Here is a 71635-nt window from a genome sequence, read left to right as displayed (position 1 = left end):
TTCTGGAATTTTAATTTTTATAGTTGGGGGCAATAATAGATTTTTCATATCATCGCAAGGCTCTACGGCATCGAAACTGCATTTTCGGCATAGTTTTTAGGGGCACCTTAGTATAAGGTTGACACTTTATACAAACCTCACCTTTTAACAAATTATCTTTGCTGTTCATTTCACCCTAAAAATAAGTGTTCAAGGATCCACAAGATCTATATGATTTTTTTAGTTTCAAAATTTATTATCCGTGTTGGGAGCCTTCACAGAGATTTCTATAGCCGAACGTGCTTTCTAGGTGAGGATTTAAGGTGAAGATTTATTTGATTTTCATAACCTAAGCCTTATAGAAACTTCTACGGGTAATCTTGCCATTGTTTTTTTTTTTTTTTTTTTCACCTTAGGCAAAGACGAATAATCTTTGCTTGGAAACGCAACTCCCCTTGGCAGCAACGGCCGTTAATTATTTTGGACCATTCCATAGAAACCTTCTAGAACGATAGAAGCTTAATTAATTTGATGAAAGCCATACCTAGACGCTTATTTTCTGTATCATGATCCTCCTCTCTTGACAATAAAAAATAAAGGGTAAAATAGTCTCTCAAAAATAATAAGAGAGCCTTTCTTTTTGGTCTGGGCAAAGCTTATGCAAGCTGCACCTCAAAAATCTAATAATGCAAATAAAAAATAAGAATTTTAATTTTTTATATATATTTTTTTAGGACTTAAAAAATATATTATTTGAATTTTTAGTTTTTTTTAGGGTTATTCTTGTCTTTTTTTAGTTGTAGAGATTTGAAGAGGTAATATTTGAATATTATTATTATTAATATATTATTATTATTATTTTTAAAGATTAGACATAGATTAGCATGGTTGGATTGGTTAAGATATGGTAGACTTGTTTTTAAAAGATATGAGATAGATAGAGTTTAATATTCCATCTTTATTTATTTTTATTTATTATTTCCCTTCTTCGTATAGAGTAATTGGAGAATAAAGAAAGATAAAGACCTTGGGGTAGATTCCCTTATAAACCCAGAGAGAATGTATAATCTCACGAATTCCTATTTCCGTTTATTCTCCCAGCATCGAGAGTGCTCTAAAGTTGAGAAACCCTCAAATTGATCATTTTGATATCGAGATGTATCGAATATAAAGAAAACAGAAGAAGAAGAATTTCAAGTGTTAAAAAGAGTGCATCATGTAACAAATTATCTGGACCATCTATTTTTAATATTTTCAAATGTTTATAGATCTACACGTTATGCTCCATCTTTAAAATTTTAAATTTCATAATAAGAGTTAAACATGGATTTTCAAGCCATCTTAGATTTTTCAACACAGGAATTATGTCTTCCAACAAAATTCAAGGGTGCGCCTTACTCGTATGGTATGAGGTGGACACCTTATACAGACCTCACCCTTCATCTTTTAGTATATGAAGAGTGTAGTTTATGTAAGGTTCCCATCTTGAATAATCCAAGTAATGTGCACAGGCCCATTGGAAGATGTAGTTTTGGTATCAGAATTTAATACAATTGTCGAAAATCTATTTCCACCCCAAATTACGAAATACAAATATAAAAAAAAATACAAATCGAGAAGATTTATAAACACTTGAAAATCTTAAAAATAGAGGGTTCAAATAATATATTACAAGACACACTATTATTAGGATTTTAATTTTGCCATATTTGTAATTCGCGAGGTTGAGATGATCAATTGTAAAGTTTTCCGACATTCAAACAATTTTTCCTAATATATTTTTAAAATACAGCTTGCCTTTATAAAGTCAAAGCCTTGTATAAACTTTCTCCTATTATGGACATGGTCACAAACATCTCTAGCCTACCTATATGAAATTGGACAGCTAAGGTGTAGCATTGCCAAGGAGTTCTTTTTATCGAGATTTATTCAAAGAAACAACACACCTCAATTGTCGCCCTATACGTTGTGTTCTTCCCTTTGTCAAGTTTAAGAAATTTTTTTAAACTTCGAGTTTAGTTGATGATGCACTCATAACTATTTGATGATTTGAAATTTACGGGATAACAATAATTATGACTTTTTTGTATTAAAAGTAAATAGTTTTTTTATATATTTTCTTATATTTCTATAATATGAAAAAAATTTCATATTATGTGACCGTTGGCACTATCTCTTAGAAGTGCAGGCCGAATTGACTCTTGTCTAACTTAAGTTTACCTACATCTAGAAAATGATAAATACCCAAGTTCGTTATTAACCTAATTCTATTTACAGCTAAATCATTTGCTGGATATATTTTTTTGTTGTGTTCTTCAATTTGGGTGATATTATTTTTTTGGTCTCTAGTTTTGTATTTTGAAAACACTTTCATTGGTTAGGGGCTTAGGTTCAACTTTTGGTCCAATGGTTATGCCAGAAGGGTCGCAATAATGATGAGTCAAGCGTCACATCCTATATCTCTTTTTTTTTTTTTTGAGAGGGTTAAGTTGAGGTCTAGTAAGAATGGAACTCTAGATGTCATTTTGTGGTGGCCATGGCTTGAACCACCTTTGCTTAGAGCTTATTCACAAGGTCACATCTGACCTCGTCAAGCATCACTTGATTTCCTAACCAAAGACACAAAAAGCCACGGAGAATTATTAAAATGTAGGGTATCTATCCTTAATTTCAAGATGTTTTAAATTGGAAATGCAGCTTATATCATTGCAAAAGTCTAATGGTCTTTAAAAAATTTCAATAAAGGGTAAAAAAAAAAAAAGTACAAAACATATTGGCAATAGCTCTTTGCCTCTCGTGATCAGGGTGGTGAAACCACAATGCAATGGTTCCATTCCTATTATAGTAACAATTAAAGAAGTGTAAAATAAATTATTTTTAATGCTAAAAAATTTGTTTTTCTTTTTTTAGATTCATAAGTATGGTGGTCTAGATGATCTACTTGGCACTATCAATCTTTGAAAAGATTGACCCATTATGATGGATGCACGAGGGGCACACCTTGACCCAATCCTTATTAAAAACTTTTCCAAACAAGCACCAAGTAATTATATTTTGTATTTTTGTTGCCTTCCCGGTTGTATCATGATTTTTTTTTTTTTGGTAATTCAATGAGGATGACATGCCGCTACCCGATTTTGAATTAATTAGTGATTTTTGAAATTGTCAATAAAAATAACAACCTCAACATGTAACTGAAGTATGGGGGTGTACTACTACCACCACAAACTTAACCCTTTTCCCGTAGTACCATTGACTTGTGGAAAAGAGGTGTGGCATTTTGCCTATGTGAATGCGGCTGAGGTGTCTCCAGAGTTCCCTTCACAAAAGCAAAAGGAAAGTTCAATACCTACCTCTCTTTTGGAAACATGTATGTGCTGTGTTTCCATTCCCATGAGTGAAAAAAAGTCTTGATAAATTTCCACACAATTTTGAAGCAATAAAATGAATAGCCATCCTAAATGCTTTTTATCTGTTTTTAGGGAATGTTATTAACTTATAAAGATCAACATGGTTATACTTAGGATTTTTTGGTAGCCACATTCAAGATATTTTGGCTTGTAGATCAAAAGAGTTCTCCTCATTGTCTACCTTTAAAATTTTGAATCCAAAATCCATCTCTAATATAAATTATAGATGGATGACTCACATGAATAAAATCGGTCGACATATTCATAAAAACTTGGCCCATATTTTGTAGTTTTTCTCTGTGATGGCGCACTCAAGAAAAGGCATGCATGAGGAGAAAGAGATGGTTCGGCGATCTGGATATTAGAACTTAAAAAATTCAAAAAATAAAAAAAATAGCATAAAAAAACCGCATAGAACTGATGGGAATCGGTTTAGTTTTGGCAATTCCTTATCCAAATTAGGCAATTTCGACCCAAATTGGCATTTCTTTAAAATTGATTGCCATTATTAACATATTAAAAAAAAATTACAAGAGTCAGATTGGTTATGTCAACAAATTGCCAGTTGTAATCTCAATAATGTAAGCTAATTCTTCCCAAGTAAATACTTTAAATTGTAATGGTGGGCCTTGTGAGGCCAAGTAGTCCTTTGCTTGAGATGGACGTCTCTCATCCTCCGCCATAATTGACAATAGAGGACGCACACCCCCCCCCCCCCCTTCCCCCGCTCCCACATTTTTTTCTTTCCCCTTGTATGAATATTTGACGTGATGTTTGTGAAATTTGATACCATATCGAAGTGACATCTTTTTTTTTCCTTTTATGAATATTTGATGTGATGTTTTTAAAATTTAAATTCATGTCAAAATAACATAAATTAGCTTACCTCAAATAGTTAGGAGAATTGATAAATGATTGATATGACATGGGGTTTTATACAGACTTGTCGTTCAGTTCGTTGAATTCCAACCAAAGTGTTGATGCCTGATAAGACAAGTTTTATTTTATTTTATCGTGAAGAGTAGCTTAAATTGTTTGAACTTATAAGCTACCAAACACTAATAAAAGAGTGACTTTTTCATAAGGCACTCTCCTTATCCTAATAATGTAAAAGTAAATCGCACTAATTAACTCCTTCCATAATAAAAGCAACTCAAATGTAATTTTAGTTGTCTCAACTAGTTTTGGCTCATAAAAAATGCATCATGCTTTAAAAAACATACATATCAGTGCACATTTAATAAGGGGTGAGGTTTGTATAAGGTTGCCATCTTATACGATAGAAGTAAGGTGCACTTATAAAATTTACTTAAAGGTATCGTTTCAATATCGAAAACCTTATGATGGCTTCAAAATCTATTTTTTATCTTTAGTTATAAAATTTAAAATTTGAAAAATGGTGCATATCGAGCAGATAAAGAAATACTTGAAAATAGTCGGTCCAAATAACTTGTTACAAGATGCACTATTTTTTAGACTTAAAGTTCTTTTTTTTTTTCATGTCCAATCATCTCAATGTCATATTTATCAGTTGGAAGGTTTTTCTATGCTGAAACACTCTCAACTGTAGGATTTTTGAGGTGCACATTACTTCAACAGTATAAAGTTGCAACCCTTATATAATTTTTTTCCTTTAATAAAAATACATCAACTATTTATAGTTTTTTTTTACTAAGTCAATGGGGGTGAAGGCCTCCTATCCGAATTGTTTATTAATAGAAAGTGAATAACACATTATTTTACAACCCATATAATAGGGCAGTTGTGCCAAGTCATGAAATAATGTAAGAGAAAGAAAGTTTGTTGTCAACCAAATTGTTGCGCCTGCATAAGCCGATGCTCTCTACCATATTCGTCTCACGAAAGACATGAGCAATAAACCACATATGAGGCGAGAGCCAACTATTTATCATTTTTCTTGTAGTATAATGCACTAAGAAATATCATATCTTTTTCTTTTTCTTTTTTTGAAGGGTTAACAATGGGAATTGAGCCCAAGATGTTATGTTGAAACATCATATCTATTCAACATTTTCCTACTGTCTAGGCAGAAGAGTGAGATAATGAGATTGTAAGGCATTGGAAAAATCGCTGCTCCAGTTCGTAATAAGATCAACGAGGCGATTCTAGATTTAGAAACCCCAGAATCATTCCAACTTCCTAATTTTTTTCCTCCTTTTATTTCTTGATAAATAACAATTCAGCTCAAGAATCCTGACTCAAATAAAATCCTACCAAGTCAGGACTTGACTTCGATCTTTGAAACACTTGAGCAAAAGAAACATTGTTCATTTGCATGACATTTGGCCTTTAAGATAGGTAGAGAATTAGGATTTTGTCAACCATGCAAAACCATCCTCACCTAACCCAAGAAAAAGCCATGAAGTGTTGCATGACCCGTGTAAGTTCTCTTTATTGTTTAGAACCATGAAGATCTATTTCTTAAGTATTTTTCCTATTATTATTGGAAAGCCTCCCCCGTTGTAGTTAAGATCTCTTTCTTAAAGTTTGGTGATTATTAGGGATTAATGACCTCATTGAAGGTATGGATCTTGATAGTACAGAATAGCGGATCAGGATTTGTGTAGCCGACTTTAAACAGTTGGAAAAAGGATTTGATGATAATGATGATGATGATGATGAGATGCATTGGATAAAAAACAACTATACTTGGTGAACTTGAACTATGGCGATCAACATGCTACATATGGGACTACAAGGTCATTTTCGTTTTATATAAAATAGCTAAGACAACGGAAGCCTATCCATGCAGACCAATTAGTTTGGTCGTTTTTCCATGAAATTAATATCAGTTTTCTAGAGGGGACGCATTTCCTAGGGTTGAGGATTTGCCAATTGCATCTTAAATCTAGTTAGAAAAACATGTAAGTTGATAATCTCTGCCTCGATGATCATGTATTTAAGTAAAATAAAATAAAATTTCAAGTGCTAAGAACAGTCCAATGTAATGCCTTTTATGTACCACTAGATCTATGCCCCCCCTCTTTTTTTTTTTTTTGACAAGAGTATGAAATTTTATTAATCACAATGTGTTAAAATGAGTTCAAGAAACAATATCGCAGAGACTATGACGCTATCGAAGAAAGTCCCTCTCTTCACCAAACCGTCAATAACTTCATTAGCTTCTCTGTAAAAATGATGAAAAGATACCTCCAAATCTCTATACAGTTTCCAGGAGGCTTGCCAATCCTATTACACCAGTTAATAACTTTTTGAGAACCACCTTGCACCACACCAAAGCTTCCTAACCTCCTCCTCCCCTTCAACAATTTCAACCTTGCACCAAATCACTAAATTCCGCCATATTACTAGTAGAACATCCACATGGGCCAGCATAGGAGGATAAAATGGCACCATCTGAGTTCCTAACAACTCTACCAATCCCTACTAAACTTGGATTCCCGAGTGAGCTCTCATTGAAATTTAATTTAAAACAACCAGGCAAATGCAACCTCTACCTTTTGGCCTTAAACATATTGTAGACTTTCTCACAATCTCCTTCATATTCAAAAGAATGTCCAACCAGATATGCACAATTTTTAGAACTTCAAATTCTATAAACAAGGCAGAAACAGGTATGTATGTTATAATAAAAACATTTGGGATTGGAACTATATTTCCTAACGTGATTTTGTGACATGGCCTTAACAAAATTTGTAAACCCGCATTTCTAATATGGTTTTGTGGTGTAGCTTTACTAAATTTGGTAAAACCACACCTTTCTATGTACAATAAATTGAAGGAGAAATATCCTCGTATCCCTTATTTTTGGTTTTTATATCTCAATAGACTCAAAGATTTAAAATATATCTCCCAACCCCTTGACTAACTTTACCTATTTTTAATTATTTTTTTAGCCCTAATAAATATAAAAAAGACATGCTCATTCTACACCCTTCATCTCTTTACATGATATATTCCCTCCAAATTTCTCTCTCTAACATTCACCCTTTTCGTCTCTCTAACGGGGGAGAGAGAGAGTAAGAGACACGGAGGGAGAGGGAGATTTATGGGAAAATCATACGAAGAGAGAGAAATGATAGTGTTTAGAAAGGATATGTCTTTCTTATATTTATTTGGGGTAAAAAAATATATTTAAAGGGGATAGAGTTAACTTAGACGGGTTAAAAGATATAAAACTTAAAATTTTTATGGCTCAAGATATGTTTTGAAACTTTAGGTTTATTGAGATATAAAACTTAAAAATAGAGAGTATGAAGATATTTTCCCTAAATTTAAATATTATTGTTGAAAATTGGAATATTTGAAAATAGATGTCTTTATAAGCCGTTTTGAGTCATTCTGCTTGAGCTACACCTCTCACACACACATCTTCTGCATTAAATGAAAGCAGTGATAACATGGCTCCACATGCTTTCTCCTTTTTATGCATTTGAATTTTGCCAACCACCACCCACTTGCTCAGCATGAACTTGGTTGTGGCCATCGACCAAATTGGCTAAACGTTCCAATATGAGTGAGTACCAATCAAATCAACTAGTCTGAGCAAGTTATTTTTCTCGAGGGTTTTAAAAATTGTCGATCTAGATAGGGATCGTGGATTTGGATTGGGAATGGGTAGTTATCCGAGCTCATTCCCTTACAAATTTGGGAATCGAAAGTCCGTATGATTGGAATCGAATCACCCGGTTCAATCAAAGAATTAAGGGCTTCGAATCGTGAATCATGACTCAGATTGGGCAAGTTAGGTAGTCCTCTTAATAATTGAATTTTTAATATTATTTTAAAAATTTTCTATATTTTACTATTTTTTAACCCAAGAGAATTGGCAATCCGGACCTATACACTGGTGGGTCTCTCCAACACCTAGTTCAGGGTTTTAAATCAAGTTTTGCCCTAAAGAATGCATAGATGAATTATCCATTATGGCCCTCAATAGAACAGAAATGCAGATCAAGATTCGTGTAGCCGACCCTAATTAATTGAAAAAAAACTTTAATGATGAAAATGAGATGAATTATCTATGTTTCCTTATTTGGTTATATAATTGATCATCTTTAGATTTTTATGGTTGTGTTGGCTTATTTTGGTCTTGAATCTTGATCGTAGAATTAGTAGTTTTAGAAACACCTTTCAAAGCAAAGGTAATACTGGAGAAGTTAAGTGTTAAGGAGTTTATAAAAGTGAAGAACTATTTCCAAGTAAATTTAGGTGAAAAATCATTTCCTTAATAGAAATCCAAATACGGCAACGTATACATAAATACCAATGGTTGCTTCACTAGTTTGCAACCCCAAGGTCCCCCCCCCTCCCATTTGTTCAAATAGTTTATTATTTTGGGTAATTCAGTTTGGAATACAATCCCTGCCCATTCGTTCAAATAATTTAGGAGTTAGTTTTTTTAAAGTGTTAATGGAGTGGTATTGGTGAAAATATAAACTACAACGTGGTGACCAGTATGTGGAGTGCTATCAGCACTTATGGGTACTAACCTTAACTTCATTAAGCTAGTTTCTTATACACCATGATTAATGAATTTTAATATGATCTATTTTCTTGATTTGCAACCTCATTTTAGATCCCCAATGTATTTTGTGAGTTATGACACAACACAACACAAACAATATAGTTATCCAAAGATATTCTACTCCCTCGAGAGTAAACTGTCCATTTACTCCGTCGGTTAAAACCCCACCAAGGACTAGTTTTAGGATCCCAAATTTTGGGAATATAACCTATTTACACATAGATTAACCTCAACAATTTTATTCTTTTTTCTAATTGCACCATCCAAGCACTTGAAAGAAATAATTTCTCAAGATTGAATAGAAACAGTCAAATTTTTAAAGAGTGAGATCTAAGCGTTAAAAAAACTCAAATTTCAATTATTTGTTTTTTCAAGATTAATCATTAGTGATTCTAAGTTGGTTACCAAAATTTCAAATTGAAAAAATCCTCCCAAGTAGGTCATGCACTGTTTAATAGGTGATCCAGATCATGTATTCCAAGATAAACTATTTTTAGGGTTTGAACTCTTTTTTTCTTGCGAGATCTGCACGTTACTTTATGTTCATGAAGCGCAGGCAAACACTAATCTTTTTCTATCGTCGTCATATTATTACAAATTTGTGCTAAAAAATCTGGAATAAAATGGAAGAATAGCTTAGATTAAAAACCTCTAATAAATCAGGAAGTTGATAACTTGATATCAACATTTATGGTGATTTTCGTATTCTTGAGGTGGACCTTTATACAAAGAAAATTAAGATAGATTTAACCCCTAGAGAAGGGGGGATGGGGACCTAGGTGAGAAAGAGATGGGACATTGGGGGTCGAGATAGAGAGAGATTGTTTTGGGGGAAAAGAGTGGGATCCGGTTTCTACGTGATGAAGCTGACATATGTAGAATTGCGGGCTTCTTAATAAATTTATTTTTGAGGTGGATTTTAAGACTTAAATTTTAAAAATATGTAATCTCTATGGAGATCATGAATATGAATAAATAAATAATTTTTGAAAAACTATAAATAATAATTCTAATAAAAACACATTTAGACCATTAGCACTACTTTTTATTGTTTTTAAAATAGAACACTTACTTACATCCATCTTTAAGATGGACGCTTTACATTTTTTGGACGGCATATGTAGAAATGCGGTCGAGCCACGCATGAAACAATTTTCCAAAAGAGAGATGGAAGAGGGAGATGGGGATGAGAGAGAGATGGGCCCATGTTGGTAATGAAAGGGAGAGATGTGGCCATGGGGTAAGTTCCTTAATGTGAATGGAGGGAAAAAGTTATTAAGAAAAAAAAAAAAAAAGCTTAGGAGAGAGAAAGTCTATCTAGCTGGTCGTTGGAGGAATCTCTCTAGATAGAGGCTCAAGGTAGCCTCCCATAGAGGGAGAGAGCGGGCAATAGGCCCGGCCCTAAAAAATAGGGCCTCGGCCATTAATGGTAAGCCATGGGCCGGGTTAGCGCCACTACTGGCATACTTCATCCTAACCCGGCTTTTTTATTATTTTATTTGTTTTGGCCTGCCCGGCCCTAATTGGGTCAAAACAGGCTTTAGAAGGTCAAGAGTTGGGCTAGGGCCAAGGCTAGCTTGTTGCCACCCCTAGCATTTTTTAGATGGCCCCACACCCACCGGTATAAAATAAAAGAACCATTTAGGAGTTGTTATATATTATGCCAAATGATATTCAAAGGGTAGAATGTCTATTTACTCCCTCGAGTAAAATCTCATATAAAAATAATCTTAGAACCCCAAAATTTGAATGTAAACTCTTCAATGGAATTGTTTTCCTAGTTATACTCTTTATGCACTTGAAAAGAATAATATCTTGAGATTGAATAGTGGTCATCTATTGTTTAGGTGGTCAGATCTAAGTATTAGAAAAATCAAATTTCAATTTTTTTTTTTTTTTGTAAATATAATCATCTAGTAATTCTTAAGTCGTTTTTAAAATTTTGGATTGAAAAAATCCTCTCAAGTAGGTATTCTAAGCAAAGGAGTGAAAATAAAATATACTCTCGAGGAAACATCATATATTGAAAGAGTAGAAATAAAATATGCTCCTAAGGAAACATAATATACACACTCAAAAATGGTCTTCAATTTGTTGGATGCAGTTTTTGTAAAGCCCAGGCATTATAAAAACAAAGTACAACCTCATCTCGAATCCTTGTTTATAAAGCACTTTAGGCATTAGAAATCTCCAAGATGGCTCAAAAATCAATTTCCAATACCGATTATAAAATTTGAATCTAAAAAAATGCTACAGATCTTGTGAATCATAAATACTTATTTTTATGATGAAATGGACAATTTAGATAATATGTTACAATGTATACTATTTTAAAGCTTGAAATCACAATTACATAATAAAATGCCAAGATAATTTATTTGAAGATTTTTCAAAATCAAAACTACAAATTTAAAGAGTTTGAGGTGAGGTTTTCATAGGCTGCAGCCTTGTCAAAACATTTTCCCAGTTGGGATTAGTTCCATGTAGGCAGAATGTTAAAGAGTGAAAAACAAATGTCGATGAAATCCATTTCCTCGTCCAAAAGTGTCGATGAAATTTAGCGGGCCGGTTTGTATAGAACCAAGGCTCCAAACAATCTAAACAATCAAAATAAAGTGTACATTCAAATATTGTTCAAATAGTGTCGAAAAATATAGTTTCAATACTAAAAGTCTTTTTGATAGCCTTAAACTATATTTTTATCTTTAATTATAAAATTTAAAGTTTAAAAAATAACGTAGATCGAGCAGACCTATGAAAACCTAAAAAATTACAGGCTAAAAATGTATTACAAGATGTACTATTTTCAAAACTTGAAATCCATTTTTTTCTCTTGTCCCAACAACTTGATGTCGAAATGATCAATCTGACGATATTTGAGCATCAAAACAACTTAAATTTGATGATATTTGAGCATCAAAACAACATTTTCTAGTGAAATTTTTGAGGTAGGCTCTAATTTAATTGTTTAGAGCCTCGGCTCTCTAAAAACTTTTCCCTTGAAAAATGTTGGAGAGAGAAATTATCCGCCAAATTGGTGAGGTTGCCTCACGTTATTTTGTCGAAAGTCGGAGGGTATTATTGACATTGTTCAAAATCCATGTCTCTGGTTGGTAATCCAATCTTCATCTTCCTCGATTTTGACCGCTTCACACGTTGCATTGGACATGCCCACCACTTTCAAAATACGATGAATAAACAATTTTAGGGTTTTGAGCCTACTCGCCAGCTCAGGTTTCAAATTCTAGGGTTTTGAACAATTTATGGGGTTTTTTTCTCTTCTAATTTCTTTCTCTGGTTTCTGCATTTTCTGGACATATGGTGGAGTTTTAACGATTTAGGGTTTTTGTTTTCACGGTTTGATTCTCTTTACCAATTTTGTGTAGGTTTCTTGGAGAGCTTTGGGTTATAGTGCCGCAATTTTGAATTCTGTGTTTTTTCTCTTTTTAGTGTAGATCTCTCTCCCTCTTTGGTTGCAGAGTGGATTTGAATCTTATGTATTTATTCCTGCTCTGGAAATTTTGTTTGTAAAATTCAAGTTCTCTTTCCTTTTTTTTTTGTTTTTGGTTTTTCCCCTTCAAAATCACTTCCAGTGATTTAGACGCATTGGTTTCATGGCTATTTTCTTAAACAAATCGCGCGTATTCACCACCATGGTGTAACTGTCGTGCGAGCATTTCAGCTAGTTTTACTGCATGAACAAAACTACACATCGAAGATACCACGGAAGGAGCAAGACATTTGGCGAACTATATTGCGTTTGGGGTTTAATCTAGAGGTTTTTCAGATTTGTTTCAGAGGTTTTGAGTTGAGCTTGCGAGACATGAGGTGCTTTTACTTCTCTAATGGTGAGAAAAAAGAAGAACCCAAGACCGCGAAATCTTTGAGGGCTCGTTCTTTCAGTGCGAGTTCAAATGATCGAGAAGTTAGGCGTTCGGGTTCGGAATTCAATTCTCAAAATGTATTTGACACGAGTGTTGATTCATTAGGGAGGAGAACGTTTTCGAGCTCTTCCTCTCACAGGTCGAACAATTTGAGGGTTTTCACTTTCTCAGAATTGAGGACTGCGACAAGGAATTTCAGTCGGTCGGCCATGATCGGTGAAGGTGGGTTTGGGTGCGTATATAGGGGATCAATCAGGAACCCTCAGGAGCCCAGTTCAAAGATTGAGATAGCTGTGAAGCAATTGAGCAAGAAAGGTTTACAGGTATTCTCTCTCTCTCTCTCTCTCTGCATTTTAGTATGGTTTTTGTGGCATTTGTTAGTTTATGCTTTCGCTTTCTACGGTTCTTACTTTCCTGTTGCGCTCCATAGGAATCCTAAGAAGTGAAAAATGGGTGTTTCCTCCTCTTCTGGAGAATTTTGAAAGGAAATTAAACAACTGATACCATGAAAAAAATGACAATTGAAGATAGACAGAGAGTGCTAAAGGAAAACAAAACAAACTTCCCTGCTACTTAATTATTTGTGGGTGGGGGTACCCTAGTCTACAAATATTTTTTTCTTGTGTTGAGTGTATAATCTAATCTTCATCCTTTAACAAGTCGTTGTTAATGAAGTAGTTTAATTTCTTGTGATTCTCCACTAATGGAAAAGATTGTGCTTCTTAGCAGATATTCTTATTCTTTCTTATTTCATTATTCTATTAGTAATTCCTTTTTACTACTTCACTGTTTTCATCAACATCTTTTATGGTGTTTGGAGATAAGACATCCCGAAGAAGTTACTAAATTTTTAGATCTTAGCAAAACTTTGTTTTGGTTGAAGACTGTCCCACTTCTGACGAAAATACAGAACCCCATGCTTTTTTTGCTGAACATTTACATTAGACATGGGTGCTGCGTGCACACTTTGTTAGTTTATTTCCTCTTTGCATATCATTGCATTCTTTGTGCAGGGCCATAAAGAATGGGTAACAGAGGTGAATGTTCTTGGTGTGGTCGAGCATCCCAATCTTGTAAAATTAGTTGGCTATTGTGCCGAAGATGATGAAAGGGGAATCCAAAGGTTATTAGTTTATGAATTTATGCCCAATGGAAGTGTGGAGGATCATCTATCAACTCGATCATCTGTGCCTCTTTCATGGGCCATGAGGCTGCGGATTGCCCTTGATGCAGCTCGGGGTCTTACCTATCTCCATGAAGAAATGGATTTTCAGGTAATTTGTGTATATCACTTTTATTTTTGGGTAAACAATGTCTGTCACTTTTATTTGTTTGTACTTACTCACGACGAGGATAAAGTTGATTCATCAGTGTAGTGGTTTTCCGCACTACTGCACCTTCGAATATGTTTTAATTTTTTTAAATAAGCAATGTTTGTGCATTACTTATTTAGCATGATTCAGTTTGATTTTTGTATGTGGACTGTGGGATCACTAAGAAAATGTCATTTTAAAATAGAAAGTGCATGTATGTTCAAAACAACACCAATAAACTGTTTTAGATTGCCTGTATTGCTTACTCGTGACACTGTTCCCCATCTGCATCCAGAAATGGTTATTGGTAGTTATCCTGAATATAGAAATCTACAGATTGTTAATGGCATTCTTTTAGCTACATATCAAAAGGGAGGCCCTTGGCAGTTTTAATGAGTTGAAGGTCTTATCTGTTATCATCTATGGACCTAGATGACTCTTTGAAGAGAGATACAGCCATTCTTCAAAGACTTGAGAAGAGCGGAAAATGGAATTGATTTTTCTTTTTGTTAATCTTTTGGGTATTGCAAAACTGAATTTCTGAGTATCAATGAACGGACTTCTCCTTTATATTGTAACCTCACTTCAGGTGCTCTTCCTTCATATTGGCATGCACCTCAGATTTGTGCATGCATGAGAATGTCTACTGCTTAAACTACAAAGGAAATATTCTTTACTTTATGTACTTGAAATACTCCATGTGCAACTTTGTGACTAAACTGGGTCCATCCTGTGATTGCTGTTTCTTTGCAGCAACTAGATGATATTAATCAGACGATAATGGGGTTTGTGGCTTAGGCCTCTCTTATTCCAGAGCTACGAAGGACAATGAACAGAATACTGCGTTCAGTCTTTGCCTTCCAATTTGGAAGTCGTCTCTTACATTTCAAAGTGTCCTTGATTTAAGCTAATTCATTTTTTATTAGCATTGGGTATAACTGATGTTGAAAACCAATTAATGGTATTAAATAATTAAAAAAAAAATTGATTAATGGTGTTTGGAGTAAGGTTAGCAAGTAAAGCTGTACTTGATATACAATCACTAAAATGTCATCCGAGGTCTTGTTGGCTTAGATGAAAATTCACTCATGGCAAAGGATTTCTTCTTGGTTTTGATACTTGGGCAGCCCATGCTGATATGATTCAATACTTTATGATGGCTGTTCTTGGTTGATATTGCCATATTCATCCTTACGCAACAAGGAAAAAACTTATATTGTTGCAGTTACTGTTTAAGCACTGAAGATGCTCCTTGCAGGATCTCCTTTTTCATTTAGCTTAGCGTGAACCATTTTAATCACAAAACAAGAATAGTGGTTACCATTTCGTTGGTATGTGCTGTTGTCGCTAAGCCAATACCTCCTGTATGAGATTGCAGTAAAACTTTCTCCCACTTTGGGTTCTGTAAAGGAGAAAGCTGTTATGTATGTTTGTGAACTCTATATGAAATATTTCACCTGTTTCTCTATTGCCTTGATCCAGTGTATTTGGGATTCTTTGTTTATCTAATTGTACCTGATGGATTCAAACCTGCAACCTGAAGAATCAATTCAATGTTGGGTGTGGTTTCCATAAGGTTGCAACCTTAAACAATCCATTTTAGGTGCACCTTCAAATTTTATCATAACATATAATTTTGATGTAAAATATTCTTAAGATTATCTCAAAATCTATTTTCATATCTAATTATCAATTTTAAACTCTAAAAATGACTAAAATCAAGTAGATTTATAAATATATGAAAATCTTGAAAATGGACAGTCTAGATAATGTGTTGTAAGATGCACCATTTTTTGGGCTCAAAAACCTTTTTTTTTTCATAGTGATTCATCTCAATGTCGAGATGATCAATTAGAGGGTTTTTCAATATTAAAACAACCTTTTCTGATGGATTTTTGAGGTGCATTCGTTGTTCTACATTTTAAGGTTGCAACCTTATGTAAACTTTTCCCTTCAATGTTAGCTGTTTACCTACTATGCCAAGTGCTTAATTAAATTGGTAGCTTGAATGTATGCATAAGAACTTTCTTTTACTGTTTGCTGTCTCTGTGTTTGATGACCATCATCTCTGTGTTATTGTGGATCAGATTATTTTCAGAGATTTTAAGCCCTCAAACATACTTTTGGACAAGAATTTCAATGCCAAGCTCTCCGATTTTGGGTTGGCTAGACAGGGTCCATCCGAAGGTGTTACTCATGTTTCAACAGCGGTATGTCTTTTAAGAAATAATGCGTTCTTAATTTTGGTATATCTAACTTCCAAGAAACTATTTTCATTATGGACGTTTTTGTTAATTGTTGTACGGTGTTTCTATCTACTAAAAGTCTCCTAAGCCTCTTTGTCTTGTTCGGCATGGGCATGCAATGAAGCAGCCAGATTGCTGCGAGCTGAATACCTGTTGATTAACTGTCATTGTCTAGTAGTATATTTCTGAAATTGGTTTCTTGGTGTTGCTGAACGTAAAAATTGGTTGCAATGTTCTGAACTTAGTGGCATTTTTGGTAGTAATGAAGTTATGAAGCATCAAGAGATCCTCTTATGCGATGTGTATCAAAACTTGCAAATGGTATTTGAATGTTATGGAAAGAAATGTTTAATTTGCAAGTTTTGACATATGCGTAGTATTTAGAAGATGATCAGGCTGAATTTGGTGGCTGTGATTTGGCATGGTGTTGAAGCACTGCTGTATTGCAGATTATTGAAATGCCTAGTGGATATATTGATTCATGGAACCCACAAAAATCCACCAATACAACACCATGCAATTTGCTTCTTTCCCTAACCATAGTTCTCTCTTTTCTCATAGGGTACATTGAGTCATGAATCTCGAAAAGCCATGACACCTAACATCCCCACAAAGTAGAGTCTCAGATGCAAACTATTTTGTCTATCTATGTCTCTCTAATCTTTCTAGATCTATCTACCAGGCTGCCAACAGTGTCAGTTGGATATGTTCGTTCATGGAACACACCAAAACCTAAATACATACAACACCTGTAATGCAGGCTCTCAGATGCAATCCATTCTCTCTCTCTAATGATGTTTCACTCACTCTCACTCTACCAGGTCGTGGGGACAGTGGGGTATGCAGCCCCAGAGTACATTCAGACTGGTCGACTTACTGCTAAGAGCGACGTGTGGAGCTATGGGGTCGTCCTCTACGAGCTAATAACGGGCAGGCGCCCCTTGGACCGTAACAGGCCCAAGAGTGAGCAAAAGCTCCTTGAGTGGGTCAAGCCCTACATGTCAGATATTCGCAAGTTTCGCATGATACTGGACCCACGTCTCAGTGCTGAGGTCCCCGTCAGGTCTGCCTATAGGCTTGCTGTTGTGGCCTCCAAGTGCTTAGTTAAGAACGTGAGGTCTAGGCCTAAGATGAGTGAGGTGGGTGAGATGGTAAGGCAAATCATTGAGAGTTCAGAGATGGTTGGGAGTCCTCAATTGCCTGTGAGAGCAGCGCTTGTTGCTTTGCCCAGTAAGAAGAAACGTGTGGCGGGTTCAAAGAGGGGGGAGGTTCCGGAGAATGACGAGGGTGCAAGGTTGGGGTGGCGGGCTTGGACACCGAAGATGATAGCGGCTTGGTGATGGCCGCCTTGATTCGGGTGTCAGATCGAATGGAATGGTTATAAGAAGAGGTTCTTGGGTAGAATAATGCCAGAGAAGTGTTGGGGTGTTGGTTGTTTGAAGAGCTCTCACGCGCTCTTTGCGTGATCTCTCTTTGTGATGTATGTAATCAAGGTTGTGAGGTACATATTGTGGAAAATTTAGTAGCCTACTTTATAAAGGATGGTACATTGACGAGATGTCTCTTGTTAAAAATCGGACCTGATACGTGTGTCATTTTGAGTTGGATCGCCCGACTCGGCGAGTTTGATCCGTGGTCCACTGTATCAAAAAGAAAAAGGGTCTTAGGCTCTAAACAATCAAATTAGAGCTTACCTTCAATAAGTGTCGAGAAATGTGGTTTTAATATTGAAAAGCTTTGTGATAGCCTTAAAATATATTTTATCTTGATTTATAAAGTTTAAAGTTTCAAATATAATATAGATAGACAGATCTATAAAAATTTGAAAATATTGAAAATTGACTGTCCAAAAATGCATTATAAAATAAGCTAATTTTACAATTTGAAATCTATATTTTTCTCATGTCTGTGCATCTTGATGTCCAGATGATTAATTTTAAGATTTTTGGATATCAAAACAACTTCTTTTAGTGAAATTTTTGAGGTAGGCCATTTGATTGTTTAGAGCTTTGGCTCTCTATAAACTTTTTATAAAAAAAAAAGAGATGTAATGAAAATAGAATAAAAAGAATACTTTGGGGGATATATTGTTCCATCAACGTTATTTAGGAGAAAGTTTTTCAGGGCGAGGCTCTAAACAATTAGAGCGTACTTCAAAAGTTTCTCTAGAAGAGGTCCTTTAGCGTACTTCAAAAGTTTCACTAGAAGAGATCCTTTTGATGCTCAAAAGGATGTGGTTTGAACAATTTGAACAATTAAATTAGAGTGTACTTCAAAAGTTTCATTAGAAGATGTCCTTTTGATGCTCAAAGGATGGGGTTTGTATAAAGACGAGGCTCTAAACACTCGAAGTAAAACACACTTAGCATCGAGAAATGTGGTTTCTAGAAATCTTTATGATAGCCTTAAAATATCGAAAAAATATCTTATTATTTTCTATTTTTAACTTTTATATCTCAGTAAACTAAAAAATCGAAAATATTAATTATAAGCAAAATGACTCATTTTTTCCATCTTCCAACCTCCTAAACATTTTTGATTATGTATTGTTGATCTCAACAACTTATGCAATGACTTTATTTTTCTCTTTTTAAAACTCCATCACTCTCACATGATCGTCTCTCTTTCAAAACTCCATCTGTTTCGCACATTATCGTCTTTCTCTCTCAAAACTCCATCTCTCTTTAAAACTCAAACTCCATATCTCCCTAAAACTCAAACTCCATCTCTCTCTTTAAAACCCAAACTCCATCTCTCTCTCACACATAAAGTGTGCTCGTGTACACATAAGGTGTGCTCGTATTCGAGCTCAAGCTAAACCCCTTAGCAGGTAAACTCATCGAGAAGCAAAGAGAGAGATGAGGTTTTAGAGAGAAAGAGATAGAGTTTGAACATAGTGTCATTTTAGTATTTGTTTGGATAAAAAATTTATAGTCAAAGGGGATTAGGGGGTTGTAAGATGGAAAAGATGAAGACTTTTTATTTAGAAGTAATATTTTCCATTATTGAGTCTTACGATATATGAAAATTAAAACTAAGGGATAAAAGTAACATTTTCAATTATTGAGTCTCTTAATATATGGAAGTTAAAAATAGGAGATATGGAAGTTAAAAATGGAAAATAAAAAGATATATTTTTTAAAACATATTTTTTTTTAATTATAAAATTTAAAACTTAAAAAAATAATGTACATCAATCGTATCTTTGAAAATTAAAAAATTAATAGTTAAAAAATGTATTATAAAATGCACTTTTTTTTTGTAACTTTAAAATCTAATTTTTTTTTCTCATTACGATCTTTTGAGGTGTAGAGGATCAATTTTGAGTATATTTGGGCATCAAAATAACCTCTTCTGGTACAAGTAACTCTCTTTATGAGAAAAGAACACGAGTAACTCTCTTTATGAGAAAAGAACACAAGCATTCTCTCTCTGTCTCAATCTCAATCTCCTGATGTAGCAGCCGCTTCCAGAGATATTTTTCACTTGGAAGGAATTCTCTCTCTAAGGTGTTATCTTTCTCTCTCTTCAAAGGTTCTTTCTCTTCTATATCTATTTTTTTCTTGATCGTTATTTTCTTTGCATCTGTTTTTGCTTTATACCGGCTTTCTTCGTCTCTGATTTCTTGTCATTTCTTCCTGCAATTGCTTCCTTGTGTTGTTTACTCAAATGGGTATTCGGTTCATTAGAGTTTCAGAGTCTGATGCTTTAGCTTGTTGTCATTCATCCATTGCTCTTCCGTTCTGCGTTTCTCCTCAAACATTAGCTTGATATTTGAAAATATGGATAAAAAGGGGAGAGATAATTGCAAATATAGATAAAAGGGGAGAGATAAGATGGTGTCCAACGCTAGTAAGAAGAAGGCAGCAGCCAAGAAGGTCACTGCTCTGGGAATTAGTTTTTCTCTCTCTAGCTTGCAGTAAACCCCCCAAAGTCACACGCTCTCTCTTCTTTGCTGTAAACCCACCTAAATCCCTCTCTTTGTCTCTCTCTCTCTCCACTTTTCTGTAAAACCCCTGAAGTCACTCTCTCTCTCTAACCCCCACCAAAGTCTCCCTCCACCAAAGTCTCCCTTTCTCTGCTTTGGTGTAATCACCTAATTCGCATATGTACTTTCTGCCCAATTTTTTCATCTCTACATTGCAGGGTTCCTCTATCTATATGGTGGATTAGCAAATCCCGAATATTGATTTGCCAAATTTCAAAATTATTTTTGCCATCGAATTTCTCCACCTCAAATTTTACATTTGCCATGCTGACTTGGTTCCACCCCAAAGCATGTTTTGATAGCACTTGTGCTTAGAAGCTCTAAAACCGGACAGGTTGATTTTTGGCAAATGAGTAGCAAGAAAAATAGAATTGACAACAAAATATTAAAGAAATAATAAAAAAAATATAGAATTTACAAATTAAAATCCACTATACTGAGATAGTTACATCACAGATTATGGGATACAAAAGGTATTTTAATAATCATCGACAAAACTCAGTCGAACCGCCTTTTAAACCATTTTCTTGTTCAACACCACATGACGTTTTTCATTCTCTTTACTTCTGACAACTATTACTGACAAAATCAGATAGAGATGCGAGAGCAACGAGAGACCAATTTTCTCTCTATAAATGACATATCATCCAAAATCTTCATGAGATCCGCTTCTAAACAAGAAACAAACCTCTCTCTCAATGTGAGGCATGCGGAAACTATTTCTATCATTAGAAGCTCACTTCTATCTTTAGAGGCTCCTCTCTCTCTGTGTAGGAGCCTAAAACCCCCATACTTTTTCTCACTCTACAATAACCTACTTAATAAAAATAAAGCACAAACCAAAACAGTAGTACATGAGAGACTCTCTTACTTTTTTCATAACTTTTGAAAACTTTTATCTTTTCTATCTCGGACCTACGTCCCCATTCTAATTCAAATAGAATTCTATTCTTATCCTACTAAGAAATATATCCCGGATAATTTAGTTTCCTTAAAGATAAGATATTTCGGAATCCCAAACATAGAAACTCTTCAATATCAATACCAATCCCAATAATATTGTATTTCCTTAAGGAAGTGATTTTTGATATTACGGTGGAGATTGTTGGATTTGGTGATCTCCAAAATTACCTCCTTAAAGAAATTCTATATTATTGAGATTGATATTGATATCGAAGAGTATCTATTTTTATTGGGATTCCTACTTTGAATGTGAAATATCTTGTATTTTAGGAAACTAAATTATTCAGGATATGTTTCGTGGTGGGATAAGGATAAAGTTCTATTTGGATTCGAATATGCACATGGGTTCAAGATAGAAAACATAAAGGTTTCCAAAAGTTATTAGAAAAGCAGGAGAACCTCTCGTGTACTATTTTTTTTGCTTGTGCTTTTTTTTATAAGTGGGTTATTGTGGAGAGAGAACCTGTGCCCTAATTGGGTCATCTTATGAGAAAGTCCAACTTTCTTCTAAAGAGAGGTTGTGGCCTCTTGCACAGAGGAGACTCTGACGGAGCCTCTAGAGAGAAATGAGCTTCTAGTGAGAGAAATGGCTTACCTGTGCCTCATATTGGGAGAGATGTGATGTTTGTTTCTTGTTGACAATCGTTTTCCATGAAGATTTTGGGTAGTTATCTCCTTTGTGGAGAAAAAACCGGTTTCTTGTTTCTTTCGCATCTCTATCAAGTGTTGTTGGTAATAGTTGCCAAAAGTAAAGAGAAGGAAGAATGATAGGTGGTGTCGGATGGGAGAGTGGTTTAAAGGGTTGTATAACTGAGTTTTGTTGATGATTATTAAGATACCTTTTGTATCTTAAAATCTATGTTGTAACTCGCATCTGTATAGTAGATTTCAATTTGCTATGCCCATGGATGTAGCCCTTTGGGTGAACCATGTAAATTCTGGTGTTTGTTTTTGCATTATTTCGTTCCTGTTTTTTTTCCATGTTTTTTTTTTTTTTTTGTTTTTTTTTTCTGTGTTTGTCGCTTGCTTGTTGCTGGTTCTATTTTTCTCGCTCTTCATTTGCTAAAACTCGTTCGCTTGTTGCGGGTTCTATTTTTCTCACTCTTCATTTGCTAAAAAATCAACCCGTAGAGTTTTAGAGCTTCTGCGCACAACACTATCTTCAAGGACCTACCAACATGAACCCGGTTAGTCTCTCTCTCTTTCTGGCTCTCCATTTCTTTCTCTTTCTTTCTTTCCCCCTCTGAGAGGGTATGTATATGCTTTTCTGTTTGTTGTTTAGCATCTTGATGGCTTCGATGAAACGATTTATAGGATTCTTTGATATGTTGGGTTGTTAAAATTCCAATATTTTCCTCTCTGAAAACCACATTTGCTTCCAAATTTCAAATTTAGGTTTTTAGGTCAGAGGAGTTCATCTTTGCCGCTGGTTTTCCCTTTCTTAAACGTAGCTAAATACTTCTCTAAGATGGCTGATTCCTCTAATTGGCATGAGGGCTGCTTTTGTGCAGCACCTTTAAGGATCCAAAGACCTCATCAACTGTATGGAGACCTTCATCTTTGAATTTGATGGTAAAATGTGCATTTTCTTACGAATTATTAAATGTATGGTTCTTGTTATTTTCATCTGTTTATGGTGGTTTTTTACGTTTCTTGTTTTGGATGAGTTGGGGGTGCTGTTTTATACTTTTTACTTTACGATTTTCTTTGTTTTTTTTGTCCGATGTGTATGTTTTGATCTTTCAGCTCTCAATTTGAGCTGAAATTTCGACGAACTATGGTGCAATTCTAGCTATAATTTGATACAATTTTGTAGAGAAAAATGGTTGGTTTTGAACAAATTTGCAAATAAAATGGTTGACTTGTGCCAAGTTATTATGTGTTTCTCCAGGTTTGCAAGATCCGGATTCAACCAAACACTGTTATAGAATTTTCAGAGAGGTTATCAAACACAATATTTATCTCTACTAGGTATCAAAGTTCCCTGCATTCAGATCTCAATAGTAGAAATTCCAGCTTCTATTTCCAACTTCTAGTTGCCAAATTTCCCCTTGTGAGATTTGAAAGCTGCAAAAGTTCTAAACCTTATTTTTTCCTCTCCCTTGGAGATTGTATTACCTGTGCTGAAACCCTAGCTTTTTGAATTCTAAACTCTATTTTTTTGGAACTCTAAACCCTAGTTTTTCCCTGTTACTGATCCTTTTGACTGAGTCTTGAAACTGCAGTTGTTCTTTTTTTTGGTTTCTATTAAGAGGAGAGTGCATGTTCAGTTCTTCTGAATCTAAACCCTAGATTTTCTCTGTGAGCCTTGAATTTATGGGCCTTCGAACACCTTGATGTTGTTACTGTGGTCTGTGCATTAATGGGTGATGATCAGGGAAGTTCAGAAGATACTTTAATAAATGCAGAGACCTTCTCATCACTTACTGGTCTCTGTGAGATTTACTTTTCTTGCAAGAAACTCTAATTTAGGTATGTATTTTGGCTTTTTTGGATTAATTTGTCATTTGGTTTATTTTATTTGTGACAAGCTGATGATTTGGAACCTTGTTGAGGTCTACGGAAATCAATAAACAAATTTCATGAACATGGAGGATTTTAATTTATTTACGGAGTGAACCACTTTGAATATGCTGTCTAGGGTTTTCAAATATGTTTCTTAACACATTTTTTCCCTGCCATTTTGTTCAATTTTGTTTCTGCTACTCAAAAGAATGATGCTTATAATTCATGTTTAACAATTTAGATCTTGATAGTTAGAGTTATCAACTGCAGGGTTATTTTTATTTTTTTGTGATTGGTATGTCCCCCACTGGGTCTTCTTATTATATAAGGACTGATTATAGTTTCTTTTTTCTGCTCTGTAAAAAAAAAGCATAAGAATGTTTGCCTCTTCTTACGTCTTCTCTTTTTCTGAACTTTTTGCTCAAGAATTTGAATCATTAACTTATAGTAGATGCTTTTAGGTCATGCTATCAAGTGTTTAGGTGGTTTGTGAGATGCCTTTAGAACATGATGGTGAGTGTGTAGAAGGTTAAATTGATGACTTTATGACATACTAATGAGTTTTTAGTAGGTTAAGGTTTTTTTTTTCTCTTTACAATTAGGATGTGAAAACTTGAGCTTGAGAGTTAAAATTGTAAACATGCACATACTCATTTGAATTTTTTGCAAGATTGTTTTTTTCACTTATGTGTATGCATTGATTTTCTGACATTTTTACTTAATATGCCATTTTATGGTACATTGTTCTGTTACTTCTTTTTATTTCTGTAAATGTTATCAGCATATCTAGAAATTTTTCCTCCTCATGATCTTTTTCTTCTTCTTCTTCTTCTTCTTCTCCTGCTCCTCCTCCTGCTTCTTTTTCTTCTTCTCCTTCTTCTTGTCCATCTCCGTCTCCTCCTTCTTCTCCTTGTCCTTGTGCTTCTCTCCTCCTCCATCTCCTGCTTCTCCTCCTCCTTGTTCTCCTTCTGATTTTTCTTCTGTTTCTCTTGCTCCTTCTCCTTCTCCTCGTCCCTCTTTGTCGTCTTCTTCTTCTTGTTACAATGCAGATATACACAGTCAATGAAGAATTTAATGTCTATTTTATTGGGTGTTGTTAATATTAGATTAGAGAACCATCCATATTAGTGAAAAAAAGTGTGCACCTCTATTGAAATTGAGGAAAGCATTAGCACAAGCCAATAGACTAATGGAGTACGGGGCTCCAAAGGGGCGTGCATTGGAGATCGATGGTAATTGGACCTCTCGGGACATCTGCAGAGCAGCTAATCTCCACCATCTGTCATCGGAATGGTCAGTGGATGCTCATCTGGGGTACTTATCTAGCATATATGATATTACATTGGGTTAATGGTACGCTTTTCTCCAAAATGCAGTTGGCTTGCAACATTTGTGGCATGGATTGTATGTTGTGCTTGAGCTATGCCCTTGGCCTCTATTTCTTAACTATTTTTCACTCTTTTGTTATGTTACTTGATTTGTACAACTTGTGATTGTTTCAATAGGTTATGTGGGTATTTGTGATCTTTCTTTAATATGTTTTGCTCATAGATTGAGGAAGTGCTTGGTTCCATTTGCCTCAAGGGCCACGCCTTTTGAGGGAGGACTTGTAAATGTTCTTTTTCTTCAACAAATAAACCCTAATTTAGGAATCGGGCTTCGGTCAAGGTTGTAATAGCTGGGTTTTCATAGTACTATGTCTCAAGTTCTATTCCTATTGCTACCTCGTCAAAAAAAAAAACCCCCTAATTTAATAGCTGATTATGTTTTCATTTATGTATAGTTATTTCACAAAGAATTATATTGGGAAAGAAGGGAATTTTGTCTTATTTATTATTTAATTGCTTCAAGAAATAACTATATTACTTGTGTTTTCAGGTAATCTGTATAATATATAATGTAAGGTAGTCTATATTCTATAGTACCATATTGGTTGTTAGTTCTTGTGAGTGAAATGTGGTCGCTTAAGCAGTATGATCTCATATTCATGAGTAAGTTTCATGCCTTGTGGACCTGTTGATAGACTCTTTCCACTTATTTACTCTATTTGAGTGTGTGCTTGTTATGCTCTCTGAGTATTAAAGACTGAATTCGTACTTGCCAATACACCTTGTTTTATAGATGAAACATTAGATCTACCCCATTGCTATAAAAGTGTGAACCCATTGAAGCATCATTTCTTTTTGCTATGGTTTTGTTCCTTTTACACATTGTTTCATTTAATTCTAACTTATGGCACTTCATATTTGTAGAAGCAGAAGAGGCCGCTGAATCAAGAGAAAGGCCCATGACAGTAGATGAAGATCCCGAAACTGCAGAGAAAATATGGCTGTTCAAATCTACGATTTCCGCAAATGCATCCACGTTGCCCCCCATTTTGAAGAGGTTGAAAGCATGCTTTGCTAGGATGGAAGAGCTTGATAGATGAGGGAAGTCCTCATTCTATCTTCAAAAGGAGGAGGACATGATTTTGTTTTGTCACTCTGAATTTGGGATTTCAACTGTTAATGATCTCAAAGGCATTTGGCTTTTGATATGTACGAAATTGTATTTTGTCGCCAGATATTTCAGGAAATTTTGATTTCATCTCTCCTCTCTCTTTCTCTAAAACTGATCAAAATGCCGGACTTTTTTTTCTTTGAAAGTAGGAAAATGCTGAGAGAGAGAGAGATACTTGCACAAGCCACCTTTGCTTCGAACCAACACGTGTGGGGAATCGACATCGGTGCCTCCACTACAATCCCATAATGCTGACCCTCAGCGAGCTCCATAATAGCGCAGAGGCATTGAGGCTGAGTCACAACCTCCATAGCAGCCACACAACATGCGTGTGAAACATGCTCAATCGCAACAGGCATGGCACATCTTCATCAAAACACCATATATTCATCTGAACCTCTCACCGAATTGGTTTTTGGGCGACCCATGCTGCGAAAAACATGACAATTACCTTCAGAAGGAGACCCATCTATGAACTTGTAGAGAGAACGAGAAGGCTATGGATTATTGATTTGGTGTTTGGGGTGAGTTTATAGAGAGAAAAGGTTTATAGAATAAATTGGAGTTGTAAGGAAGTGGGGTACATGTTACCCACATGTTGGACTAGGATTCTCAACAGATGGTGGTGATACTAATATTGTGGATAATCTTCTTCTCTTATGTAACCGCTACCACCTGTAGCATTTGCATTGTGTGAATACTCAAAACAATTAAAATGTAGTGAAAAATGCTGTCCCCAATTCTTTTATGCCCCTTTTGGATTTCGTGACGATTCCATTCTAATATACTGAAATTTAGAAAGGAAAAATATACAATAAAACCATCAACAAGATGATTGGCCTTTCGGTACAAAGAGGTCTCGATTGACTATGATCATTAGATGTAAGATTGGGTGGCTTGGAATATCCCATAGATTGAGCTTAGAGTTCAATATTTTGGTACAAAGAGGTCTCAATTAACTATGGTCATTGGATGTAAGATAGGGTGCCTTGGAATATTCCATTGTTGGAGCTCAAAGTTCAATACGAAAAGCTTTTGAACTTTGTGATGCATCCGAGTTGTTAGATTCCATATTTGATAGCTATGTTTTTTACTTTTATGTACGAAAAGTAAGTAGTCTTATAGTATATAATCCAAATTTAAAAATATGTGAAAAGTTTTGGAAAAAAGATGACTCATCACAAATGATAATAAAATGTTTCACCGGCCAAAGTCTAACTTTTGGATTAATGCTGAAATTGGAATGCAAACCAAGCTTTTTAGTTCCAAAATTCATAGGCAGAGCGGTTTGTACATTCATAAATCTTTTTGCATTATCTATTCATAAATCTTTTCAGTACTACTTTATTATTATTATTATTATTGTTATTATTATTTTGCCTTTTATTAGAACTTTTATTTTTGTGATCATAACGATCAATATAAAAGATTGACTTTTTTTTTTGGGCAATTTAGACGGTTAAAGTAAGATGGGCTCTCAGTAAAAGTTATATATTAGCAGTAAAGAGCTTTTACACTGTATTGCCATATTTTCCTTTCAAAATTTGGGATTTATCATAGAATTAATGGGTTTCTAGTTATTTAGAATGTTATATTATTATTGTGGAATAAACTAGGCTTTTAAATTAAGTAAAAAGATATAAACTATACACAATTAAAGCGTAAATATGTTAAGAATTATACATTAGTATACACAAGAGCTCTTTTCAGATAAACTTGAGACTCTAATATAAAGAATTAAGGTTTATAATGGATAGGTTGATGGGGCTAGTCTTGGCTCAGAGAATGGGATTATTGAATATTTCCAAAAGGCCTTCTCCTATGAAGTTTGTTTTGAGCCTTATATCGAAAATTCTCCTTTCAGATCTCTTCTGAACCATATTGCTAATAAATTAGGAGTTGATGTTTCTATGACTGAGCTTAAAGCGACAATATCTTCTCTTCCAAGGGATAAGGTGCTAGGTCCATATGGTTTTCCTCTATTCTTCTTTCAGAAGTTATGGGGTTTAGTGAATGTTGAATTGTTGGAGATGGTCAAAGAGTTTATGATTACAAGGGTTTTCTTTAAGGGTGTCAATTCAACGTATATCTCCTTAATTCCGAAGAAGACGGTTATTGTTAGCCTCAATGATATTAGACCTATTACCTTACAAATTCGCCTCTATAAAATAGTGGCTAAGTTGTTAGGTGGAAAGTTGAAGTCTGTGCTTCAGTGGGCAATTTCTTGACCTCAATCGGTCTTCATTCAAGATAGAATAGTTATTGATTGTGTGATGGTGACCCAGGGATGTGTTCATTCGCGTGTCTTGAGTAGTGATCCAGGGGTGATTAGTAAATTAGATATAGAAAAGGCATATGATAGACTTAAGTGGAAAATTTCATTGGAGATTATGTCTAGACTGGGATTTAGATCTAAATGAAGAAATTGGATTTGGGGTTGTCTTTCTTTGGCCCATTTTTCCATTTTGATTAATCGTAGTCCAAAATGTCTCTTTCAGGCTACTAGAGGTATTCGGCAAGGGGATCCCCTCTCTCCCTTCTTGTTTACTTCTTTATGCATAAAGTTTTAGTCTTATGCTCTGTAATATTGAAGAGAAAGGTCATTTTCAAGGTTTTATGGTGGTTGAGGGTGGTCCAATTGTCTCACATATTCAGTATGTGGATGATACTCTCATCTTTTGCAAAGCTAGTTCTGTGCAATTATCCAATATCCACCGCTTTTTCTTTTGTGTGAGGTAGCTCTGGGTCAATCTTTCCAAAAATTCTTTGATTAGGATAGGGTGCAATGGTTATTTGATGTCGGAATTGGCTGAGTGTTTTGGTTGTTCAGTCGAAATCTTTCCTTTTACTTATCTTGGAATGTGCATCTCTACTTCAAGTTTGCCTATTTCTGCTTGGGATAAGGTTATTGAGAGAGTAAAGTGTAAGTTGGATCTTTGGAAACCCACGTATCTCTCATTGGGTGGTAAGATTACGCTAAGTTTTTTTAGCTAATCTTCCTATGATGTCTTCATTGCATATGCTGCGGGTAGTAGCAAAAAGGATTGAATGTATGATGCACAATTTTTTACGGGATTCTTATAATGAGAAGCATAAGTATCACTTATTGAGATGTGATAGAGTTTGTACCCTAAAGGGCCAGCGTAGTTTTGGGATTAGGAAGGTTTCCTTGGTTAATGTGGCCCTATTGTCTGAGTGGTGCTGGAGTGTTCATATTCAAGATCAATTGTGGTGTAGGACCTTAACAACAAAATATGGGATGGATAGGCAAAGCCTTTGGATTGATTGAGTAAGATAAGGTGCAAATGTCTCTTTCATGTGGAGAGCGATCTTTTCTACAAACAGATTGTTAAAATAAATGTTATATGGATGATCGGTAATGCTAAAAATATTTCGTTTCGACACTCTAAATAGTTAAATGATAGACCTTTGAAATTATCTTTCTCAGAGATCTTTGCTAGAGTGGTGGTCCCACAAGCCAAGATTTCCGAAATAGTGGAAAGGAGGGGTAAGCCAACTGGCATGGAATATTAGTTTTCTATACAATAGAATTCTCAGTGGGTAATTCAATCAATTTTTTATTTATTGGAAAGATTGGATTCAATTTATATTTCACATTCTGGGACGGATAAGCTAGTTTGGGAGTTGGTAAATGATGGTTACTTCTCGGTAAAATCAGCTTATAGATTACTTTTTAATGATCGATGGAGATGGTCAGACCATAATCTTTCGAATATTTGGAGATGGCCTATCCCCCATAAGGTTCAAGCTTTTATTTAGCTCGCCTTGCAGGAAAAGATTATGACGATTGATAATTTTATTAAAAGAGGAAAGGTACTGCCAAATATTTATTTAATGTATTAAAATGATGCTGAATCAGGGCCATATTTATGAACTGCTTTTTTGCTTCTAGAATTTGGACTTGGTGGTTTTTGCAACTGAATCTACTGTGGGTGATGCATTCTAATGTTTTGGGTATTCATAACTCAATTTTCCTTTGTTCAAATTTCAGAAGTTGGCAAGATGATCTGGATGATTCTTAGAAGTGCAGTCCTCTGAGAGATATGGAAGAAGATAAATTGTAGGACTTTTGAAGGTTCTGCTTTGATCTTTGAGAGAATCTTGAATAATATTCTCCATACTTCTTGGAGTTGGTTTTCGATCACAAAGGAGGGGTGGGGTGTGTTGAAAATTGATGTTAGGGTGAATCTCTCTAATCTTTGAGATTGCATAGAGTGAAGTGTTGGCTTAAATCCTTTTGTTCTCCTCCACCACAAAGTTCCTGTAAATTGAATTTTGATGGTTGTTCCTCTGGCAATCCAAGCCTGGCTGGTCTGGGTGGAGTGGTTAGGGATCGGAATGGGTCGCTTATCTTTGGATATGCAGGTATGTGTAGTGTAGTTTTGGCTAATCAGGTTGAGATGGCTTCACTATTACAAGGTTTGAAGTTGAGTAGAGGTAGATTGAGTGGGCAACTGTGTATGGTTGAGGGGGATTCTCTAAATGTTATTCTTTGGTGTAAGAACAAACATAGGGTGTCATGGAAGCTTCATCATTTCTGATTGCAAACTGTGGATATCATCGATAGCCCGGGCATTTCATTCCAACACATCTATAGGGAGAGCAATGAATTGGCAGATGCATTGTCAAAGAGAGGAGCATCTCTTGATTCTTTGATGGTTCTTGATGATGTTATCTTTACATTTTAATTTTCCTTTCTTTAAGTAAGTGATAAAATAATTGAATATTGTTAAAACAAAATCTCTTTTTCTCTAACTTGAAGTAGGAAGGAAAAAATTTCCTGTGGGCTTGTTTCAACTATATTGTTGGCATGAGCATCTATCTTGGGGCCTCCCTTTCCTTTTATCTTGATTTTTGATAGCTAGTAAAACGAAAATCCATTGAGGGGAGATATTTGTTGTGAGCTTTTTTAACTATCTTAAGTAGTGTTCTGAAACACAACACAACAAAGGTACGTAGATCTTAGCCGAGGCGACTTTCTTGGGCGAGTTTGAGTCGAGTCTAGCAACTGTTAAGAAAATAAAAATAACGATAAAATAAGTGCCATATATAATGTAGTTTTACATTTTGTCATTAAATGTTAAAAGGTGTGACAATTATACCGCCTTAGTGTTCCTCTCAATTTGTAAAGTCTCAAGTTCAATCCTTAGTCTTGAGTTTTTGGAACTATTTTAATTGACTTGTTAAAAGAAAAATGGCTAAGTACAAGTTTTTTGGAACTCTTTTTCAACTTGTAAAAAGAAAAAAGGCTGAAAAAAAGAAAAAGACATTAGGTAGTGTTCACAAGGAGATTTAAACCGGTATCATGAAGAGCAAGAGCCAAACATTCCACGCAATAAGCAATTTGAACGTGTTCAACATTTAAATTTACATATTATAAGTAATTAATACATACATGATGTATAACCAACCCGAAAAAAACTCACCTCGCCCATAGGGCGAAGCCAAGTGACTCGGTTGAGTCCAAGTGACCCTAGCCGAGTCTCGAAACATTGATCTTAGGCATGAGCATCTTGGGGGCCCTCCACTCCAACCATCTTTATTTAGGATAGCCAAAAGAAAAAAAGCATGAACAAGGCCATGGTTACCAATGTCAAATAAAAGGGATTCCCCTCTGTATATATTATGAAGCACTCCTCCTCCTCATTTTTATCCCTATTCTAAAATAGCTCCTCTTTATATTTGAAGTATGTCTTCCCTGTCTATAACTCATTTTTCTCAAAGAAAAATAAAATTCCAGAAAGAAAAAACAACTCAAACTATTTCTTCTAAATTAGTGGCAATTACCTCTCTTGAACCTCATGAAGTTTTTTTTATTGAAGAAGACCGGACATACAATGACTCCCTCATTACTAACTTGTGATTCATTATCTCCCAAAGCTTTAGAGTACACTACCTTCAAAATTTTTCTCTGATTCCAAATTATTTATCGGCTCGACTGTACAATTTAGTCAAAAGGGAGTGTGTTCCCTATCCTAAATTTAGTGAAATACATAATCTGTCTCCTCAAATGCCTTGTGAGACATTTGCAATCTTCTTACAAACATCTGGTTGGATCTTTATTGTTAGAATTGTTCTAAAGTGCCTATTAATATGGATTAATACAAAATCAGATTTAGATCAAAATATCTCTTTAAATTTTACTTGAAAATATTATCAAATGCTTCACATGCATATAACACAATCACATAAAAAGCAAAATTTTTGTGTGTATATTTTATATATATATATATATATATATATATATATATATATATATATATATATATAGGGAGTGGATTCTGTACGCCCACTAGCTGATCACTGCAGTAAGCGCCAATGGCCTAGATTGAATCTGGGCCGATCTGACGGTCACGACCTGTTTTTGTATTTGAATTTTAATATTTTTTCTATAAATCCAAATCACTTGAAATTTTAGGTGTATATTCTTCTCATCAAGGCATACCTAATAAAAATATATAAAAAATAATTCGTAAAATAAAATTGATAAAAATACCCCCAAAAGTTTATAGGGGTATTTTGGTTAATTGTTTTCATGTAAAATATTTTTTTTATATTTTTCAAAGATTCACCTATTTTTTATGTACACACTTCTAAATTTCAAATCAATTTAATTTGTAATAAAAATAAAAATAAAATTTAAACACTACCGGACATTCGGAATCGTCAGATGGGCCCAAATTCAATCTGGGCCGTTGGCGTTACTTCCTTGGGCTGACATGATCTTTTCCCATATATATATATCTATATATATATATATATATATATATATATATATATATATATATAAGTGCTTCTCAAATCATCAATTCAACCCCCAATATGTTATCCTCTATTTCATGCTCTGTCCTAGTTATTAATCATATCAAGATAAATAAATGTGAAGTATGGAATGAACATACCAATATGCTTCAACTAGGGTTTGTAGAGAATAAGTAAATCCATGCCTTTAGAGCATCATAAGTGTTAGAATTTGTGGGAGCACATACATGCACATATATTGAATAGAGAATGAAAGGTCATTGAATGGAGAATGGAGGGAGAAGAAGAGAGAAAACAACATTTACATGGTTCAGGCTGAAGCCTTACGTCCATGGATCCAAAGCCCCAACCGGTTATATCTGCACTATTTTAGATGATTGTTTACATCAATAAGTACCTCTATATATAGAGGACAATCACATGGAGATAAATATGGCATGATAACTTGATGATCAAGTAAGGTTGACTTGGTCTCTTTGTATCCTTATCAAGGGATATATACCTATACATTCATAATGTTATATATCAATATGAACCCGATATATCTATATCCTAACAATAAGTATGTCAAATTTTGCTGAAAAATCTGGAGCATGAAGTGATTAGTAGCATTGTAAAGAGATAACGTAATAGAGAGATGATGAAACAAGATGACTTCGCAAAAGACGATTAGGGTATCCCTTGCAAGGTTATGGATACACCATTGGACTCAAGACACCTCTATATACTAAGTGAGAGAGAGAGAGGGAACAAGGATGTTGAGAGAGAATGAGAAGACAACACATGAAAACCCCCCAAACCCTACCTCAATATATGTCCCTAATTCTGCAACAGTTGAAAAAAAGAATGGAGGAGTTTTATTTTTTAAAAAAACAAGAAATAAAAGGCCCAAGTAAAACTAGGATACTTTGGTCATTTGGAAAAAAGATAATAAAATAATTTTATTAATTTCAAAACTGCCCCTAAGGGCATGGAGAAACCCACTCTTGACACTTATTCACTCCCTTAGCATACTAAAATTATTCCCATGTCTTCAGGGTCAGAGAATTTCATGCAGTTTGTTTGGGTAGAATGGACAATAGTCCCTTGCTCATATTTTGAAAATAGAAAGCTATAGGTCTGGGGACTGACTGAGATGATTTGAGGGAAAACCACCCATTTGTTTTATGAAAGAATATTCAATGGTAGAAAGAGATATTAGCATGATTGTGGTTTGGCTATAATTGTGTAGTTAAAGCTCTGTCAATTGCCGGAGTCATGTGGAATTGGATCAAGATCTCCTCATATGATATCAATGATAATAAAATGGAAAACATTAATTGGAAATTCTAATGGAATGCCAAACTTATTGATAATAGAATGCAAATATATATTTTTCTATATAAAGCGAGAGGAGGATCCCTCTTATTCTCACGTCTAATGTCTTTTTATTTTAAAAAATTATCTTCTTGATATTTTAGTTATAACCATTTTAACTATTTGTTTTTTTTTTTTTATAGTTCACCCCTATACTTTATCTTTCTTTATTAAAATAAAACATATATTCTCTCTCTTTCCTTTCATTGGGTCTAATGTTTGTCTCTCTCTTCCATATTCTCTACATCTCATCTTTCACTTCATTTAAAACTATCTATGTCGTCTCCCTCTTTTCATTTAATATCATCATCTTTTTCAATAAAGTTATTAAAATTCTTTTATTTTAATAGAGCTAACTGTCTCTCTTAATTTATTCTTCCTTCCACATTGTCCCCATATTCTCGCATCTCTTTCTCTCTCCATTTATTTATTTTCTTTCTTCTTTATGTCCCTCCTATATTTTCTCTTTACTAAATATATTATTTATTTAGAAAACAAAAATATTTACTAATGTAAGAAATGATAAAAATTATCCAAAAATGTCAATATTACAGGTAATAATTTTATAGGTTGAAAAATCAAGAATAATCCAAAAATATAAATGTTAAATGTAATAAGATCTCTTTCTCTCTCTCTCCATTTAATTTTTTTTACTCTCTCTCTCACTTCATTTAAAATTATTATCCTCTTTTCCATTTAAACTATTAAGTTTCTCTTTAACAGGTGTAACTCTCGTTCTCTATCTCTCAATTTACTCTTCTTATCTATCTCCCTCCTACATTTCCCATTACTAAATATATTATTTATTTATAAAAAATATAAGTAACGATAAAAATTTATACAAAAATGTGAATAATATAATGAAAATTATAGTTGACTAGCATAGGATACGCTCAGACAAAGTAATTATAATGTTTGTAGGTAATGATTTTAAAATTATTGTTGTTCGATTTTTGTAATAATATATGTTTGACAAGGGAATATCTAAATTTAATAATGATAGAAACTATTCAATAATAATATATGGAAAATTGTGTCATGCGGGCAAGATCGCATTTCTACACTATGCGGTCCAGAGGTATAAAGCATCTATCTTAAAGATGGATGCAAATAGGTGGTCCATCTAAAAACAAGTGTACTTAAATGTCCAAATGTTTTCTCAATATAATTATTATTTTTAGTTTTCAATTTTTTTTGTTCATATTCATAATATCTATGTTCAAGATTATATGTTCTCTAAAATTAGGATCAAATTATATTTATTGCCAAACTCACATTTCTATAATATGCGGGTTGGTCGCATAGATACATGTCCCATAAGTATAATTCATTAATTCATATAATTAATTACCATAAATCTAATTCATTAATAGTTTTATTTGTAATAGATGTCAAATTATTATGGTCTTTCTAATTGTGCTTTAATCAAGTTTCTTTTTATTTTTTCCTTAAATTTATATATGTTCCTTTTATAGAATTTATTAAGGTATTGTATTAATCAGGCTTGAACTTTCAGGTTTTGTGTAGCACCTTAAAATGCGGAACAAACATGATATGGCGGGAGGAGAGTAACGAGGATTAAGAATTGCTGCCCTTACTCTTCTGTTTAAGTTAAGGAAGGGACACGATAATCAGAGACCGCCTGTGATTAACTCTAAACTCCCGTCGGAAAAATAATACAAAAAATTGAATTATTAACAAACAAATTGTTCTATTAATTCTTATATTAGATAAGAATTATATGTAACATGAAAAAGGTATATCTTTATGATGCAATTTTGAAGTAGGTAATATATTTAGTGATGGAAAATACAAATTATTACTTGAAAAATGTAAAAAAGAAATCTCATTTTTTATTCCTCATTTATGGTTAATTATTTTTTAGAATAATACTTACTTATAAGTCAATAAAATATTAGTAAATATGAATAAAAATAATTTTAAATGAAAATTATAGACATAGTACAAGTTACGTTAACAAATATGGAGTAATTAAAAACATAATATTATTATAGTTATCCTTCTCTTTCTCAATGTGGTCGCATAGGCGAACAACTTTCTCTCCATCTCCATCTCCATCTCCCTCTCCCTCTCCCTCTCCCTCTCCCTCTCTTGCTCATGCCCAACCTTAACAATATAAGGGTGCTACTTGACTCTAGAACAAACCAATTATGAGGATAATAATCAAAGGGAAAAATATCTCTTTACCTCTCATTTTTGACACTCATTCATGAAAAACTCCAAATATTTAAACTATTTAATCTTTTTTTTTTTCTACTTTGTAAACCTTTAAATCCCTTTGACCATATATTATTTACCTATACAACTTGTGAGAAGACTCATAACTCTCACAAAACTGCGTCTCTCCCCCCTCTCTCTAAACTCTGTCTCTCACTCTCTCGCCCCTCTCTCTCTCTCTTTAAACATGGAAAGATTCTCCCCAATTTCAACATAAAAGAGGCAACAAATTCTAGCAAGGGCTTCGATTTCCTATTCAAAGATTCAAGATGAACTCCATTTGACTTACAAACCCTAGAATCAACTCTCTTCAATTTCAATTTGCCATGGTTTAGAGAGCTTTTATTTTCCGAAATCTTGGCAATGGAAAAACTAAGATATTTCTTTAGGGTAGAGAGTACAATCATGGTGCTTGCAGTAATGGCAGTAGTGGTCATGACTGATGACAAAAAGAATGTGTTCCAGCTTTGCCAAGACGCTCGCATCCAGAAATCTGATGGCTTCACATTTGGTATCGCCTTTTCTTTGAGGTCTTCTTTTTTTGTCAACATATCACACAGGTCTCATCTTGTGATCAAAGGTTTTCTCTCTCTACAAACAATGCGCCAGGCCCAAGGTGGACCAAATCTCTCTCCTCGCCATTAATACCATCAACTTTGCACCAGAGACGTATGGTGGGTACATGGTAGAATTTGCAGGTCGAAAATATGCTGCTAGATCTCCTCCCACTTTTGTTGCGAACTCTACATACATGGTCGCTACCTTTACTTTGGTGTTTGAGTTTAAGGGAACATGGCAAAACTTGTGCCGGAAATGAGATGGATGCGTTTCTTGCAAGGAAACCGAAACTCTCTTCCTCCTTTTTCTTTTCTTCTTTCCTTTTTTTTTTTTTTTTTTGATTTGATTGAATGAAGAAACCTAAACTTTACTTTAGGTACTTGAGAGAGAGAGAGACGGGCGAGAGAATGAGAGAGAGTTTAGAGAGAGAAATGGAGTTTTGAGATAGAGTACCAGAGTTTTGAGGGATAGAGAGAAAATCATTTCGTAAATTGTTTAGGTCAATAATATATGGTCAAAAGGAATTTAAGGGGTTGGAAGATAAAAAACATAGAGAACTTTTATCATCAGAAATAGTTTAAATCTTTGGGTCTCTTGAAAAATAGATGTAAAAAATAAGAGGTACGGAGATATTTTTCTTAATAATAACCTTAAAAAATAATGTATTTTGTTTTTCAAATTTTTTTAATTTAATAATAATTAATTATTTTTCTATTTTAATTCCAACAATGGACTGCAAATTCTGATTTACCACAATTAATTTTTATTATCTAACATTATTTTTTCACCTTTCATGATTTTTTATTCGTTAGCAAATCAAACAAGTTTTCTTGGGGCTAACAAAGTGGTGATATCATTTGCATAATGCTTTAATTTATGTGAGTAGCTAGAGGTGAATTTCTTAATTTTTTCCCCCTAATTTCTTCCAATAATAGTTAATGAAATAAAATTTTCCCCATTGCTTCGTCGTGCCTCACCATTTCTATATTTATTAATATAACAGTTCTCACTTTCATTCTCTGATTGTTCTATTTATTTTTTAAACATAAGAAATGATTACCTAAAAATTACTAATTATATAGGTTAATTATATAATATTTCTATAAAAATAAAATAAAATGAAGAAGTTAGTAGTTATTGGCAAATGCAAGAAAGGAACAAGATAATTCATTCTATATTTTTCTTTAATATAAGTTAAATTAGCAAATAAAGACAATTAACATTATAGTTTATCCTTTTTCGTTGTTCATTTCTTTTTCTTTATTTTATTTTATTTTTTTTGTTTCCTTCATTTTTTTTATTCTATTTTTTTGTAATTTATAAAGTCCAAACATAAATTGAATAAAAAAATATATTTAAAAAATCCTCACTACCATGAAAGGAAGAAAAATAAATATTATTGTTAACTTTATTATAATATACATCTAATTAGAATAAAAAAACATATCCATATGTTCACGTTCATTATATTATTTCTATAAAAAAATACCAACCCATCTTCTCTCTATAATTATGCCAAGATGGATCCATCAAAATCTCTCTCTACAATAAAATATGTCTTTATAAAAAGCGAAAAGTTTATAAAAGGTTGCCACCTTAAAATGTAGAATTACAGATGCACCACAAAAATATATCGGAAAAGTTGTGTTAATGTTGAAAAACCCTCTAATTGATCATCTTGACATCGATATGTATGAATATAAAAAAAAGAAAAGAAAAAGTTTTTGAGTCCTAGAAATAGTGCATATTGCAACACATTATCTAGGCCGTCCTTTTTCAAGATTTTCATATGTTTATAGATCTACTTGATTTTAACCATTTTTAGAGATTAAAAGTTTCTAATTAGATATGAGAATAGATTTTAAGATAATCATAAGAATTTTTTACAACAAAATTACATGATAAAATTTGCAGGTGTACCTTAATTGGATTGTTTACGGTTACGGCCTTATGCAACCCATAACCTTATAAAAAATTTCATTTGAAGATAAAAATTTAGTTCAATAATTAAAATTTAGTTTACCAACGTACGCGCATATTACTAGTAGTAATAATAGGAGTAGAAACGATGAAGTAGTTAAGATTGATGGTCAAGAAATACATAAAAGAGAGTACTTTCGATAATTTCGGTCGATAATTCAAGAAAATAGAAAGACTGAAGTAGATATTGTACATAAAATTAGAGTTGTATGAATGAAATGGAGATGTGCATCTAAAGTTTTATGTGATCGCTACATATCAAGAAGCTGCAAGGGAAGTTCTACATGTCAACTGTGGGACCAACTTTTTCTTTATGGGATAGAGTGTTGGGCAATCAGATGAGTGTAGCTTAGATGAGGATGTCGAGATGGATGATGGCAAGACAAGAAAGAATATAATATGAAATATATCCATTCGAGGTAACTTAAGTGTGGTTTTAATAAACGATAACATCAAGAAAAGTAGACTTAGATAGACGGCTATGTGCAACATAAACCTAATACAATATTAGTTAAGAGATGCAATTTGGTTTCATGTGGAATGCTCTAAAAGGACAAGAGAAATGCCCAAATGGATAAGAGATATGAATGGAAGTAGTGAAAAATGATATGGAAATTTATAGTCTTCCTATAAAAGTATGACCATTGATAGAGTACAATGACAAAATAGGATTCATATAGTTGGGGTTAACGAGTTTCACAATCCCATCCAGTAAGCTCCTGTTTTTTGCCATGTCGACCGTATTTCCTTCGGTTTCAATGCTCCGATATTTAAAGCCACACACCCAAAATCGCAAACCGTGCTCTGATATCACATGGTAAGTCGCGCGAGAAAATTCATGCTCACAAGGAGCGCTCTGTGCATTATTGGAAACACGCGAACAAAATCATTCATGCACCAGAGATGAGGTGCGGAGAAAAAATTCGTTGTATTACAAAAATGATCAGAATACAAATCAGGATACGAGACCGTGCTTCCTTCAGTTCCAATGCGCCGCCGATCTTTCAAGGCAAACACCCAAAAACCTTGCTCTGATATCAAGTCAGAAAAATTCATGCTCACAACAAGCACTCCTCGCATTATTGGAAACACACAAAAATATCAGCATATCAAATCGGACTTGCATCCACAATACCGTGGTCCTATCTCTTAGTTCCCATGATCATCCTCTCTATCTGATGTGATCCTATCCCTCGGTTCCCACTGTCATACAATACACCCTCACTCGCACAGAAGGACCACACAACGTCCTTCTCTCTCAAGGACATGCCTCCTGGGACTCTCTCGCTCCCAATCACAACCCTTAACTTGTGTTAACGCCACCATGGATTCCATGCTAACAATCTCCTATTTATAGAACTTTTTAACAGATAAGTATAGGACAGACAAGGACTATCTTATATAACCTAATTACTAGATGAAGAAAAAAAATCACAATGTAAATCGCTTTTTAACTATCCAAAACTTCAGTTTAGGCTATCGCTCATCCTCTTTCTTTTTATAACGGGTGGGGTTTCTATGAGGATGCAACCTTAAACAATCCAATTAAGGCACACCTCCAAATTTTATCATAATATATAAGTTTGGTTTTAAAAATTCTTAGAATTATCTAAAAATCTATTTTTATATCTAATTATAAAATTTTAAACTTCCAAAATGGTTAAAATCAAGTAGATCTATGAACATATGAAAATTCTGAAAATGGACGGTCTGGATAATGTGTTTCAAGATGCATTATTTCTGAAACTCAAAAGATTATTATTACTATTTTTTTTCATATTCATACATCTCGATGCCGAGATGATCAATTAGAGGAATTTTCAACATTTAAACAACATTTTCCGATGGAATTTTTACAATAGAACTTTATATTAACTACTAACAACTTTATATTTTCAAGTAGGTCCATGAGTGATCTTATGCGGCTTCCACTGCTCCTGCCGGCCCGGACCCTCCGGCATGTGCGATGGTTGGCGATGACTCTCCGCAACATCACTAGGAACATCTGTAGTTACTATTTTGACTAGAATGATTGGAAATTTAAACCATTATTTCCCCAAGCACTCAATATACAACAAAAGGAGTCATCCACAACAGACTCGTCCTCTCTACAAGCACAGAGCAATCAGGCACAAAGTACATAGGGTGAAGCTATCTATACTTTTATTCAATGTTTCTTTCCAAAAGCTCAAGGTTCAATATTACATCCACAATAACAATTCTTAGATAACCAAATACTTAATATTCTTGAAACATTTCAGCCTTTTCCCTTTCCCATATGTGAACCGAATCGCCATCTTTGTAATGCTAAAAAATCTGAAGTGTGATTCATAACTAACCTGACTTTTCTATATCCCCAAGCCAATCACTAGTCTATCAGACTAGGGAACATAAATAGAAACAATAACCAAAGGAAAAAAAGATGGAGAGATATTAGAGGGAAACAAGGAAGGAGAGGTCCTAAGACCAATCCAAAATAAGATATTCACTTTTCAAAGCAATCTAAAGAACTTAATATCTAAAGTGCTAGAAATTTATGAAGTAAATGAAGCAAACCTTCATGTTTGTAAGCACGCAGAAGTGCTATCTCAGCACAATATTAGCCTCCTCTTGATTAAAATCAGTTTGCATAACATTGGAACGACAAGTATGTCCTTGGAATACCTGTTATCAGAAGGTTGATTTCTTATATCACATGTGCGATGCACTTGAACATAGAAAAAGAGAAAATGGGTATAAAAGTTGTGTTTAAATAGGAAATTCCTTATTTATAAACTGAGAAAGTGGCTCTACAAATTGAGGCTTGTGACTGTTCATAGCGCCCTTGTGCCCTTGCATGTGCGTGTGTTGTGTGCTTCACGTGCTCTGCATGTGCCTGCTTTGGCTTTTTTGTAAGAACACAATAAAACAGAGCGCTTTCCATGTAAATACATGATTTTCTATTCTTCAATCCTTGATGAAGGACTAAAAACACACAACTTGTCTGTCTACAATAAAACATATTACAAAACAATAATTTGAAATGACATTATTTTGAAATAACACTTCAAAATAATAATACTAACAATCCCTCCACTTATTACAAAATAGTATAAAAATAGGAAACCATAGATTAGTGTATCAATTTCCTCTGCTTAGCATTTAGTGTGTGTCCAACAAAGTTATAAATAGTCTAGACATTATAAATAGTCTAGACATCGCGAAGAGCTTAACTTATCCTTAAATACATATAGGTCACCGCTACACTTATAATATAATGATTATTATATTCATTAACCAGCTAACCACACAATTAACCTGTGAACCTAGAATTTTGAAGTTACAAATACTAGGTTGTGTTCCTGCTGATGGTGATTACTTTTTGAAGTCTAGCCCTGTGCTCCTTAATAATTTATTGATGTCTTCTCTTACAAGGCCGTTGCCAAATGATCGACCAAATTCTACTTTGACTTCTAATATTCTAGAGTAAATAATCATCCCTTAGTTAACAGTTTTTCTAGAGTTATACTCTCATGCAATATGTTTAAATTTTTCACTATGCATATTATTACATGCTCTCGCCAGAGTTATATCTCGCCAGAGTTATATTCACATGCAATATGTTAAAATTTTTCACTATGCATATTATTACATGCTCTCGCCATTGTAACATGATTATCACAATAACTTGTGATTGCTGATATCGACTATAGCCATATTAGTAGGTTTTCCAATAAATTCTTTAGCCATTCCGCTTTGCTACAAGAAGAATTAAAACTATAATTTTCAACTCCATTATTGAGTGCACAATATACATTTGTCTGGTTGACTTTCAAGAGACTGCTCCAACGACTAGTATAAATATCAATATGGATATTGATAGTGAATATTTGTTTTTCGTATTCCAATTCGTATTACGACATCCTTCCATTACCTCCTTTCAAATATTCAGTGATATCCCAATGCTCTTTACTAGGAAACTTGTATATCTACTGCAAATCCAATATCGAGCTCCATTTTACTCATTGCATATATTAGATTACGAACTATACTTGCATATTGTATTTAAGAGATACATTCCCTTTATTTTGTTTTAACATTATATGATGATCTATAGGCTTAGAAACTAGCTTACAATTAACTGTTTTGATTATAATTATTGTATTAATAGTTATGTTTATATTAACAATCATAACAGATAAAATACTATAACAATGCTAACGATTTAATTGCAACAAATATTACATTAGTTACAAAAAAATAATTAGAATTCTCATTAAATATTAGGAATATATTACGTTATGATTGTGTAATTAGCATAATTACAATAAGAATTCACCAATAATTATTTACATTATTATACTTAATCATTTTGATTATAATGTTAGATATAAGTAATTATTATAATGAAAAATGATAAGAGATACAAATGCTATTAACGATATAAATAATAGAATTGTAATATGTTAATAAATAATGCAATAACTTAAAAAATGGTTAGAATCCTAATTAAATATCATTAATATGTGATATTCATATAAGTATATTTTGTACTTTACATTGTTATAATAATTTAATATAATATTCATTAATTTATGAGTACGAAATATAGTTATGATTGAATTATTTATAATGACAATAATATCTTCACCACAACACTTAATTTGCTATAACAAATCCCTATGTTCTATCCCATATTATTATATAAACAATATAGTCATTTCACAAAGCATAATTTAACACACAATCACATAATATAAAGAGAGGGGATATGTCATATTTTCTCATTTGCTCTATTTATTTTCTCAGATACTTTCTAATTTTTAATAATATTTTAATCAATATCAGATTATCTACATAATTTTTTAATGAGACATGTGAAACAAGTACGCTTACTCGTGTATGTATGTGTGTGTTTGTACCTGTCACCATGTTATTGTAATATAAAGAAAGCTCACTTTTAAAAAACCATTTTGTGGCATATATGGCTCTAAATTTTGTACAAATACTCTCTTCATCCTAATAATCAATATCAATAAATTAAAATTCAATTTGCACCCTAGATATTGTCAAAATGAGTTCCCCAACAATTATTCTGGATCATCCATTTAGTAAATTTCAAGATCTAGGACTTTACGACTTCAAAATCAATTTTTTATTTTTAACATAGTTAATCCAATGAAGATAAAGCTATCTAAAAGAAATGAAAAGGAAAAAAAGTCTACTAAGACCTAGATCTAAGCATCTCATTAAAATCGATGACTTATATTAATTGGGCTAAAAAAAACACTTTCTAGGGTATGTTTTAAATTTTTTCTCTTTTGTGATTATTCATTAAAATAAAAAGAATGTATATTTAGAAATTAGGATCAAATAGTTGGAATTTTATTCTACATGCACAAAACCAAAAAATGGCCGCACAAACCCTATTTTGAGAGACCTAATGTAGGTTAGGGAAGGAGAGATTAGGGTTTGGCATGACATGGCACATTGCTCCCTCTCATCCCCAATAAAATCTCATCTACTTCCATATTATTTCTCTAATTCAAATAAGAAACTTAATATGGCCTAAAACAAAAGAGAAGTGTGCAATGTATTCGTTTTATTACATGAAAGACTGCCATTGGATTATTGTCAGAATCATTTTTGTATTAAAATAACTAAGATATTATGGGTATTAAGATATCTATGAATTTATTGCATTCATGAACTTGCCAATGTCCCTAAATCTCTTTGCTTTTGTAGATGTCAATAACCCCCCTAAATTTAGGTTTTGATAAATCCATGAACGTGATTGTCTCCTACAAAACCTTTCGGTGTCCTACCATAATTCAAATTTGAAAGTATTCGTTTTTCTGACATATATTTTTTTGGAAAAGCTTTCTATATTTTTCTTACAACATAAAACTTATACACTTCCCCTTATCCAATTGTCCATTCTAAATGGAGGGCTAAGATTGCCCCAATCACAATGTCACGTCTCTACACTAGTTTATTTTTAAATTTTTTTTTATAAACTTTTTTGAGACCAAATTTTGGACGTCCAATCCTCTATTAAACTTGCACTAGTGAAAAATATAAAACAATATTTTCAATAAAAATAAAATGACCAAAATACCGCTGAAACTTTCAATGGGTATTTTGGTCATTATATTTTATCCAAAAATTATTTTTAATATTTTTTATAGGTGCGCCCCAATGAGAAGATGACATGTATCAAATTTCATGTTCATTAAATTTATATAAAAAAAAACTAAAAATAAAATACTTTGAGATGTCGGATCTAAGATAAAACAGTGAGTGGCTCTCTTGATCAAAATTGGACGACTGGATGGTAGGAGAAGCATAGATCTTCTGTGCTATAGGGGAAGTATAGAAACCTTTCCCATATTTTTTTATAGACAATTTTTTTCTTATGATGGATTCCCCATCTCTAACTTTAGTAATAAAATGATACTTTTCTTAAAAAAAGGAAAAATTCATGTTTCTTTGTGAATGCTAGTACTCCTTCCTGCCATATTATTGGTTAAAAAAAAGTAAGAATATTTTCCTTTCCAAAAATAATTTTGGGAGCATTCTTGTGGGTCGGGTGGGCCCGACACTAAAAAACTAAGACCTAGGACACGTGAAGGCAGGTTCGGCTTCGTTTTTCATATTTTTTGTTTGTTTTGGTTGAATTTTACCTGATGCAGCCTGGCCAAGGCCCGGCCTGGGGCAGCCCTAAGGGGCATAGATCTAGGCTAGCGCTAGGGCTAGTTATTAATAAGCAAGAGAGAGAGAGGATTTTTATCTTTTTTAGAAGTAAAGGGCAAGATTTCTATATTTCCCTTGCTACATATAAGATCTATGCTTCCCCTACTATCCAGCTATTTAATTTTGATCAAGAGAGCCACTCACCATTTGATCTTAGATCCGACGTCTCAAAGTATTTTATTTTTAGTTTTTTTATACAAATTGTATAAATATGAAATTTGGTACATGCCATCTTCTCATTGGGACGCACCTATAAAAATTATTAATTTTTTTTTTTAAAAATATAATGACCAAAAAACCCCTTGAAACTTACAAGGGTATTTTGGTCATTTTATATTATTTAAAATAATTTTTATTATATTTTTTTGCCAGTGCGAGTTTAATAGAGGATTTGACGTCCAAAACTTGGTGTAAAAATAGTTTATAAAAAAAATTAAAAATAAAATAGTATAGAGACGTGACATTGTGATTGGGGCAATCTTAGCCCTTCATTCACAATGGACGGTTGGATAAGGGGAAGTATATAAGTTTTATGTTGTAGGGGCCTCTTCCAAAAAACCTAAGCCGCACAATGAACTAAGCCATTTCTAAAACTGAATCTGGGCCGTCGACCTCACTCCCACTTGGCCGCCTTTAACGTCCTCTTGGTAGGTTCAACGAATTTGAAATAGAAATGAGGCGGTCAGGAACTCCCACGTATCTAACGTGCAACTTGGTTGAGATCCAACGGTTCAGAAATGTAATGCAAAGGAACAAGGCTTCTGCTTGACGTTGATTCTTCTGAACTTGCATAGGTTTTAACGCCTCATGAAACATGTATAAGCAGGCCTCAACGTTCATTCGGTGTCAATTGCATTTTATAGTCTGTTCCTTTTTCTCTTCTTTTTTGTTATGTTTTTCAAGTTTAAATTTATTTATTTAGTTGTTTTTTCCATTTGTTACTTTTTATTTTTTGGAGAAACCCATTGGAATGCACTATTTTGTAAATGTAAGTTCATCTTTATTGACACTGTTCATTCCAGTTCTTGAAGGAATTGTTTCTGAAAGAAAATTATGGTAAAATTCAGAAAGCCATGGATGCATTTGCTTTTTTTCTTTTTCTTTTTTATGATTGTTTATAGTGTAGTATTGTGCAGTGGAAGGGTAATGGGACATGTATTTGTCATGTTTTGGAATTATTTTATTTTATTTTAATGTATTTTAGTTTTGCTTGGTTTAGGATTTAATGGTCTATTGTTGGCTTTTGCATGGTTTTCATGGGGTTTCAGTTGTGTTTCATATGAGTATGTCTGATCACTGAATGATGATCAGACACTGAATGGCCGTATTTTTAATTAAAATGAAAATTTTATGGCACTAAAATCTCTTTTAAAATGTATTTTTCATTGGGTTGGTGTAGATTTTTGCATTTATTTGTTATTCTATTATTGCTTTGGCATGGTATGGTATTTGCTGATTCTTTTCAGTTCATGAGAAATGTTTATAGGTTCTCACTTTTGAAATGTATTGGATTTGTAGTGTGTCTTATGGATTGTAACATTTCAGATCAAGTTTTAATCTGAAATGGTAGTGTTTTATATTGGAATTGAAATATTTTTTTGGGATCTTATATTTTTGTCTTTTGTATTTTTGATTGGTTTGTTGCATGACTAAAGAGTTCCAATTGAAAAGCCTGACTGCGTTATTGTTGTCTTTCAACATTGGGTTAAAATTGTTTAAATTGGGTTTTCTTTCTCTTGGCTTTAAAATTGTTTAAATTGGGTTTTCTTTTTCTTGGCAAAAAATTAATAACAAATAGTACTAGTTTTGGACTTGGGCTTCAATGGTTAAGGTTCTGACTAGTGCAGCATTAGATCCTAGGTTGAATTCCTACCATTGAACTACCAAAAAGAAATGATAATGGTATAATTCAAGTGTAATCAATACTTTAGTTTTTTATCTTCTGGCCTTTAACTTACACAACTACCATTGCACATTTTTCTGATACTTTGGCATTGTCAATTTTTGTGTTGGTGTGCATGCTTGATCCAATGGTAAAGATCCACATCCCCCTTCATGTCTAACATTGTTTGCTATATTCTGCTCTTTACATCAGGTTTCTCCCTTCTGTATTATTTCTTAGGATGCTTAGGTGAACTTGTGAAACTTGAAAGTTTCATTGACAGTTCAATATTTTTCAGATATTATAGCAAATATCAGACAGTATGGAGGAAAATAACATAAAAAGTACGCAAAAACCAGGTGGAAACAAAGACTTCTTTGGATCCAGAGAGCTACCGGAAGAATTTGCAGCTTTGGATGGCGACTTTTGCAAGTGGTTGAATGAAATGGCCTCTATGCCTGTAAGTTCTTTTTTATCCCATTTAATTAGTTCGCTGATTGCTGCTTCTGAACGAAGTTATTCTCAAGAGAGAATACTTACAGCATGCATTATAAAGTGGTGTAATCCGACTTAAACTCGTTCAACATGCACATTCCCTCGCTTTAGCAGGCTTCTTCATTTATGTTATGTGCTCATAACTCTGGTAATTGAAGGAAGGATATATTTCTAATGTGGGTTCCTATTTAAATAATCTACCCTGTAATCTCTATGATGTTAGAAATTTTATTTGAGATCTCGTATAATGAATTCCATACCTTTTAGTGGCATTTTGTGTTGCATTTGTCTTGAAACCCAATAACCAAGGGATTGTTTCTTTTTATTTTGTGTCTCATATTATCATATTATCAGGTGATTATATTAACCAAATTATTACTGTCAAGGAATTGATTTTGGGGTAGTTCTATTTGGATAAGAATGGTATGTGATCCCACCTAGAAAAAGATCGAGTTAGGTATCCAAAACGCTAGAAAAGTGGAGGGCCTCTTCATAGGTGTATTTTGGGTCAGCTTTTCTCCATACTACATTGTATTGTAGAAAGAAAAAATGCATAAAAAGAAAAGTAGGGAAACTTTGGATATAGAGAGAAAGAGAGAAGCTTCGTGAGAGATTGAGTTTTGTATCTCTGGTTCTATCAGTTAAGAGTCATCTTGTAATTTTTTTTCTTTGATTCGTGAAAAACCGTCGATCATATTCACCTGTATTCTTAATATATTATTTGTTTTCTGCTTTATTTTTCTTACTAATCATTTGCTTAGCTCTGGCTCTATTTTTCTCATTCTTTATTTGTCAAAAAATTAATCCATTGGGTTTTGGAGGTTCCGCATACAACATTTATTGGAGCTTGGTTTCAGGTTGTTGGTATCGAGGTAAAGGTTCTGAATGCAAAGTTTGAGATGGAAAAATTTGATGGCAAAAAAAACTTCGAAAGTTGGCAAGTCAATGTTCAGGATTTGCACTAACTTTTTAGTGCAAGAAGGTTTATATATTGCTTTAAAAGGAAAGACAAAGAAACCAGTGTCCATGTCAGATGAGGACAATAAAGACTTAAATTTGATGGCTATTTGATTGTGCCTATCGAGCAAAGTATTATTTAACATTGTGTGTATTCCTCTCACTAAGTTGTGTACAACTACATTCTCTCTTTGTGTGTGTTCCTCTCACTAAGTTGTAGTCCCCCACAATTTATCTGCATTGTTTGGTGTCAGAGCTTGAGTTCAATCTGGGCAGGATATTATTTCTATAGGGCTTTTCCATGGCGGCAAGAAGGGGAAGACATGGTTGTGGCAACCACAGAGTGAACAACACAAAACATGAATAATTGGAGGAACTTTGGAGGCAAGTGCAGCAGCTAATCTTGCGACTCGAGCGTCAAGAAGCTCGCAGTGAACATGAACTCAGCCATGAAAACTTAAGTGATAAGTTGGAGACCCAGATGGTAATTGACAGGTTATATTCATGGTGTGATCATAGTCAATAGTTTGGTGCCCTATGTCATGGAACTAGGTGCCAAATAGATGATAATTTGGGCAGGTATTAGGGAACTCTATTCGAGAACTACTATGGATAAACTTTGTTCTCATTAAATATTCTCAGTTATTGCGGACTGAGACTTACTACCAATCTTGGACAAGTCCCGTGATGATGATTTAGGTGTTGAGAAAGAAGTTGGCAACAATGACTTTAATGGCGATCTAGTCAATAAAGAGGATTGAGAAGAAGATCATACTCTTAGAGAGGATTTTATGGATGCTCATGTTTTTTATGAAGAACCAGTGGACGTGAAGGAGTTGATTGCAAAATATTGGAGATAACTTGTTTATTTGTCTGAAAAAGGAACAAGTGAAATAAATGATAAAGGGGAAGAAGTAGACAAGGAAACAATTAGAGTCAGGAATTGTAAAGAACTCCTTTCTTTCAATGATGGTGATGACAATCAATTGTGTTTAGACTCGAATGACTTCTTTCTGCTACTTTATGGTGACTGCCTTGGCTGTGCCCTAGCTCTCTATGTCTTATCTGAACTGGGGGTGCCAGAGATTTGCTCAAAGGAGCTGATGCCATTTTCATTGGTTGTTCTTATTGATGAGTTTGTTGAAAATAATGTACACCAAAAAGTGTATGATAATGCTTTCAATGCTAGAAGGAAGGATGACCTATTATTTCATCTTAAGTGAAGATCCCTATAGCAACTCACCGAGTTCGAATTGAAAAAGGTTGTGGTTGTACTGTAAGACTCGTCTTAGCCTATTTCAAAGTTCATGGGCAAGTATTATCAAATGATTTTAAGGCTACGAATATTATAGAATTTCTCTACAGAGATGATAGTTCTCATCGAGTATTATGGTGTTTCGAATACAAACTCGAGGGTGAGTTCTCTCGAACACAGGGAGGATGATGTAGGGCCTAATATGGGACCCACAAATCTAGCATGGACAACTAGTTTCCACGAGCCTAGAATGGTGTAATAGTAGGTTTCCAAAGTCTTGAAAGGGGTAAAGAGAGAGTCAACGTAAGTAGCCAAGATTTGGGAGTTGGAGTATGCTTAGGAACTTGGTTGATTGTGCAATGAGAATAGGTTAGCTTTTAATATATATTGGAAACTTGAAAGACAAGTAGCATAAAATGGGTTGGACATTCCAAGTTGGAGCTCATATTGTATGCAATTTCAATTTTGAATATTGAATTTTTTTGTAATATTGTGGTGAGCTTTGACTCCCACCAATTTTCTCTCTCTACATTCTCTTACTATTCCTCTCACTATTTTGTAGTCCCCCTAGTTTAGCTGCATCAAGAAATTTGTTAAGATAAATGAAAAGGGACGTGAAAGTTAGGGTATGTCTAGATCCAAATCCAGATAAGAAAAAGTTAATGTTTGATGCTCTTACAACAAGAAAACGAGGAATGTTAAGAGGGATTGTAAAAAAAATCCAAAGAGAATGAAAAAATAACCTTTGGTGCGGCCAGTATTATAGATGGAAGCTAGGAAAGTGGAATAGATAATGTATTTTCAGTCTCTTTAAAGTGCGATTATGCTAAAGACGCGCGGGTTCTTTATTTAGGATGTCCCCATTACGTGTGTGCTCATTGGGATTGGTTCACCAAACATAGGAGGCTTAATGTTGGATTAGTTTTGATGGGGAATGATGCATTTTGTAGGACTGTTGGATAATTACTATCAAGATGCATGATGGAGTTGTGAGAACCTTAACTAATGTGAGATATGTTCAAGATCTGAAATAGAGTCTTATCTCTTTAGGAGCTTTAGTGTTACCTTATCAATGGCTACAAATTTAGTGGAGAAGGTAGACTCCTAAAAGGCACCTTCATTGTAACAAAGGGTAAAATGATTGGATTGAATTTATATGTGCTACTTGGGTTTACCATCACAGATAGAGTAACCATTTAAGTATCTACTGGTAATGATCTAACTTGACTCAGTTGTTGCATATGTGGCTATTCCACTCGAAAGAGTTCGCATTAGAATGAAGTTGATGACTTTTGGGCAGATGTAGTCAATACAACGTGTTACCTCATCAATAGGTCGCCATCTATGATAAAACTATGGCAAGTGGTATGGTGTGGTAAAGCTACTAAGTATTCTCATTTAAGAATTTTTTACTGTTCATTTTATATTCATGTAAAGGATGATAAGTGAAGTCCAAGGCCAAAGAAGTGTATAATCATTGGTTATATAGATAGAGTTAAAGGCTATAGATTGTGGTGCCTAAAACCTAAGTTACCTAAGTTTATTATCAGTTGTGATATTAGTTTCATGAGTATGTCGTATGGAGGTGAATTTAGAAGGGTGAGGGAAAAGAAAATTAGGGTGTGTTTGACACAGGGAGTTTTTTGGAGTGGAAGGGATTCTACCACAAATTGTGGAACACTGCTCTTCCATCATTTTTGATGGAAGAGAGGTCTTCCAAAAATGAACCCATTTTAACACTAAAAAAAAGTTGAATGCAAGGTCACCCTTCCACTTTACAGCTTCCACATAGTAATATCAAACATGGAAGTAGGTTATTTAACTCCCACTTCCAAAAACTTTCACTTATGAAGCACGCCCTTATAGTAGTGGTGTACAATTAAAGTGGAGTCAAAACTCTAGAAAATTTTTCAAAATATGTGCCCCATAAAATCCCAGTGAAAGAGTGGTGGAAAATATTAACTATGAGGAGGTCGTTGAGCGTGCTCCACATGAGGAACAACCCTAGCTTGGAAGGATAAAAATCGCAAAAAATCTAGTTTTACAGTATAGATTTGAAGACATAGTGGCTTACACATTGATTATTATAATCCAAGAGTCATCCACTTTTAAGGAAGTTACACATGATATTGAATGTAGCAGGTGGAATCATTCAATGAAAGAAAATATAAAGTTTCTTTAGAAGAATCTCACCTAGGATACTGTGAAGTTACCTAAAGGCAAGAGAGCCATTAGATATGAGTGGGTTTATGAGAAGAAAGTAAGGCCACTTGAGTTTGGTGGTGATTGGCTTAAGGCATGTTTGGTTGTAAAAGGCTATATATAAAAAGAAGGTGTTGACTATGACCAGATCTTCTCTTCAGTTTTAAAACATACTTTTATTCAATTATTACTGACCATGGTTTCATTGTTTAATTTGATGTTAGGACCGCATTTTTGTATTGAGAGCTAGAGGAACAAATTTATATAACCCAGCTTCAAGGCTTTGTAGTTAAACGCAAGACAGACAATATCTGTAAGCTGAAGAAGTTATTATATGGCTTAAAGCAATCTCCTTGGCAGTGGTAAAAACACTTTGATACATTCATAATTGAACACGGGTATTTCATATGATAATTGTACATCTTTTAAGAGATTTACTAATGCCTCATTCATATATTTATTGTTCTGTGTGGATGATATGCTTATTGCTTCGAAGAATACTTCATAAAGTCGTATATTGAAGATCAGCTTGCTAAAACTTTGAGATAAAACATTTGGATTAGCAAAGAAAAATTTGGGAATGGACATACCTCTTGCTTCACATTCAGATTGTTTGCACTATTATCTCTAAGTACATATGTTGAAAATGAATACATATTGCATATTCCCTATGTTACTGCAGTTGGAAGTCTCATGTATGTAATGGTTTGCACGCACACAGATCTATCTCATGTTAGTATTGTAAGCAAGTATATGGATAATCCAAGAAAGAAGTATTAGCATGTAGTAAGCTGGATTTTGCATTCGCTAACAGATGTGGGTTTGGTGTTTGATAAAAACAACAAGTCTGGTGATAATTTTATTGATTATGTTGATGCTGATTATGCAAGTGAATTTGACCATAGAAGATCTACTACATGTTATATATTTACACTTGTAAGAAATTAAAGCAGTTGGAGGTCAATGCAATAAATCATGGATGCCTTGTCTACGACTAAAGCAGAATACATGGTTGTTACCAAAGTAATGAAATAAACCATCTGTCTTAAGGAGCCTATTAATAATTTGGACTTACAACTGTTAGAAACTCTATTTCTGTATATTTGGCCTTAAGCCCCCATAGAAGATCTATTTAAGAGCTTATCGAAGATGTTAACAAGAGCTCCAATTTATAGGGTTACAAAGTTGTGTACTATTAAAGAAAGTCACATATGCAATGAACTACCTACCTAATATGGGTACACATAAAATAAAGGAAAATATTGTACCAAAAACTAAGTGTAGGTTTCTATAATTTCCACACTCCCCCCTCAAAGTCAAGATGTATTACGAGAGAGCAACTTGAGTTTGGAAGGCAGGCCCATAGAAACAAAGCAAGAACAAAAGAAGCTTGAGCAACTGCAAATTAGCGATCCTCAAAAACCGACTCCTCGAACTTAACATAACAACAAATCAAGAGGAGACATAATCGAGTAACGAAAAAATAGAAATAAAAAATTACATATATATATATATATATATATATATATATATATATATATATATATATATATATATATATATAAACAGATGCTTACCTTTTGGGTATTTCGTGAGGGTTGATTTCAAGTCGGAGTTTTCAGAGGTTTCATATGGTTGACTTTAGAGGCGGCAGATTTGGGTTGTGGTTGATTTTTCAGGCGGCTAAACATCTATTTTTCGGAGGTATAGAATTTCAGAGGTAGCAGATTAGAATCGAGTGTATTTCAATTTATTTCAAAACCAAGCTTTGATACCATGTTAGAAACTGTATTTATGTATATTTTGGCCTTAAGCCCCCATGGAAGATGTATTTAAGACAAGAACCCCAATTTATGGGGTTATAAAACAGCGTATTACTAAAGAAACACATATGCACCACCTTCCTAATATTGGTACACATAAAAAGAAGGAAAATATTGTACCTAAAAATAAGTATAGGTTTCTATAATTTCCATAACAATAAGATGGGACAATTGTCTAGTGTGATAATTAGATAGTAATACATTTTGTAAAGAACCAGGTATATAATGCAAGGACAAACCGTATTAGTTTTATGTACCAATTTATCCATGAGATAATAGCTAAAGTTGATATTTTCGTATCGATGATTGACACCAAGAAAAACATAAATTCCAGTTGTGCTTGGACTTGCCTAGTGTGTTGCCAAGGTAAGTGCTTGTAGAAGTGCACATGGAGAAGATGATCAATGATAATCTATTTTATTGCCTTGAAACACAATAAGATCATTTCCTTTTATTTTGGGTGTTTCCTATTATATAAGGTTCTATTAACCAACTCACTATTATCTTAGACTTGAGTTTGGGTATAGCCCTATTTAGATTAGGATGGTATGTGAGTCCACATAGAAAAAATAGAGATACGTATCCAAAAAGCTAGAAAAGTGGGGCTCACGTAAGTCTCATTTAGGTTTGCTTGTCTCCATTTATATTCTATTATATTGTATTGTAGAGGAAGAAAATACATCAAAGGAAAAGAAAAAAACCTAGAGAGAGAATATTATACAGAGAGAGAGGCTTCATGAGAGATTGAGTGCGGTGTCTCTAGTTCTTTTAGATAAAACATCTTATAAATTTACTTTCTTTAATTAGTAATTTAAAAGTTTCATTCTATTCTACTTTTTGGAGTGAAGAATGAACAGATTGGTTTGCTCATTCACAAGCGATCCCATTTGTAACCTGGCTCGTTGAAAAGACAATACAAAGACATCAAATAAATCTGCAAAAAACAAAAAAATCAACCTTTCTTTCAACAAATTTATAATAATTTCCTTCTTTGGTGTGGAGTTGCGAGGTTGTCTGTGCTTAAATGCTACTTAGGAATATTTCTTTCTTTATAATAGTTATTGGTTTAAGTCGATTCGACATAAGTTGAAGCCAAGACTATTTTTGTTCTTCATATACTTGTGAGGCACTCTAGGACCCGTATATTATTGGAGGTAAAGCTGATCCCAAATAGTTGAGATGAGGTTCTTATTAGACAATATATTTGTCTAATAAACATCGCTTATGACACGGGAAGAAGATTTGTGTTTGAATCACTTCTAGATTACTTTATGTTTCAAATAAAAATAATAATCTCCCCAACACACTCCAACCAGAATCAGCGTCTTCTAAAGGATATCATATAATGGGATCTACAATGGGGCATCTAGTTTCCTATTATTTATTGTTGTTTTTTCTTTACATTTAATGGATTTGACATCACTAACTTGCTGATGAAAACCTACATAAAATTTTCAAGAAGGAATATGGCATATAATGAAAATTTGCATTTTAAAAGATTGCTTCATGTTTTGAGTCATGCCTGGCATGATTAGAAAATTTGGCATGATTATGTCATCAGACAAGCTGAAATCTACTCCAAATAGGTTGAATTTTGACCTTGACAAATGCTTCAGTTGGTATCGTGATACATGTATATAGATCTAGGTGAGGCTAGTTCTTTCTGCATCATGCCTTTGCTACTCTTAATGCATTATAGAGACAGACTTTATGTTGAAGGAAAGTTCTTTATTCCATATCTATAATAAGTTATGATAAATATTAATACTGCTTTTAAATTCTCTTCTGAAAGCTATATATGCATGCATGAATGGCCCTCACCATGCATGGAAGGTTTACGTTTACTGGAGATGTAATGGGATCTACTGAACTATTATCATGAGGCATTCTTTCTTCACTTTTGTTTTTACTTGTCTCCTTTTCGTGCTTTTGATCCTTTACTTAAGTATTTGTTTAGGTGAAATATATGTGATAACCCATGAGATACATGAGCCATACTCATCCATCACTCCTTTGGAACAGGAAAGTGGAGGAAATGAAGATAAAATAGATCAAGATAAGCAAGATAACCTTATGGAAAGCTCTGTGAGAAACCCTGAAACTTCTGAGGTAAACTCATCCATTTCACCTTTACCTAAGGAAGGAGAGAGAAACGAGGAAGACGATGGAAAAGATATGGAATCTAAGCGATCTGAATTAGAGTTCGCTCATGCGCTATATGACACGGTAGTTGTACTGCACGATGAAAGTGATAGACTGATGAATGATCTAAATGCATTGCACGCACATAAAGACATGCTTCAAAGCAAATTCCAATTGTTAAATGATCATATTTTTCACCTCTTAACTGAATTGGTTTCAAAAGATGCCCTTTTGGAGAACACGACCGAAGAACGAGACATGTATATGAGGCGGACCGAATGGCTCTATTTTGAACTCGACAGGCTCAAAGCAGAAATGCAATCCTTCACTGGACATGGTTGATTTTCAATGAAACCACCTCCTACTCTTCATATGGAGATAGTACTTCTGATCATTGTCAAACTTTTTCTATATATACAATCAGTTGGATTGGAATGATTCTGTTTTAAATCATAATAATTATTTTTATGTCATGGACACAAATTGATAATAATACTGGATGGTTTCATTATATGTATGACTGAAATCAACGTTGTGCACGATAATATCATATATGGCTGAAACCAACGTTGTGCATGATAATATCATATACGGACCAGATTTTATTACCAAAAATTGAATGTTATACCCTGAAAGGACAGATCCCCAATATTTTTTAATTTTTTTCAAATTTACTCTCAGTCTTATGTTTGCAATTTTGGACTGATTTTTAGAGAGACAAAGAGAGACCAAATCTACGAGTACAAGAGAGAGGGAGAGAGACAAAAAAGAACTTGAATGAATTTCAAAAACCAAAATGGAGGAGAGAGAGAGAGGCCGATCCAAAAACTCAAATGTACACGATAGCCAAAAGAGAGAACCCCAAAAACTCAGCAACAGAAAAAACCCAAAAACTAGGGTAGACACTATAGGAGAGATGCATATTTGTATAGAGAGAGAAATAAATCCAAAAACTCAGCAACAAGAGAAAATACAAATAAAAATTAAAAACCAAAGCCAATCCAAAAGACAGAATAAATCGAATCAAATATGCTAAATTGTTGAAAAAACCTTTGTTCCAAACCAGCAAGAATCACCTTTGGCGATTTGGAATGAGCCCCACAAACCTTGTGGTTGCAACAATATAGCTTCACAAGAATAAGATAAGCCTTACATCCCTCAATTTGGCACCTTGTTGGTTGCCCATTTTGGCATGAAATCCTAGTTTTTCCGACTCGAACTACTTGGATTTTCGTTTGCGATGGTTTCTTAGCCGGATTTCCAAAACTTGCATCTTCAAAGTATATCCACTTTCCGAGCCTTAGCCCATTCATAGTCTCATACTCCATTTCTCTGTCTCTCTAAAATTGCTATGTATTGGTGCAAGAAATTTAGAGAGAGAGTGAGAGCGAGAGGGGTAGGAAAATTACAGAGGGAGAGCGAGAGACAGAAGGAAAAGGCAGAGAGAGACAACAAGAGGGAAAGGGTAGAGAGAGAGAGCTAGAGGGAAACGGCAGAGAGAGAAAGGGAAGATTGGGGCAAACTTGAGCATTTTAGGGGTAAAGAGCGATTTTAGAGGTAAAGAGTGGTTCGATGTTGCAAACATGGGACCAAGAGTAAATTGGGAAAAAAATAAATAAATCAGAGATCTGTCCTTCTAAGTTATAATGGCTAATTTTCGAGTCATTTTGTTATAATACTAATATAACATGGTCCACACATAAATTTCCCTAATTAAAATTTATATGGTGTCACATTTTCAACAAAATTAAAACATATATGTGTCATATTTTCAACATAATTTGAAATTTTCAACATAATTTGAAGATTTGTAAAGGTATGCATTTTGAACATGTAAAATGATATATGTAGCTTGTGAGATTAATGCATTATGAGTATTAATATGATAAGGTTTATGATTTACTTTTGTTCTATGTATTTCCGTAAGGGAGAGCAAGTTTATTGCAGAGATAAAGTAAAAGAGGAAGTAGTTCAACATTTGAGAATTTAAAGAGGCCATTATGGCCAAAATATGAAAACATGATGCAATCGAGATGACTGCGATTGATTATTTGGAGTAATCGGATCGCGTCTAAAAAAGAAGAAAACCTAGAGCAATAGCATGATGAACCAAGAAGTCTCCAGAACCTATTGTTAGGAGTAATGAATTACCATTCCCATTAATAGCATTCGACCAGCCAGTGTAACCATAAGCTTCGATCAGCATTGAATGCTCGAATGTTCGTTGAAGATAAGAGTACATCGAATCCATATGAGGTCTTACCTTGAGCGGATTGTATCCATTGGGAAATGATAAGTTCGATCAAAATTTGTTTTTCTGGAGTACCAAAGCAAGCATGACGCCATTATGAACATAGAGTCCTAAAGTATGGAAACCCAGGAACAAGCTGGCCCAAATTAAATGAGATTTTATAGCTTCTTTATCGTCTAACATTCTGGCCAATACATTATCCTCGTTATGTTCCGGATTGTAATCTCTAATGAGGAATATATCTCCATGAGCAAAAGCCCCTGTCGTGATGAAGCTTGCGATGTATTGGTAATGAGTATATAACGTAGCTTGAGTAGTCAGGTTTTGTACTATGAATGCACAAAGAGGTAAAGAATACATGTGTTGAGCAACCAAAGAAGTAATAACCCCTAAAGCATCTAGAGCAAGTCTTAATTAAAAATGAATAGAATTATTGATTGTGTCATAAAGACCTTTATGTGCCCATCACAATCGACCTCCCGGAGGAGTATGTGCTTCTAAAAGATCTTTTATGCTATGACCGAACCCGAAGTTAGTCTGTATTCCTGATTTATCTACTAAGTCAGTCTGGTTGGTTCTTTGCACCGAATTTTGGTATAGCCTATATTTTGATTCATTCTCTTCTTCTAAGAATTTCATAATTTTACGTTGAATCCATTTCATATGATGGGAGAGAATTGAATTTACTTAATGTCAAAAGAGTAGGTCCATTGAGTCTACCTTTTTCTGGGCCTTTAGAGGGTCCCTTTTATATTTAAGAGGCATCGGTCTAAAGAGAAGTTCATCTTTTTGTTTTTAGGAAGGTTAAATCCGCTCTTTGGCTAGGTTGCACTTTTGGCTTGAGTTGCTTTTAGGCAAATTTAACTTTTCAGAAACTTGGCCTTGGTAGATAAAGATTGGTTTTTTTATTAGGAAGTCTTCATAAAGGTATTATGTTTTGAGGATAACAGGATTAGGAAACGAGAGGGGGAATAAAAGTGGAAAGACGCCTCATTGTAAAGACGTTGATTTTTTAAGAATGAATAAAAGTTGCACTTTGATGGAGAGAGAGGTCTTTTTTATGAGTATTTTTATTCTTCTCTTGAGCTTGTGGGCACGTGGTGGAGGACTCGGATCCGCACATTTATGCTTCCTCTTTAAGTTCTTGTGTTTCTCTCTCAAACGCGTTTGTTTTGTCAGTTATTGGCAATCAGTAATTTTCAACTGTATCAAAAAATTCACCGAAATGATTGTGGATTTAGACATTTCGCCGAAATGATTGTGGATTTAGACATTTCATATAACCAAAGTTCATTTAGGAGAGAGGAAGCCTAACAATTTATATCTGATTGGTTGTCCCAAATTGAACGCACCAACCAATGGGCTTGTTGATTCCTTATGTGACATTTAAAAATACAGTTTGGTGACCCAGATCGTCCTCTGGCAAACTGGTCTAGATCAGTAGTCTGGGTTGACGATTCAGCCTAGTGAAATGGGTGACTAAAAAAATTGGGGTATAAAAAAATTGAAATTATTTGAAAATAAAGTGGGATCGATTCTCTGACAGAATCGGCTGGTTTTATCAATTAACTGATCGGTTCCCGATATTTAGCAAGATCCAGATTGACCTGATCGAATCCCGGCCTAAATCTGCTTGATTAGTTCAACGATCCAAATCGGCCTGGTTGATTTACGATCCAGATCGACAGATTTCAATCCGGATCACATTTTTTGAAACCTTGGCCTCACAAGAAGTATGACAAGCTTGCCAACAAAACCTATCAAGAGCTTCGTTCACAGAAGAAAAATGTGCCAGGAAACTTGGGAATCAACCCCATTCGAAAGCTTCACTAGAGCACTGGTTTAACTTTAAACACCCTAAAAGATGGCCAAAGTTCAGCCACGGACAAATGTAAGAGTGTCTTTTTTTACAAATTGACACATTTCTAATACTTTAATTTATGATATTTATTATGGACACAAACAGGGTCGTTCCAAAAGCTTGCTTGCATCGTTATGTTCAATGATTCATTAATCAAAATTGTAATTACATTCTATTTATGATTAGATAACTTCTTTGCTTTCACCGTGTTTATGTTTCATATCGCCATGGCTTTCTATCTTCACATATTTTCTTGTGATAAACACTTCAAGAGAACATCCCTACGTCACACATAATTCTAGTTCTATAGAACACCTAAATAATGAAAGCTCCCTGCTACAATAATAAAAACGTTATCAAGGTTAAACTCTCTGAAATAAGTGAAACAGGAGGTAAATGTGTGTTCCTTTAATGACTTAGGTGGACAAGAGACATGAAAGTTCAGTCCAAATACTGATTTTCTAAACTTTGAAGTTGAGTACATAGAAAGGGTTGGTAATTGGTTAAGTATCCTTTTTCTAGGATGATTGAGATGGGTTTCAATAGATTTTCTAGTCCCCTATTAAGTATCCTTTTTTGTGGCATTGCAGTTCTTGTTCATTTATTGTCTCCTATGACTTTTGAAGATAAACTTGAAAATTTCACTGAACTGAAATTTTTTTGGGATTTTATAATGTTTTCTTTTGGATTTTTTATTGGATTGTTGCATGAGTAAAGATTTCCAATTGGAAATGCTTGTTCCATTGTCTGCAATACTTTTGTGGTTTTCAGTATAGTGTTCAATTTGGTTAAATTGGGCTTTCTTTTTGTTGGGTGTACTACCCTTTTGTTTCTTTATATCATATTATTACTGTCAGTCACTTCACAATCATTATTGAGTGTTAGATTTGAAATGAGGTGGTTGTCAGGCACTTCACAATCATTATTGAGTGTTAGATTTGAAAATGGGGTGGTTGAGCATGTTCTATTATTTGAGCACAATGTCTAAAATAAAATTTCACGAATGTTGTGACACACTTGTTATGTGCTTATAATACCTATAATATAAGAAAGTATCACCATCATCCTTAAGAGTTTTTTTCAACTATTTGTGCTTGCCTACATGAATCCTAGTCTATCATTTTTCTCTATAAAAAGGCCATATCCTCAGTGAGGCCATCTGGTACAACGTGTTCTTTATAAGGAATGCCGCATAAACAATAACATAGATTTAAGATTCATGAAAAGTTTTGACAAAATTTTACATTGATTGCCTACCTAACATAACCCACCTCTTTTACTCATGCTTGAGACGGATTAAAGGAAAGTTAAAAAAATACATATTTTTAATTTGTGTTTCTATTTAAATATTTTTTCCTACGCTTTCTGTGATGTCGCAAATTATATCGGAGGATACCTAGGTTCTCATGATTTGATGGTGACATTTGCAATATTGTAGAGGAGAAAATTCTAAAGAAGGATATAAAAGATAACGACTAACTTGGTTTTTGTGATGGTACTTACGAGTGATCGAATCACCATTGGCCCCTCAACTGTCTCTCTTGCTCTCAAATATCTCTTAAAAGAAAATAAATGAAACGTAATTCGGTCCCATTTGGATTGACCTTTTTCTTTTCTTTTTTTTTGAAACATTAAGTAAGCTTTATTGAGATAATAAAAAAAATACAACGTAAAAAGAGAGGGAAAAAAAAAAAAAAAGAAGAAGAAAGAAGAAAGGAACAGAGGGGAAGAGGAGGAAGCACCAGGCCATAGTCGTATGTTTCGTTAAACAATCGACATCTCCGTTAAAATATCTAAAAACATGAAAAAGAACACTTCTCTCCCTTGAAAGCACAAGAGAACTTCATCCATAATAGGGCTTAAAAACCAATGCATACAATCCGGCTCCCAACACCATTTGATCACATTAACTGAATCCCCCTCAATAATAGGCCTTTTGTGACTTGGCTGAAGTTTGGAGACACCAATCTTCAAAGCCCAAATCTCCACTTCGTTAATATCACTTTTATGCAACCGACCTTGGTAAGATTAGTGAATAACTCCTCCTGAATCTCACAACATACCCCCATATACTGCAACTCGATTCTCCCCCCAAACATTACCATCAAAATTGAGTTTGGGCAAATACTTTCTTCATTCCAATAATCAATCTCAAAAAAATAAAATTCAATTTACACCCTAGATATATTCAAAACGAGTTACCTCAATAATGAATTTAGATCATCCATTTGGTGAATTTCAAGATCTAGGCCTTTACAAATTCAAAATCAATTTTTTATTTTTTGATATTTTTAATCTAATGATGATAAAACTACCTAAACAAATGAAATGGAAAAAGAGCCTTCTAAGGCCTAGATATAAGCATCTCAGTAAAATCAATAACATATATTAATTGGGTTAAAAAAAAACTTTTTAGATTGTGTGTTCAAATTTTTAGTTTTTGTGATTGTTCATTAAAATGAAAATAATATATATTTAAACATTAAAGTCAAATAAATAGCGGTGGAATTTTATGAGGATAGCCTACGTGCTCTCTATATACACATATACATTAAGGGTCACACTTTTATATTTTTTCTGTTATAGGGGTTCTTGTCAAGTTGAATGCTACATGCCCACCCCTTTAATTGTGGCTCAATATGTGTAGATATCAATTCTACATGCACAAAACCAAAAAATAGCCTCACAAATGTCATTTACTAAGGAAAGAGGACCCTATTTTGGGAGACCTAATGTAGGTTAGGGAGGAAGAGATTAGGGTATTACAGGGCACATTGCCTCCCTCTCATCCACAATAAAATCTCATCTACTTCCATATTATTTCTCTAATTCAAATAAAAATTAATATGGCCTAAAACCAAAGAGAAGTGTGCAATGTACCAGTTTTAATTACATGAAAAAATGTCACTGGATTTTTGTATTGTCAGTAGCTCAAAATAAGTAAGATATTATGGGTATTAGGATATCTATAAAATTATTGCATTCATGGACCTGCCAATGTTACTCTTCCGCTTTGCTTTTTAAGGTCTCAATAACCCTATATTTAGGTTTTGATAAATCCATAAGCACAATTGTCTCCTAGAAATCTTATAGGTGCCCTACCATAATTCAAATTTGAAAGTATTCCTTCTTTTGGCATATATTTTTTAATAGACATTTTTTTTTTCCTGTGATGGATTCCCCATCTCTAGCTTTAGTCATAACATGATACTTTTCTTAAAATAAAATAAAAATTCATTGTTCTTTGTTCATGCAAATATTCCTTGCTACCAAATTATCGAATACATAAAAAAAAAAAAAAAAAATGTATCTTCCTTTCCAAAAGTAATTTTGGGGGCATTCTTGTGGGCCCAGGCCCTGCTTGGCCCAATCGGTCTAGAACTACAAAATTAGGGCCTGGGCCATGCCAAGGCAGGCATGGCTTCGTTTTCATATTTTTGCTTTGTTTTCGTCTAATTTCACCCGATGTGGCCCGGCTTAGTTTTTCATATTTTTTGCTTTGTTTTCATCTAATTTCACTCGACATGGCCCGGCTATGCCTGGCCCTTATAAGGTCCATGCCTGTTCCATACCGGCCCCAGCCTGGGCCAACCCTTAGGGGAAAGGAGCAGGGCCAGGGATGGTAGTTATTAATAAGCAAGAGAGAGGATTCTTATTGTTTTTAGAGAAAATTGTTAAGACAGGTCATTTTTAGAATTGTTAGAGCAACTAAGCACGGTTTGGAGCCGACTAGGGTGAGCCGACCTCTACCACGAAACCTAAGCCGCACGATGAACTAAGCCATTTCTAAAACCGAATCTGGGCCGTCGACCCCCGTCCCACATGTCCGCCTTTAACGGCCTCTTGTAGGTTCAACGAATTTGAAATAGAAGAGAGGCAGTCAGGAACTCGCACTTATCCAACGTGCAACTTAGTTGAGATCCAACGATTCAGAGGTCTAATGCAAAAGGAACAAGGCTTGTGCTTGCCGTTGATTCTTCTGAACTTGCATAGACTTTAACGTCCTCATAAATCATGTATAAGTAGGCCTCGACGTTCATACGGTGCCAACTGCATTTCATAGTCTGCTTTTCTTCTTCTTTTTTTTTGCTTTTCAATTTTAGTTTTATTATTTTGTTGTTTTCTTCATTTTTTACTCCATTTTTTTTTGGAGAAACCCATCGAAATGCACTCTTCTGCAAATATAAGTACAACTTCTTTGATACTCTTCATTCCAGTTCTTGAAGGAATCCTTTCTTTCGCACGGTTTGCTGTTTCTGAAAGAAAATTATGGTAAAATTCAGAAAGCCATGAATGCGTTCGCTGTTTTCTTTTTCTTTTTTTATGATTGTTTCTAGTTTAGTATTGTGTAGTGGAAAGGTAATGGGACATGTATTTGTCTTGTTTTGAAATTATTTTATTTTATTTTAATTTAATGTATTTTATTTTTGCTTGGTTTGGGAATTATGGTCTATTGTTAACTTGTGCATGCTTTTCATGGGGTTACAGTGGTGTTTCATATGAGTGTGTCTGATCACTGAATGATGATCAGACACTGAATGGCTGTATTTTTAATGGAAATGAGAATTTTATGGCACTAAAATCTCTTTTAAACTGTATTTTTCATTGGGTTGGTTTAGTTTTCTGCATTTATTTGTTATTCAATTATTGCTTTGGCATGGTATGGTATTTGATGATCCTTATCAGTTTGTGAGAAATGTTTATAAGTTCTCACTTTTAAAATGTATTGGATCTGCAGTGTGTCTTATGGCTTCTAACATTTCAGATCAAATTGTGATCTGAAATGGCAGTGTTTATTATTGGAATTGCAATTTTTTTTTGGGATCTTATATTTTTCTCTTTTGTATTTTTGATTGGTTTCTTGCATGAATAAAGAGTTCCAATTGGAAAGCCTGTCTGCCTTATTGTTGTGTTTTTCAACATTGGGTTAAAATTGGTTAAATTGGGTATTCCTTTTTCTTGGGTTTACTGCCCTTTTAAATTCTTTTTATCATATTTGATGAAGACTTTCTTGGAAATTTTTTTTAATAATAATAGTACTAGTCTTTGGACTTGGGCTTCAATGGTTAAGGTGCTGATTACTGCAACATTACATCCAATGTTGAATCCTACCATTGAACTACCAAAACAAAAAGAAATGATAATGGTATAATGCAAGTGAAATCAATACTTTACTTTACTTATCAACGCCTTTTAACTTACCCAACTACCGTTACACTGTTTTCTGATAATTTGGCATTATCACATTTTGTGTTGGTTTGGATGTTTGAGCCAATGGTAACGATCCACATTCCCTTTCATTTCTAACATTGTTGTTTATATTCTGCCCTTTACATCAGGTTCTCCCTCCTGTATTATTTCTTAGGATGCTTCGGTGAAATTACAGAACTTGAAAGTCTCATTGACAAGACAATTTTTTTCAGATATTATAGCAAATCTCAGACATGGAAGAAAAAAACATAAAAAGGACACAAAAACCAGTTGAAACCACAGGGTTCTTTGGATTCACAGTGCTACCGGAAGAATTTGCGGCATTGGATGATGAAGTTCGTAAGTGGTTGAATGAAATAGCCTCTGTGCCCGTAAGTTGTTTTTTATCCCATTTTAATTAGTTAGCTGATTGCTGCTTCTAAAGAATTTATGCTTAAAGAGCCAATACTTAAAGCATGCATTGTAAAATGGTGTACTCTCAATTAAACTCTTTCAACATGCACTCTCAGGCTAGCCCTAGTTTTAGCAAGCCTCTTCATTAATGTTAGGTGCTCATTCTTGTGCACGGAAGCTCTAAACCCGATGGATTGATTTTCAACAAATAAAGTATGAGAAATAAAGCATGAAACACATACAACAAGAGCATAAAAATTTACGTGGTTTACCCCAAAAGGGTTACATCTACAGGCACGACAAACAGAAATCTACTATATCAATGAAAGTTACATTAATGATTTTGGAACAAAGAGTAACCTCCCTAAATCTTGACATAAAACCAAGTTAAGCAAAACCTTTTAAACCACTCTTCCTTCATTCTCTTTACTTCAGACAACCATTTCCGAAAATACCAGATATAGTTGGGAAAGCAAAATACCAGATAATAGTTGTGAAAGCAAACGAGAAATTGGCTTTCTCTCTAACTAAAAGAGAAAAAACCCAAAATCTCTATGGGAGCCGTTTCTCTACAAGAAACAAGTCTCTCAATCTTTAGGAATCTAAAAGAAACACCATCACAATGTTTCTCTCTATTAGAAGCTGTCTTTTCTAAGAGGCAATTGCATCTTATGCACAGGAGGTCGTGCCCCCTCTCTATATAGAAGAACTGTCATTCCAATATGGTGACCCAAATAGGGCACACAAATTCTCTGCACTTTCATCCCATATATATAAAATTAGAATGAAACTTCCTATAGATATTACATATATCTCAAAACCCCAAAGATATATCCAAAGAGTCTTTATCTTAATGGATTTCTATTTCCTTTAGAAAAGTTATCAAATATCAACATCAATATCACATAATAAGAAATTATTTCAATCCTATATATTTTGAGAATATATCAATCCCACATAATATGAGATTTTCTAATGTGGGTGATTTGGATATCACCAAATCCAACACTCATAACTCATGTAATTTAAGAAAGTATACATTTCTATTATTGGTTTCTATTTAAATACTCTTTCTTGTAATCTCTATGATGTTAGAAATTCTATTTCAGATCTCCTATAATGAAGTCCATAATTTTATACTTTGTGCTACATTTGTCTTGAAACCCAATAAATAAGGGATTAATTCTTTTTAGTTTGTGAGTATCATATTATATGGTGATTAAATTAACCGACTTAGTATTATTAAGGAGTTAATTTTGGTATAGTCCTATTTGAATAAGGATGGTATGTGCGTCCATATAGAAAAAGTTAAAGTTCGGTATCCAGAAAGCCATAAAAGAAGGGGACCTCATGGTTTTGGGTTTTCTTTTCTCCATATTAGGGTACCGTATGTTTATAGGCACGACTACTGTCATGGAAAAAGAGTTTCTTTTCTTGTCAAAGAAGCATGCTTAACACAAGCTCTAATTTGAGCGGCATCTAAATTCTAAATAAGGGCGGGCCTGTACTCTCTCTTTTGTAGATACACTATCCCCTTCGGCTATGGTATGGGGGAAGGGAAGTTCAATCTACCTTATATTATATGAGCAGCCAGATTATGATCATTTGGGAGACACGACTCCACGCACTAGACACAAAAAAGAATTGTTAGGCAGTCGGTCAACTATTTCTATAGGCAGCCTATAAAATTTTAATCTTACAAGTCTTCTATGATGATATGCCTTTCCGTCATGTATTTGATCTGAGATTTTGATGTTCCTGCTCATGCCCGGAGAGAGAATGGGATGGGTCCGACCTCCCCAAAATATCCCGTTCCACCATCCAAAACTAGCTAGCCGTTCTAAGTTCCTCTATTGGGTTAGATAGGACAAGACCAAATCAGTTGGATATGTGGGAATTTGAATGGATCAAATCCAATTGGATCTAATCGTTCAGGTTCAAGTGTCGTGACTGGTGAGCAACTATCTCCTTCATCGTCTGAATCAGGGGAAGCATCGGTCGTACCGCGGCCAAACCAAAAAGGAGGGGGACAACAAACCTCCTACCAAGAGGCCAAGGCATGCTTTCTTACACACTTCCTTCTAACTAGTGACTAGTGGTTGTGCTGCTTGATTTGCAGTTTGAAGTCTTTGGCCTTCAAGATGTTCTTCTCCACGGAGGTAGTTCCATACTTCAATTGACAGCTGCTTCTCTCCTTGGCAGATAATCCGAAAAAAAGCCTAACCCTCATATTGGTAGATCCGACAAAGTAGGGGCGGCCTGTCAGACGGGGGCATTATATTGTAGAGAGAGAAAATACATAAAAGAAAAGAAGGGAAACTTTGGATATAGAGAGAAAATTGTAGAACCATGGTGGCTTCGTGAGAGATTTTGTATATCCAGTTCTATCTGATAAGAGTCATCTTGTATTTTTTTTTTCTTAATCGTATTTTTCCATGGATGTAGCCACATCTGTGACGTACTACGTAAAATCCTGATGTTCTTTATACATTAATTCTTTGTTGTTTTATTTTTCTTACTATCATTTGCTAATTGCCTATTTTGTTTTTCTCATTCTTTAATTGTCAAAAAATCAATCCATTGGATTTTAGAGCTTCTGCACACAACAAGTATAATCAGAGCCTAGTTTGGGGTTGTTGTTATAGCGATAAAGGTTCCGAATGCAAAGTTCGAGGTGGAGAAATTTGATGGCAAAATCAATTTCGAAAATTGGCAATCAATGTTCAGGATTTGTACTAATTTGCTAGAGCAAGAAGGTTAAATAATGCTTTAAAAGGAAAGAAAAAGAAACTAGTATCCATGTCATATGAGGGCAGTGCAGAGTTAGATCTAATAGCTATTTGATTGTGCCTAACGAGCAAAGTGTTGTTCAGCATCGTCAATGAGGATTCGACATCAAGCATTTAGTCGAAGCTTGATAGTCTATACATGAAAAAGTCCCTCACAAATTGGCTATATTTGAAGCAATATCTACACACCTTGTGCATGATGAAGGTATAGATAATGATCAGCATCCGAAGGTTTTAAGTAAAATTATTTGTGAATTATTGAGCATTAGTGTTAAGATGGATGATGAGGATTAAGCTATAATCTTGTTGTACGCACTCCCTCATTTGTATGAGCATCTAGTCATCATATTTCTTTATAGAAAAGATACCATAGAGATAGATAGGACTTTGACTCTTCATTCGAATAATTTGAAGAAGAGACAAGCTAATGTTCAACCACATGTAGATAATTTAGCAGCTAGAGAGAAATATGTTGACATAAATGAAAAGAGATGTGAAAGTTAGGGTAAATCCATATCCAAATTCAGATAAAAAAAAGGTAATGTTTGATGCTATTACTGCAAGAAAAAGAGGCATGTCAAGAGGGACTGTCAGAATTTCGAAGAGAATGAAAAAAGAGCATCTAGTGAGGCCAATATTATTGATGGAAGCTTGAAAACTGTAATAAATAATATATTGTCAGCCTCGATAAATGCGATTATTTTAAAGACTCACGGATTCATGAATAGAGATGTTCCCATTATATGTGCTCTCATTGGGAATGGTTCACCATATATATGAGGGTTAATGGTGGATTAGTTTTGATGGGGAATAATGCATTTTATAAAAATGTTGGATAATTACTATAGAGATGCATGATGGAAGTGTGAGAATTTGGACTGATGTGAGATATGTTCAAGATGTAAAAAATAATATTATCCCTTTAGGAGCTTTACACCCCAATGGCTGCAAATTTGATGGAGAAGGTAGAGTCCTAAAAGTTCTCAAAGGTGCATTCGTTGACACGAAAGGTAAAAAAATTGGGTCGAATTTATAGGAGTACAATCATAAATAAAGTTATAGTTTCCAAATCTGATAGTGGTCATTTGACTTGACTCAGTTGTAGCATATGTGGTCGGTCCACTCCAAAGAGACTGCAATAAAGTAAAGTTGCTGATTTTTGGGCAGAGGAAGCCAATATAACATGTTACCTCCTCAACAGGTTACTATTTATGGTAATAAAGCACAAAACATGGCAAGTGGTATGGTATGGTATGGTAATCCTCCTTATTATTCTCATTTGAGAGTTTTATTATTATTTTTCTTATGTTTATGTGAAGGATGATGAGTGAAGTCCAAGATCAAATAAGTTTATTTTCATTCATTATGTAGATGGAGTTAAAGACTACAGATTGTGGTGCCTAGAACCTAAGTTGCCTAAGTTTATTATCAGTTGTGATATTAAGTTTCATTAGTCTGCCTAGTTGAAGCACATTCAGAAGAGTAAGGAAAATGAAACTTGCAGTAGTAATGTACGATTAAAGTAGAGTAGCAGTTGTTAGAATTAAAGTGGAGTTCACAACTCTAGAAAATACTCCAAAATGTGCCATAAAATCACTGTGAAATAGTAGTGGAGAATATTGACTATGAGAAGGTCATCAAGCCTGCTCCACATGAGAAAGAGCCTAAGCATGGAAGAGTAAGACAACTAAAAAGCTAGTGGTGCAGTACAATTTTGAGGACATGGTCGCTTATGCGTTGGATGCTACAAGCCAAGAGCCATCCACTTTAAGGAAGTTATACAAGATATTGATTGTAGCAAGTGGAATCATGCCATGAACGAAAAAATAATATCTTTTTAAAAGAATTGTACCTGAGATATTGTGAAGTTACCTAAAGGCAAGAGATCCATTGGATGTGAATAAATTTATAAGAAGAATGTATAGTCACTTGAGCCTGGTGGTGATCAGTTTAAGGCACGTTTAATTGTAAAAGGCTATATATATAGAAAGAAGGTGTGGACTATGATGAGATCTTTTCTCCAGTTTTGAAACACACTTTTATTTGGTTATTACTAACCATGATTCTATTGTTTAATTTGATATTAAGACCATATTCTTATATGAAGAGCTAGATGAACAAATTATACAACTCCACTTGAAGGCTTTGTAGTTAAAGGCAAAGAGGATCTTATCTAAAAGCTGAAGAAGTCATTATATGGCCTAAAGCAATCTCATTGGATGTGGTACAAATACTTTGATAAATTCATGATTGGCACAGGTATGTTAGCAGTAAGCATAGTAATTGCATCTCTTTTAAGAGATCTATTGATGGTTCATTTATATATTTGTTTTTCTATATAAATGATATGCTTATTGATGTGAAGAATACTTCAGAAATCAGTAAATTAAAGATCAACTTGCTAGAGAATTTGAGATAAAAGATTTTTTAG

At 34.1% G+C, this 71635-nt stretch overlaps 3 protein-coding genes, 1 long non-coding RNA gene and 1 pseudogene across 15 annotated transcripts in view; all 5 read left to right on the top strand.

Annotated features, from left to right (window-relative positions):
• The first annotated feature begins 12429 nt into the window (after positions 1 to 12429).
• LOC18422742 (serine/threonine-protein kinase PCRK1) lies at positions 12430 to 27042 on the top strand. Of its 4 annotated transcripts, none has more exons than XR_016059203.1 (5): positions 12430 to 13105; positions 13796 to 14056; positions 16183 to 16305; positions 26050 to 26334; positions 26446 to 27042. XR_016059203.1 is itself a non-coding variant. In XM_088871868.1 (4 exons), exons 1-4 carry the CDS (start codon positions 12722 to 12724, stop codon positions 26086 to 26088), a joined length of 807 nt encoding a protein of 268 aa, XP_088727994.1. In that variant the 5' UTR covers positions 12430 to 12721; the 3' UTR covers positions 26089 to 27042. The 4 variants fall into 4 exon arrangements, 2 of the variants coding, with proteins under 2 accessions (XP_088727994.1, XP_006827432.1); XR_016059202.1 differs by having other exon boundaries at positions 26443 to 27042; XM_088871868.1 differs by having other exon boundaries at positions 26050 to 27042.
• Positions 19723 to 25090, top strand: LOC148781384 (uncharacterized). Of its 3 annotated transcripts, none has more exons than XR_016059204.1 (4): positions 19723 to 19850; positions 22804 to 22864; positions 23184 to 23764; positions 24904 to 25090. It is a non-coding gene; the product is annotated as an uncharacterized LOC148781384 (long non-coding RNA). The 3 variants fall into 3 exon arrangements; XR_016059206.1 differs by lacking the exon at positions 23184 to 23764 and adding an exon at positions 22424 to 22479 and having other exon boundaries at positions 19737 to 19875; XR_016059205.1 differs by lacking the exon at positions 22804 to 22864 and having other exon boundaries at positions 19733 to 19850.
• A 3613-nt stretch (positions 27043 to 30655) lies between the features above and the next one.
• On the top strand, positions 30656 to 37615 carry LOC148781383 (uncharacterized; annotated as a pseudogene).
• Positions 37616 to 46784: 9169 nt separating this feature from the next.
• On the top strand, positions 46785 to 57149 carry LOC110007829 (uncharacterized). Of its 6 annotated transcripts, XR_016059201.1 has the most exons (4): positions 46789 to 46931; positions 48124 to 48285; positions 52959 to 53096; positions 56580 to 57149. XR_016059201.1 is itself a non-coding variant. In XM_088871866.1 (3 exons), the coding sequence occupies exons 2-3, from the start codon at positions 48148 to 48150 to the stop codon at positions 57039 to 57041; spliced, it is 600 nt and encodes a 199-aa protein (XP_088727992.1). In that variant the 5' UTR covers positions 46795 to 47976; positions 48124 to 48147; the 3' UTR covers positions 57042 to 57149. The 6 variants fall into 6 exon arrangements, 4 of the variants coding, with proteins under 4 accessions (XP_020527174.1, XP_088727992.1, XP_088727993.1 ...); XR_016059200.1 differs by having other exon boundaries at positions 46795 to 48285; XM_088871866.1 differs by lacking the exon at positions 52959 to 53096 and having other exon boundaries at positions 46795 to 47976.
• Positions 57150 to 64865: 7716 nt separating this feature from the next.
• Positions 64866 to 71635, top strand: part of LOC148781382 (uncharacterized) — a 10172-nt gene continuing 3402 nt past the window's right edge. Inside the window, exons 1-2 of one of the 2 annotated variants that reach the window (XM_088871865.1) lie at positions 64866 to 65083; positions 66151 to 66393. In XM_088871865.1, coding sequence (XP_088727991.1) covers positions 66256 to 66393 — 138 coding nt within the window. In that variant the 5' untranslated portion in view covers positions 64866 to 65083; positions 66151 to 66255. The remainder of the gene's footprint in view (positions 65084 to 66150; positions 66394 to 71635) is intronic. The other variant, XM_088871864.1, reaches the window with a different exon arrangement.

Source organism: Amborella trichopoda, chromosome 7 (assembly GCF_054954075.1).
Source record: "Amborella trichopoda isolate Santa Cruz 75 chromosome 7, AtrichopodaSantaCruz75HAP2 v2.0, whole genome shotgun sequence".
Classification (NCBI taxonomy): domain Eukaryota; kingdom Viridiplantae; phylum Streptophyta; class Magnoliopsida; order Amborellales; family Amborellaceae; genus Amborella; species Amborella trichopoda.
Note: the sequence above shows the minus strand (reverse complement) of the source record. Positions and strands in the feature narration are given on the sequence as shown.

Bases quoted from the DNA above. Each gene is read 5' to 3' on its own strand.
- LOC18422742 (XM_006827369.4), top strand. From the start codon at position 12,722: ATGAGGTGCTTTTACTTCTCTAATGGTGAGAAAAAAGAAGAACCCAAG. The intron at 13,106-13,795 runs GTATTCTCTCTC...TTCTTTGTGCAG, and splicing joins TGAGCAAGAAAGGTTTACAG to GGCCATAAAGAATGGGTAAC. The intron at 16,306-17,162 runs GTATGTCTTTTA...TCACTCTACCAG, and splicing joins TTACTCATGTTTCAACAGCG to GTCGTGGGGACAGTGGGGTA.
- LOC110007829 (XM_020671515.2), top strand. From the start codon at position 48,148: ATGGAGGAAAATAACATAAAAAGTACGCAAAAACCAGGTGGAAACAAA. The intron at 48,286-56,579 runs GTAAGTTCTTTT...CCTTTGGAACAG, and splicing joins ATGAAATGGCCTCTATGCCT to GAAAGTGGAGGAAATGAAGA.